The sequence below is a fragment of the Anser anser genome (genome assembly GCF_964211835.1).
Source record: "Anser anser genome assembly, chromosome: 4".
NCBI classification, from domain to species: Eukaryota; Metazoa; Chordata; class Aves; order Anseriformes; family Anatidae; genus Anser; species Anser anser.
Genome location: NC_139724.1, coordinates 24,102,387 through 24,163,334, shown reverse-complemented (window position 1 = coordinate 24,163,334; position 60,948 = coordinate 24,102,387). Strand labels below are relative to the sequence as shown.

Sequence of the window (60,948 nt, the reverse complement as noted above, 5' to 3'; positions counted from 1 at the left end):
ACATCAAGAATGTTCACGTTAAATTTCACTCTTTTCCTAAAGTACTGAAATATAAAAACCACTAAAATAATGACAACAGCAAAAAAAAACCACAACCCACTATATAAATCCCATTCCTCTATAATTACTACAATATGAATGCCAATACTGAGATACATTTAGGGTAAAACAGGTATTAAGATTTACAAGTGCTTCTTTACTTCACTTCCATTCATTCCCTAAGGCTTCTAGATTATGTAGCTATGGCTTTGCAATAACATAAAATCAAATTTTTAGGTAAAAATACTGACAGAAAACCCTAGTAAACCACCCCCCAGGAAGTACAAATCTACCTATGCAACTACTCTGTTAGAAGCAAAACAACATCATCTTTTATACAGAAAAGTAACACTTTAACTTTAAATGGATATTATTCAACACTTACACATAATAAATAAATAATAATAATAAAAAACCCTACCTAAGCTTCTGTAGAAACAGTCGTTGCATATTTGATACATCAGCTGATGAATATGAAGGCCAACTGGAAAACTCAGCAAAATACTGTCTGCAGGAGCGTGCCGATTGTTCCACAGCTGGGCAGCAGTACTTCATCAGCACACAGGAATTAAAAGTAAGTGACAACACCTGAATCTTCCTCTCCCTGCTGCTCAGAATAAGCTTTGAAAGGAGATCAGATTAGGGATGGTTGGTTTGTGGAGTCCTAATGGGGTTGAATAAAGTTAATGACTGTTGAAACAGGAGGTTGGCTAATAGTGGTGGTTAAAGCTATCTTCTTCAAAAGAATAAAGATATTCTCATGAATTTAGAGCAGTATAAGTACTTTTTACATTGGTTGGTGAAACTAGGGAATTTTGTAATAGAAATATCTGTGTAAAAACAGCGAGGGAAAAGAGGGTAAAGGTATTACTCTTTTTGATTTGACTTGTTTTATATCTTCTACTTTTTTTTTTTTTTATCAAAGATGCTGAATAACTCATTTCAGTTATTTCAAGATGTTTCTGTGGTTTCTCTGTGTCTTTTTTTTTTTTTTCCCTCCACATTGCAGAAGTGCCTTTGTAAGGGAAAAAAAAAAAAAAAGCATTGTGTTATTTACAGCCTTCATCTCACCTGAAACTGAACAAAGCATGCTCTTTGCTCAGGTGAACTAATTCTTAATTGCCAATTTCATTTTTTGTATCAGTTTCAACATATTGCACTTAGCTACAAAAATAAGTACAAATCACAATTTTTGTAATGTGTGCTGCTCATGCTATATAATAGAACTTCTATTGAATGCTTTTAATTTCATAATGATGGCCAGTTTATCCTCCAGCAAGCCACACACTGTTACTGCACTGAGATTTGCTCCAAACACATTTCAACATATATATAAGTTTATTACTTTTCTAGTTTTATTTGCTTTACTAGGTATGTACTTCGGCTCAGAATTGCACTCATAGTTAGGAGCTTTGCTGGACTGGAGCCTGGCTGTTGCTGAGTATGGTTGTCCAACAATGGCACTTTAATGTTCCCAGTTGAAAGCTGTATATTTTCACATACTTGACTGTCATCTTTTCTAGGCTAAATAAAAGTAATGGACTTTGCAGTGCTTCCTTACCACATTATCCTTCCACTTGCAGTATATAGGTCACTGAGTAATAGTATGTGGTGAATCAAGGAACTGAACCTAATTTTAATAATTAGAAATATATTAGAGGCCGGGGGGAATTTTTAATTCTTCTTTCTGTGTTTCACTTCATTAGCTAAATCACTTAACTAGGAAGAGGGAAGCCACAGTGAAATTGATTTAGTTTGATTTTTTGTGTGTGCCATTTTGTGTTCTTTTCACATTAGAAATACCTTGAAAATGAAAAAATGAAACCCAACACGCAATGTAAAAGCAAACAAGGACAAAGAGAACTTTCTTGGAGGCAAGTAGACAAGGAGAAAAGAGATCCACTTGTGCATTGCCTGACTGCTAGTTTGAGGTCATATGTAGGAAGTAAATGATCAGCCATGGCTTCTTTCGTTTGGATTGTTATACATGTTCATATACTCTATCAGACTGATAGCCTGATAAGTAAAGACTGAAAGAAGTCTGGCAGACTGTAGTAATGTCAGTTTGTCAGACTGACATAACTAGAGACATTCAGGTAGACAAGGTATATCATGAGAAAAGTTTAAGACCGTGTGTTCAACCTGTAAACTTGTTTTGATCAAGTTCCATGCCCATTAGCTAGAATTAAACTATTTTACCTTTTTTTGGGGGGGTAGTGGTGGGGTGAAGGGGTGGGGGGAGGAGGAAAAGATCCCAAAGGGAGAGATTGTAATAATATTTCCTAATAACAGATATTTCTTTCTTCTAATCATATATAGTTACTGTGATTTCAATTTTTCTTCATCTTATACACCACAGGGTAGTTAGCAAGCATGGTCAGATATATTTATCTTATTAGAAAAATAATGCAAGCTTTCCTTGAGTGTACATTTTAAAGACAGAAGAAATAATTTGGTTATCAGTTAGATCACTTAAGAGAGGGTTACAGAACTGTATTTCATCAGTCTTGCAATAAGCCCTGTAGCTCTTATTTAAATGAAGCATATCTTTCAGAAGGCATTGAAATTTAATTTGAAAACATCAGAAGACAAAGAATGCATTTTCCCGTTATTCCAGTTATTAAACAGTTATTCTGATATTTTCAAAGCATGGATGTATCTGACTAACTTTCAGTCACTGTTTTTGTATCTTCCTCTATTAAAAAGCCTTTTCAACTCAAGTATTTTCTCTCCTTAAAAAGTTATAAATTGAAGTCTGTTTACTTTCTGATGTATTTGATAAGCCTTATCTTCCATATTTTTCCTTTTTCTTTTGATGGTAAAGAAGCTCAGAAAAGATGTTTACTGCTGGAAACAAAACCAAAACCACCACCACCACCAAAAAAATAATCCTCACAGTCATCTCTGGTTAAGTATTTGCAGAAAATAAATTATATGGGCAAAAAGCCCTCTTAAATTTATCCTGTAAGCCTGTAGCTCTTTCAGAAGGGATTGTTGAATTTAGTTTGAATGGTACGTTAGAGTTTTTGCTGAAAGAGAAAAAGAGAATGGAGAAAATTCAATTTGCCAGTGATCACTCACACATTACTTTTAATGAGCTTCCTTTAGAGGCACTTGTATCTGCAGGTATGCTGATGTGGTAAGTGTACAAGTGCACAAATAAAGAGGCTGTGAGTCTGTCCTTCACTCTTCACAGGCTTAAAGGAAGAGTAGATTTATGTATTTAAACATCCAATTACAGACATCAGCCAACCATCCAAAATAAATCAGAATGACACCTATAAATAAGGTCTGCTCTACCTTCACCTCTCATATACAAATCATGAATGGTAACATTTTTTATTACATAGACATATGTCCCAAAGTGTGGCTAAATAAAGAAAAGAGAGATGGATGCATCAAACATCCAAGCAACAGGAGCCATCTATTTACAAATTTGAGAAACCTGAGCAAGCCGATCAGGATTTATACCAAGAAACAATTCTAGGGGCCAAATACTTCTTCAGAAGTTTAATTATCATTACCTGCTTGGTGTTATGGGGATATGAGATTACATTTTCTGATGACCTTAAATGTGTTACTTTGGAAAGTAACAGTCAAATTTTCAGCTACACACACAACAATATGCTCTAGTGATAAAACTTTTTAAAACAACACAGGAGGTCTATCTGGGGACTACAAATCAGAATTAAAGTTTTGCAATAACTTCACTGTTATTGTGAAACAACAAAAAACAAGTTTGCAGCTTCCTATGAGAAATGCTCAAACTGGATGAAACCGCATGGTGCAACTTAGAAAGATCAGACTGAGTCCTGAAAGGAGCAGAGTCATTGTGCTTGCAGTATTTATATTCCCCAGTCACATCAGGAGATGGTAATGAAGACATGTTTAATCATATCTCTATGGGGATATATCCAAATGATATTTTAGTGAAAAGCACTCAAAATTTTGCTTGTTATATCATCCTGTATTCTCACATATTACCATGTTAAAAATGTTTCACCTGATATTCCTTCTAGTAAAGTTACACCAGGAAATTAAGACCAGTCTACAAAATGTATATAAACATATTTGTGTAGGCACCAATAAAAGTGCCTCACTGCAATTTAATTAACAATGTACTCTTTTACTTGATTGTATTTCTATGCTTAGCTTTCACAGCAAGCATCAGCGGTCTCTTCAATATCACTCTTCAATTTACTCTTAAGATCACTGTAAAATGGTCCGTACTTTTTCAGTCCCTTTTTGTACAGCTTTTAACATATATTTCAACATATTTTTGAGATACTTCACTAAATTGCTTTATACAAATTGCCCCTCCTTCATTTAAGAAAGCATGTCAGTGGCATCTCTTTTTTTTTTTTTTCTTAGAGTGAAGACTTTGCATTTCTATATACCTGTTAGCAAAGTCAAAATAATTTTAGGCTTCAAAAAGGAGAATATGCTGACAGTCACTTGTACCAATAGCCTTTCTTGCTTTCTCTGAGGCTTTGATTTTTGCAATAGAGCTGAAAATCATATTTGATTTGGAAAAGTATTGAAAAAGCAAATTGATATATGTCTAGGTTTGAATCACTGCATTTTCCTTAATTGAATGACAGTGACTAAATAATCACTATGTAATTCCTGACTATTCTGTTTGCAAATCATCCTGTTGCAGTCAAAAAACAAACAGAGACCAAGCAATCAGAAGAACCCTACTCTCAGGTAAGTATTAGCCAGTTCATTTTGGGAAACATGAGTTTTACCTAAATTCACGTAGATGAACAGTAAGTTCTCCTTTTTTATTTCATAATATGACTGTAAGTGTATCAATATTTTAAAGATCATTGGAAAAGATAGTCTCAAATATCTTGTTATAAAATCTCAGAACTGTAGCTACAAATTCATTGCGTTTTTACAGACTCCATGACTTTTTTTTTCAATTATGGTTTCAGGAGATCTTTGCATGGTGGTCCTCAGACTATTGCTTTGAGTACCCACAAAACCAATTTTTCTATGGAAGTTTACTGTTGAAATAATTTTTTCTCTATCTCTATTCCTTGTTTCATACAGCAGGCATATTAGCAATAGCATAGACCTTATAGTGATTTACCTTCTGTACTGGCACACCTAGGAAAAGAGATCTCTCAGTTGTACAGGATTGATATTCATCTCCTGTCCTTTTCTCAGCATTAGCCCATGTATCATAGCTCTTTCCAGTGTATCTCTGTTCAGAGTGTCCCATGTTAAACATTACTGTCTTCTGCAAAATCAGAACTGTGCAGTATGTTTATTCATGTGATAAGCAGGTGCTGAATGCAACCCAAATGGTAGTGTGAGGAAAGAATTGCTCCATGAAGTGGTGAGAAAGCATTTGACAACATAACTCTTCGGTAAGTCTCGCTTCTCAGTTCTTAAGTAGGGAAAAAAAATCTTTTTATCTTCATAAATGCTTCTGGGCCCATGCAAGAGTCTTATTTGCAACACTTTAGAGAGTATTCATACTTCTTTTTATATAATAAGGGTGTAAAACAAGGCCGGAGTTGAGATAGTGACTTTCTGGCATTCAAATCAAAAACAATAAAATCAAAAAACACATAACAAGCTACATTCCAGAAGAATGACTATGACCATGAAGAAACCTTTGTATTGGAAATGTCCAAAGTAGAAGGTGACTGATTGCAGAGAATATGATAGAAAGGGTCACAGTAATCATATGAATGACAGATATTTTCTTTCCTAGTCTCCCTATGAAATACAATTTTGATATGGTATGGGGCTGTAAAACAGTTAAATATTCATGTTAATAATAAGAGAGTAAAAGCCCTTATTTCTCAGTCATGTCTTAGAAAGAGAGAAATAATAAATAGAAATGTAATATAAAACATTGTGTGCAAGAGAAGTTAATCCCATTATTAAAAGAATTAATTTGTGACTGTAGGTTTTGATCAATGAAAAACACATTTGGTAATGCTGATGAGAAAGAATTTTTTATTACATATTAACACCATATTTTTATTAGGAGTACTTGCTCTTGTTAAAATAAAAGTGAAAAATGAGCTCAGAATCCCCTGTGCTTACTTTAGTGTGCCTTGGGCACTTTTTGAACTTTCCTAATGCATTGAAAAGTTTTATAATTCTATGCACACCATTAACTAAGCACATTCATGACAATATTATTAAGAATTATGGACTCAGGAGCTAAGTATATTTTTTAGTGTTGCCAAAAATGCAGGCAACATTAATCATCATTCCTTCTTTTAGTTTCCCTATGGAAGGCAACAAAAAAAACCTGCTGAGGACTCACAGGAGCCATCTGGGCAAGTTCCCATCTTTTTCTCTTCTCAGGAGGAAATCTTATCTTATTGTGAAAATGGATGTTGACTAGAAGCCCTCTAGAGCCTTATGTATCATAAAATCAATTTTAATCATATGATCATATATTGTAGAGGATACAAGAAATTTTTTATTAAAATGAGCCAGTCTTTGCCTAGAAGACTTAATTCAGGAGTTGAGGTGGATATTTTTCTTTGTTCTATTGCAAATAATTGTTCATTTGACTTCCAAATACAATTCTATTTATCCCAAACTACTTTTTGAATTTGTAATTGAAGCAGGTGAATAGCTTGGACATTAAAAAACATTTTTGCATGGAATGATGATCTTTGGGTTATTTTATAACTCAGGGTCAGGAGAATTCGATGACAGAAAAGCCTGCAGGGATCTTCTCATCCTAGACAATGCTTTACCTGTCAAAGGTAAAAGGCCAGAAAGTACTTTGGGATTTTTTCTGAATCCCTCCTATGGACATTCTTCCATTTTGAGGAAGAAACTAAGGAAGTTGTAATAATAAGTCCCACATTAATGTCTTTAGAGTAGGTTTTTAAACTGTAAATTAGTGATTTAGCTTAGGAAATTCCCATTCCCGTTTTGCCTCCAGCATTTCATTCTCTCTTGCTCTTTTCACCTCCTCCCTCGACTCAGGTTGATACACTTGTTTGGAGAGTCATAATGTAAACTGTATCACAGAAAAAAGTTCTTCTTAACAACAAAAAAGGAAGTTAACTAGAGAAATATTAATATACTCGATGTGTGTTTTAAGTGATTCTATACTCATTTTGAAAACAAAACAAAGCAACAACAAAACAAACAAACAAACAAACAAAAAAACACTGTAAGCATGCAAATTTCCTGTAATGAACAGAACTTTTTAAAAGGCAGCCTATAGAGCTTGAACTGTAATGGCACAACATTATTCTTCTCCAAGTTTCTTACAGGGCATATAAAAGGAACTATTCAGTATTTATGTCAGAAGTATTTAGAGTCATATACTACACAAGTATTCGTGTAAACCCTGGATTACATTTTTTCCACACGAACAGGTAGAAAACAGATAGAAGCATGATTCAACATCTGCTGTTGGATGACTTACAAAGCTAGAAAAGCAATGGCAGAGAAAACAATAGGAACCAAACATGCAGTTAAAGTCCTCCTCAGTCTTGTTCACTGGCTAGCTTTACAGGGCATGAAGATCCTCAGAAGAGAGTATTACAGTATATGAAGGAAAACACAGGTTTTTAATTTTTCTTATTCTATTGTCTCACAGTTCTCAATACTGTTGCAGATTTATTTTAGGTCTTCCATGGTATGGTGATGTTTATTCATAATTCCCTGACTAAATGCAGAGCTCAACCACTTTCTTTTGGGACTGCATGGCTCAGAAGGTCATGGGTGTTTTGTGCTTTGCTAAATCTTAAATTGCTAATGTCAGTGAGGATGAAGGGAATAACTGCAGCTGGTATGCCTTCCTTGTATATGTTTTCAGTCAGGATCCCTCTATACATTCCATAAATGCTTTCAAAATCGGTTCCCATTAAACAAACCAGCATGTGCTTAGGGATTTCAGTAGCCGGCAAAAAGTAATTTTCTTCCAATCAAGTCAGTTTTAAAAGGGTATGTGTTTCCTCTATTATAAACATGCTGTTATGCTTTGGAAGACAAAGCCCTAGTTCTCCTCTCCCCACTGCTCCCTCCCGAGTATACCCCCTGCTCTGGAATGCAAGACTTTTTATTCATGTCGTCTTTCATTCCAGAGTTTTCAAAGTCATGCCATATTGCTGGGAACAGTGAAATCAGGCAGCATATCATAACTTTCACTTAACAACCAGAACTCAAAGGAGATGAAGATGCAGACTGCAGAATTGTGTTTCTTGGGACGGGGGACTGCTACAAAACAAAGCCTTTCTCCCCTCTTGCTGCATTAAGCTCATATTGTAAAATAAAAGAGAATATATGAGATAATGAGTAGAATTATTAACAGAATAAAAGAAACTGTTACTTTATACTATCTAAACAGCTAAGTTTTATTTTTGTCTACATACAGTTACAGTAATGTAATAAGTTTAATTTATGTGGATATGCTGCAGAATTGCCATTCTCAAAAGTAAAGTACCTAAGTTTAAAAAAAAAAAAAAAAAAGAAGAAGAGAGAAGAAAAGAAAATAAAAGACTGATTGTATTTCCTTTCCATACCTATTGAGGTTGTGTTTTATTATTCTTTGACCTAATACAAAATATTTATGCAAAGTATTTATGTATTGTGACTATCAATTCTCTTTGAAGAGATGAAAAAGCACCATCATGAAACCTACACTTCAGATTGTATCCTGAAGAATATTCTTCCACATTCTGCTTGTCTCCTGAAACTTGCTACAGGTTACTTATGTCTAACAATTTACATTGCACTTGACAGCATGTGTCTCAGTTTTTCAGCAATTTTTGGTTTTATGCTCTCTAATATTTAATGCTTTGTAAATATATATCTAGAAAAAGTTGCAGGCTTTATTATATACTTAAAATGAGAAATTTTATGTAGTGTTTGTCAAGTTTATTGGTGTTTGGTGGGAAAACAAGCAAAGGACTATAAATTAGAAACCTCCTAAGAGCAGCAAAGTTTACCATATTATATTCTATATTCTGTTTCAACCTTTGCTTTCTTTTGTATTGAAGTAGGATATGACTTGCTATTGCTCATGGAATACAATCTAGAGATGAAGGTACCTAAGAAATTTCTTACCCTTTGCCTCTTCTTTCATAGGAGGAAGCAAAGAGGAAGATGGACTTAAGCAAAGTGACTTCAGCAGTTGCATTGTGACGTTAGTTGCAAGTACAATTTTTAAATTATTACAGCCACAGCGTTTGAAGGAAGATTTTTTTTTTCTCTCGTGACCTGTTTTTTATTCTTCACAGACTTGTGATTTGGATGAGAGCCATGATGCTCCCTGAACACATATCTAATTTGGACTGTAGTGTATGCCATAGTATGTCCCAGCAGGAAGATATAAACGCCGCCATAAAGACTAAGAGAAAGAGTGTTGAATAGAGGATATGAAGTAGCAGTGTTTATTTATGTTCCAGATCACAGTAGCTTCAATACTCTTCCTTTCACACTTAGTAGCTTTAATGATACATCTTACTAATATTAGCATGGTGTACTCCTAGCAGCTGGTGCCAATGCATTATTTCAGAATTTGAGGACAAACTACAGAGTATAATGCATTTAGGAATTAGGCTTTATTGCCCATTAAATGACTATTAAGCAGCATTAGAAAAGTGAAGATTTTTCATTTATGCGTGCTTTACTTGAGGTTAAATTTCATTTTAAAAATGATTTTTTTGTTTGTTTGTTTCAGGTAGAATGTACATGTTATAAACCTATACTTCATTCTGATTAGACATGGTGTCAGAAAGATTTTCATACCTATTCTATTTTCATCATAATATAGTACAATTTTTGCTGGATAATTTTTAAAATTATATTTATTTATATATTTGAAGCTGATAATTTTGATTTATCAGGTAATTTTTATTTTGCTTAGAACAAAAAGCTAAGCATTATTCAGTGACAAAACCTCAGGAAAAGACATGTATTGACACCTATGACTAAAATTCACATATGTATAAGCTTATTTTAGTAAAAAGGTTTCCTTTTCTGTTCCACATATTCCCTACAGAATTCCTCACAGAATCGTTGGAATTGCTGTAGTTATGAAATAATACCACTTAGCTGCTCTTTCCACCACAGAGTTTCAGTCAGGAAGGATTCTTTACATCCTGTTCTAAACCACTTTGCTGCAATTAAGTTTAAGTGCCACTGGAGCCCTCTGGGGATAAAAGTAGCTATTCAAGTGCAAGGTCATTAGGAAAACTTGGGATTTCCAAGTTAGTTGTTATGCCTCTGGTTGTGAAAGGTATCTTTAAAATTCTGTTTCAAGAGCCATGACATCTGACGTGCAGCAGGCAACAAAAAAATTGGCCATGTTACCATTGAGTTAACAATACAACATGATCTTGATTCCAGACATAAAAGCAATATAATAAGAGTACAAGATATCTTGATTTTTTTTTCTTAATTTACATTCATAAATTTATAACTTAATTCATTTGGGAATTCTGAAAAGTCATGATTCCCTTTTTACCAAATTTGGTTTGGTACATAACTAGCAGTTATCTCCATTCTTAATGACAGAAAATGTATGATTTCATTGGCCTAGTAGTTGGTACCAGACAATAACACCTCATGTATTTCTGAAAAGAAAATAGAGAAATCTATTTCTTAAAAGAGACTAGAAGAATAATATTCATGAACCCTCCTTAATTATCAGACCGTCCTAACCCAGCCAATTACTGGTTCAAGGGCTACTCTTATCTGTTGGTGACTAACCATCTTCCTTTTCCCAAAACCTGTAAGTGAATACTTAAAAGAGTTTTTTGTTTGTTTGTTTGTTTGTTTATTTTTTCCCCCTGTAAACTAGACAAAGACCATTATGTAAAACTTCTCTAAACAATACAGCCATACAAGTGGTTGATACAACCTCCTTGCTAATAGATACAAAACAGAAATAGAAAAAAATTACTATAGAAAATGATTCTAAAATACTTGTAGCTTTTTGTAGATCTTATGCTGTGAATAAACTGAATATTCCTTGACTCTTGAAATTCAGTCAGATCTTACTTTTGCATGCGCTGGTTCCTTTCTTAATCAATGGGACTCTGCCAGAATAAGTGCTTCTTCTACTGCTGCTGCTTCTGAGTAAGGTTTTTTTACCAAGTAATTCAGCAGCTGAATGAAAATACAGACTTCAATGCCTCTAAAACCCAAAGTATTTTATATCAAGATCTGAACTGTGCACAAAGTGCTTATTAGCCTGTGCTGGTTAATATACATTATTAGTAGCTACATAAACATCTCATGACTGATCAGTCGAAAACTCTATTATATTGCTAACATTAAAAAAAAAAAGAATAAAAGTCTTATCTATTATTTTATAAAAAGATATGTGTGTATGATTTTTCTTAGAAATAGACAAACACGTTAAAAAATATTGCTTAAGCTCAGTGGTTCTCTTTATGTAACATACCAGTTTGACCTTTGATTCAAACTGAACTGACCCTTTTGGGTTGTATCATTCAGACATGTCTCCTTCACTGGTAGGGAATGAGGGGAATCATGATGGACAGGGAATATTTGTTTTGGTTTTCATTCTGATAACCAAAATTGGATCCAACTGGCAGAATGTTGTTGCTGATATTTTACATGCAATCTGGTCTATCCTTTGCATGGCTGTGAGATGGAGGTTATAATGACTTGCTTGACAAAACGAAAAGCAGACATAGTCTTTGTCTTGCAGATCTTGCAATAGATAGCTCAAAAATACAGATCCTTTACCAAAAAAAAAAAAAAAAGTTTCTACTGAAGGCGACCACTTTAAAAAAAAAAAAAAAAAGGCAACAGAAAAACAGCCTAACAAATGAACAAACAAAAAACCTGCAACAGTCTAGCACAGTAAAATATTAACAGTAAACTTATATGAAGGGTAACCCTGTTATTCCTAAAGACTAAATCTATATGGAGGATGCCCCTATTACTCTTAAGTGTTTGTATTTGTAGGACTCAGAGGGGAAAAGGAAAATTTGAAAATTAATATGAAAAATAAGGATGGGGAGGCCATTCCAAATATAGTTATAACCTTCTGTAGGGCCCTAAGCAAAAAGTGAACTGTGAAGAAAATGATGGAAGAAGGAAAATTGGTTGATGGAATGAGGGTAAAGAAGCACTACAGTGAACAAGAACAAACTTACATATGGTTGAAACTTGAACAGACCTTTAAAGATAAGGACTAAGTACTCGAAGAGAACAAGTCAATGCTGAAAGTTAATGAAGATGTGAGTACTAAATCTGGATATTAATTCAAGCTGTTGCTGCCTTAGTAAATGGAGGCAAAGAAGGTAGAAATGGAACAGGTTAGATGACTAGTGATTACCAGTCACATTATTTGTATGAAATACAACTTGGATTTAACACCTATTATTATTTTAGAATGCTTCTGATGTGTCATTGAAGTGTCTACAGCTAACTTGCTCTTTGAAAATCTGTGTTACTGGTCCCTCTTTACGACCAGATCATTCATGTTTTTTCTACATGAAACTCTGGCTTAGCATACCTCAAGGATGTTGGCTATACAGTACTACTAGCAGTCACACTATTGACTTTTATCCACCATGTTGATATTTGACCCCAGCATTGTCCTGTTTCAGAGGTCTTGCCTGGCTTGGCTTGACACAGGTTGCACTGATACTGTACTGAAAGATGTACCAATCAGCTATTACTAACACCCAAAACTAGACACTGATGAAGAACACATGGTTAATTTGGCTTAAGGTTAAAATTTTTGATTTTCCTGAAAGACACAATCATTTTTTTGTGGTGTAATACTATCAGTCTTATGGACTGGACTATGAAGTTATACTAATTTGCCTTCTTCATTAAGATGGCTTTATCTCATAATAGCATGATGTACAGTTCATGTTCAGAATCTAAAAATGCCACAAATCATGTGGAAAAAAATGAACAAATACAATTATGACATAGCTAAGTTCCCTGTGACTTCCTCTTGGTTATTGTGAATACAATTGTATCTTGTAGAGTCCAGTCAGCTGTGTCCAGCTGTTTTGTCAGGACACACCATTAGCAAATTCATTACACCAACATAAAAATGTCTGTCTGCTTTCCTTCATTTTTTAAATCATTTTGTATATGAAAATAATTACAAAATTAATATACTGTTAAATAATCTTTTTTTTTTTTCAACGTGGAAAAAAAATGTAGTCACAAGAGAGTGTTATGATACTTAAATATAAAACCATTAAAAAAAAACACACATTTGTTGTGTTCTTAGACTTCTGCAGAAAAAAAGAGTTTCCTTTTTCTCATTTCTCCTCTGCATTCACACAGCCTTAACAGGCATCTCCCTGCAAGTATTTTTGGCTAGATAAAAGAGTTTTACAACTCTGGGGAAAATAACCTTACTATTGCTCTTAACTATCCCCTTGATACTTTCATAAAAATGTTAGACCAAACAGAATCTCTCCAGGAAATTCCTAAACTCTAACCTTTCAGGGTCAGAGAATGCAGCAGACAGTTTGTTGTCTTGAACAGTGACCTCAGTGCAGTCCTACTCCAAACAAACGTTTAGATGCTATCTGTGTATTATCTCAGGGGAATTCAGTGCTAGCCCTTAGAGATCAACAGTAGCACTTTTCGTACCACTTTCTTCACTTTCTACAAAGAATGAGGAAATGACTCTCAAATCCAATGTTTTATATATGTTGTAATTTTTCTCTTAGAATAGACTAATAGAATAATTATGCAAGATTTCTGTATTGCAAAAGATTTTTAAGAAGATAAAAACCTGCAGCATTTCAGCTTTTGTGATGTGAATGATTATTCTGAAGCCAGAGCAGCCTTTGTGCTTATTTAGGATATTATAGGACTGAAAGGGATCTTCTGGGTTACCAAGAACATTATATGTTGTAATAAAGAACATGTTGTATAATTTATTCCATAAATTTGGGAAATTCCTTCTTAAAAATAGTTTAAAAAGATTCCCTTCCTGACATGGTGCAAGACATTATAAGCTAGAATTTACCTCAGTATTCTTACATGAAAAGAAAGTCAAAAAGACTTTGCAAAAACCACTGTTTCTGTTCTTTTGTGGAAATAATCTCTGAAAAAACACCTAGTTTGACATTTATGGAGATTTCAAATTCTGCCCGCCAAAACATAAATATTGCTTGTTACTTCATTAACATACAAATTATGCAAAATAAAGTTTTGCTCCATATATTTATTGTTCAGAAAATAATATTGAAAAAAACATCTGTAGAGAGGAAATTATTTAGTGAGTTTGTCTAATACACTAAAGCTGTTGAAACGCTAGCAATTGTTTGGCTGAAATTATATACTATAATCTTCATAAAGTTCTGCGATAATAATGTATTCCTTTTGGCATAATTGAGTTTTCAGCCAATAAATAAGGTTGTTTTGGAGAGACTCCTATGAATTCCTAGGGTTTCTCAGGACCAGACACATTCCAAACTTTGATCAATCTCTTCTAGAAAAATTGCTCAATGACATTTTTTGCTATTTTATCCACTAGTTTCTCCCAGAAGGTCAAAACTTAAAGATCTCTGTACTGCTCCAGCTGTAAAAGCACATCTGTCAGTTTAAATTAGATCGACAGCTTCCTATAGTCAAGGGGCAGACTAATGCCATTAACCTTCAAGCTTTACAAGAACTTTTTGGTGTTCAGTTTTCAAATGTAATATACAGCAACTGTACGTGAAGATGATAAATGCCATGAAGAATCACCAAAGTACATAGTAAAGTCCCTGCCACGGACTTTAGCCGAAGGTATATATTTTTGTAATTTATAAAGTATGCATTTACTAAGTAGTAGATTTTTAAGAAGAAATATGATCTTTGACAATTAACTGTAATCTTATAAACCATGGACTAGTTGGGAACAGCATTCACCTGGATAAGGGAAGTATCTCTTGAATTTCTAAGCCTAGCAGTGTTAACTTGTAGAAAACATATCTATGTCTTTGTGGCTGTCTTACCTTCATAGCCAGATAGAAGGAAATAGGGAATAAAAATGACCTTTTCCACCCTCTCCATAATGAGCTTTATGCCTGAAACATCCTGAACAGGGTACGAACAGATCTGAATTATCTGTGTAGCAAGGCAACTGGTAACGCGATAACCACTAATTCACAGCAATAGATTGGATTATTGTGCCTTCAATAATTTAATGAAGTTTCAGTTTGACACTTTAGTCCATCCTTCATATCTGTCATTTATGGACCTGCATATCCTCATTAACAGGTAGTGCCTTAAACAACAACCACATCACACAAGATGTTTATCACTGTCACATATAATACAGCTATAATGACAAAGATACATGGGCAAGCTGCTAATGCAACGCTTGCTAGAGAGCTACTTAAACCACCTTTTTTTTTTTTTTTGTCTTTTTAAATCAGGCATCTGAAGGAAGACTTTCTATAAACAGTTGCCAATTTGTTTCAGTGCATGTGTTTGACTGTTCCTATGCTGCTAATGACATATTATTGATCTCACTGTTTACCTGTCAGATCAGTCTGCCGTCCCCAACAGTAAAGCTACTGGAGATTATTAGCTATCAGCACAAAGTAAGTGGGCATTTGTTGAACAATATTAGTAGTTAAAGGAGAGGAAAACCACAGCAATGTAAATACTGTTTAATTCTAAAGACAGCATGAAACAAAATACTATGATAAAATCTTTTTCAAGCCTTTAAAGAAACATATAATAAAAATGCCTAATATTTCAAAAATAAAAAGTTTTCCATTAAGTTCTTAGCTTTTTATCCTTAAGACTGCTATCTGCAGAATTTTCTTTCTCTCCATCCTTAAGCTTCTCACCGATGAACACGCCATACTTTTTGTAGCATGAACATAAGAGATCCTAAATAATATGATAAAGCATTGTCACTAAAACCTAAAAAGACAGTTTGGTTCCAGCAAGAATTGTGGATTTTCATTTCTTTTCTATTATAAATCTAGTTTCTATCTGTGGTTTGTACCATATTCTATATGGGTACGTGTGACTGAAAAACTTAAATCCATAATAAACCATTGTTGTTTTGTATTGTGTACTGCTGTAGCCTCTACGCTCACATCAGCCATAACAGAAATTCTAGCCAAAAATGGTTAGCTTAGTGGAAATGTGGAAAGAAAACTCTTCCAAAAACTACAGAACTAAGGATCAAGTTTTACCAGAATAACTATTATCTTGTCACCTTTGGCTGAAGATCTTTACAATTAGGCTACAGTGCCTGCTTACTTTTGTGACACTCTCTCTGATTTAATAACTTCACTGTTTTTCCCTAACAGAAGTTTAAATAGGAGGGATGGAAATGGTACTATCTTTTCATGACCTATAGGTTGGTCATTTGGACAGGAATTTAAAGGCCGAAAGAATGTAGTTTCAGTTTTCTCAGTGAAAATAATGTGTTGAATCTGGATTTGTCTTAGGAGTGTGCTTTAACCTGTAAGGTACTGTATAAAAGCAAAAGTGAGAGGGCATCACTATCACCTCTTTTAGACAGGTTTTGAAAGAAAGAACACAGGCATTTATCTGAAGAGTAGGATTTGGGCTGTGAAACTTGAATGGGAGGAGACACTTCTCTGCAAGACTGAGAAAAATACCTAAATACAGGATAAGGGTTTGATTTAAACCACATTCCTGTTTTCAGGTTTATGTTGGGCCAGCAGAAAGTGGCTCTCTGCTCCAAGTGTTGTTGATCATTTCCTCTGCGTGGTATAGGAATTGTGGAGGGGATGAAGTGAGAGTTAGGCACAGAGCTGCTCAGCACTGTATCACCAAGCTTGTTTGTTATTTTTAATCCGGCCTGAAGTTCCTTTCTAAATATTGCACAGGAAAACTAGTAGAACCAGAGGCTGAAAGGGTATCTGCCAAGTCACAGTTCCCTGCCATAACCACAAGGCCAACATTCCTAACGAGGAGCTACAACAGACATGAGTCACTGTGGTTGTGGTTCTGCAAAGTAACGTTTTACCTTCTAATCTAACAGTTGTCACATTACACTTATGTTAATTTGTACTTGTGAATAAAGGTTTTTATTTGGCTTATGATTTTGCTCTCATACTATTTGGTTCAGAGGATCTGCTGGAAAAGTTCTATTTCAAAAGAATAATATTTCCTATAAATTGCATATAGTACATCTGGAAATAAACAAAGCAATTCCTCACATTTTTTATGTTAACATTTAAACTTCATCATTATGCTATCTCAAAAATATTACCAATATTACATAAAGCACATACAGGTAAGTAGCTTTTCGCTAAAACAATTTTTAAAAAATCTTTATAATACAGATGTTGAATGCATAAATTTTGCCTAGATGTAGTGACTTCTAAAGGCTGCATTTCACTATTTAGTCATGGAGTTGTCTGTGACCAGACATTGATAAATGTTATGTTGCTTTTTTACCAATGTGTACAGCCATGTTCTATAGTTTGACATTTTTCTTGCCAGTTCAAAGATGGCAGATTTTCCAAATATAAAACACTTAGAGAATTTTCCTAGGTGCTCATATATTAGTACCACATAAATACCACTAAAAGACCCCATTAAAATAAGAAAACAGCTGAGGTTTAATCGGTTAAATATTTGGACAGCTCAGCTGAACACTAAAAGTCTACGTTTACCAAGTCAGTACACAGTGGTATCTGAAATACTAAAAGGGTAAGAGGCATTATCTTAAAACCCACTGTGTGGTAACTGCTGGGAAATGGGCTGTCTTTTTAAGTAAAGACAGCTGACCACTAGGCACTTTTAACACAACAGAAACATAGCTGTTTTTAATCCATACTGAAAATATATTCTGAGTTAATTGAGATCTCCAGTAAGCAAACATCTCTAATTCTCTTGCTAGCCAAAGCAGGAATTTTTATGTGTCTCTTCCATATTATCAGTAATCTTTAATGGAATGTCTTTACAGCTACGTAATCTACAAGAAGTGCCAGAGAAGCCTGTCCTTTTGCCCTCTTCTTTATACCTGATTGCTTTAGAATCATTACCAACTAATGATACTAAAACTGTGGGAGGTCAAACAGCTACAGGGATATTTTGTTACCTTTTTAAAAATAATTTACAGATTACCCTCAAATCCCTCATGATTTCTACTAGTAAGGGGCACACTGTTTCACAAAAAATGAAAGCTGGCAATTGTGTTCAGTGGAATTCTAGAAATCCATCCAAGCATTTGCTATTCAAATGATGTTTCAGGCTACAAGTTGATTTTTCAAGGAGGAAATCCTAAAGACTACTTAAACAGAAATACTTTCTATATAGTCAGAACCCACTCCCTGCAAAAAACAAAAACAAAAACAACCTACTATTATTTTCATTTCAGAAATACTTTGTAGTCCCAATCTGCACAGGACTCTGATACACAGATGATGCAATCTGTAAAAAAAAAAAAGTACTTTGAATACTTAGAATAATTTTACTGTTCTGAATAAAAGAATAGAGATTTCAGTTGTGTTTCTGAAGCACAAGATAGAAAACTATTCTGACTTGATACACAGAGTAGGAGCCAAAACACTCCCATAATATACAAACAGGTTTCTTGAAGTTGTTCTCTCCATTCAGTATCCTTTCCTTTTGCTTACTCTTTCTCAATGTTCATATAATTTGACTGTGAAAGAGCTTATTTTCATACTAAACTATAACTTTATTTAGATAGTGTATGCTTCTGTATTATACTAAAAATGAAAAATAAGCAGACTCCTGTTAATTCAGTCCTAAAATGTCCCAGAATTTCAAAGTGCTCTCAAATACTTTTCTTTTCTAGCAGGGATAAAAACAAGCAATAGAGTTTACAGCTTGTTACGTTATCTGTTATATTCAATATATTCTGTAGTTATGCTGAACTGTGGTAATAGAAAATTGAGTAACCAGTAGTGTGATCCAAGTTGAATTCAAGCTCCGCCAAAAATAATGTAAATATTTCAGCATATTTTTGGCTGTACACCAAACATGAAAAAATTTGTATTGGCCTATTATTTGTTGAATTAATTGTCTTATCCAGATACAGATTTATTTCCTTTAAATGTAAGTTTGCATATCTTCTTTTAGTGTAATAAGATGATATGTCATATCATATAAAAATATCAGATTATGAGATAGTATCAGGCAGTATTATGTAATGTTCTAAACCTAACAGTTTTTTTCTGGATGCATTTCATAAAGTGTAGGAAATCATTTGCTGTAGGAGTCTAGCTCTGAAAAGCTACTGTAGAGATCATAGCACTCATTGAAAAACTTTTGTATTCAAGCAAATTTGCATGCATTTCTTTATTAGAAATATAGAAAATCTGTTTCATTAAGACATGCTATGTAAATCATTGACACTACATATATATAATGAATCATAAATTGTATATGCTATATGATGTGATATATATGGTATATAGTATATGCAAGATTATATATAGTATTTGGTACCCAGGACATATAAAATATAGTATGTATAGACATTATAGGGGTTGATCCAACCCTACTGAAGTGAGTAGTTCCTAAATGAAGCTTCCTTGAATGAGCTTTATTCAAGGTTTTAGTTAAATAAACAAAGCATGAATGGTGCTTTGGATCCCCTGGGGTCAATAGATGAAAGCAAAAGAGGATTTCTTCATCAGTATACTTTGATGTTGGTATGGTCTTCAACCAGTTAATATCAGAATAAATCCCAACCATAGGTGACATTTGCTGATCTCCATATATCTTATGTTAATCAAAATCCAAGGAGCGGTAGTTAGCACAGGCTTTAGCTCTCCTATGATGACCAAGCATAGAGAGCAAAAACTGTATGAATTAGTAGCTAATAGGGAAGGTATGAAACCAAAGGTAAGTATCTTTAAACTCAAATAAACATTAAAAAAAAAAAAGTTTTCAAAAATAGGAGAAGAAAAGTAGTTTTTTTTTCCTTTCCTGGATACAGTAAGAGTTCTAACAAATGCAGTGAGAAACCGCATCCAAAATATCTTCATCTTGCCTTGCGTATTGCTGAGTGACTAGGCTGCTCTGCTTGTGTGCGAATCTTGCAGTCATGGGTCAGCCTGGTGAACTAAGTTAGACACAATAAAGCTTACTGTTGCATATGTTCAAATTAACTTTGTGAGTCTTCAGAGATGACACAGCACCTAATATAAGTAGTGAGATTTAGATGTGATTGGACAAACATGTACAGTATCTTCAAATTAAATCTTAAATAGAAGGCATTCCTGCTCCTGTACTTCAGCTTTTATTTGATTCTTACTGTTACTGTCTAAAAAATGACTAGGTGATTCTCCTCTGTTTACCAGTCAGGACTGGTAACAGATGCTTTTTTTTTTCCTTTCCATGTATCAGCTCACATTCTCATTTTTATCTTCTCTCAGGGAGCTCCTACTAGCTGCCTTCCTGAATTAATGATCTAGCAGGCATTTTTGCCTTGGTCCCAGCTCCTGAGAGCTGCTCTTGAGCAGTGAATAGAAACTTGCAATAACACCACCCATGCCTTTGCTTGACTGTCAAGCATCTTGGAAACATTTCAGTTTTGGTACTGCTCCATGCAGTCACCATTAATCCATCCCTCTCCCTGTTGCATTCTCTGCTATTGCTGTGAAAGGAGAAAAAAATTACCAATGCCTATGCAGTCTCAGATTTGTTCTTTCAGCTGGTTCTTGAAGGAAACCAGCCAGGCTGTGCAATCTGATGAAAAGTTGCACAGCCTAGTGATTTGCATGATCATTTATGATTTAGGAGGCAAATTTCTAGTCGTACTTGTGTCTCTTGCTGCCCTGGGGAATACAGCCCTGGGAAAGTCATTATTGCCATGGTCTTCTGTTCTGTGACCTACAAAATGGGGCTAATAGCATTTACATCCTCCACAAGGTAGTTTGTGTGTTATGGGCGGACAGCTTTAGAGAACAGCTTCAAATTAAAAAGGTAGTAAAGAAATGCTTAATAAACAGCTTTTCCATAATAATGAAATACTACTGGCAAGGTGCCTACTAATGACTGGCAACCTGCAGACTAGGGAATAAAATGCTCAGTTCATGTTAAGAATATTATCACAACTGTGGGATATTTTTGTTGGAAGAATTATTTTGTATTTTAATTGAAGCTTTACCTGAAGAAATCATCAGAAAAGTGAGAGTATGAAATCCCACTGACTCAGTATGACCTCTGCTGGCCAGAATCCTATGTCAGCAAAAAACAAATAAGCAACTCACATGTAACCTTCCAAAAGCCTGTTAAACTGGTTGTCTATTAGCTTTGAATAAAGGTTGATTAATAACCCATATATTTGTAATAAATTTCAGAATGCGGCTGCAAATGTCTGGCACTGGATTCTGAGAAAATTTTAGTAAAATAGAAAGAAAAAAATCAAAAAAGTCTTTATATTTAATATAGAATATGTTCAAAAAGTAAATGTAGCTGTGTATTTTTACACTACACTAACAATCAGCTATTCCGTACATCACTGTAAGGATTGGAACAACTTACGATCACTCAATAAATTCTCAAATAGATCTACTACATTTTTAATCATCAGTAAATAAAAATATCTATTTTACCTATATAATTCACCTTTTCTGCTATACTGAAGTATAGCATGCTTTTGGTGTAAGTATGTTGTGGACAATAAAAATTGTCCATTCCCTTACTTCTTCAAATCTGTGTTGTTTTAAGATTATCTTAATTTTTTTGGTCCTGTGATAACTATCAGTCAAGTAACTTCATAGGTAAATGAAATGCATTGTTAATATTTTATTGTTAGCAAAGTTCTAGGCAAAAGAATGGTAAATGTACCTCCTTCATTTGTCCCTCAGTATGTAATATATCAGTTGGTAAATATTAATCAGGTTCTGGCAAAAGCTAGAGGGTTCCTTCAAGTACATATAACAAAGAAAACTGCTTCAACATCTACAATTGCTAATCCAACAGCACACATGCATGAAAGCTTACGGATTTTCAATCCTCAGACTCTTTTCTGAATTTAAGACTAACTGGTGAAAGAAGAATAAGCAAAACAATGAAAGTAACGACTGGGGTGAGGTCAGTAGCTTCTGTCTAATTATAAAGAATTTTATTTATTACTGAAGGATAAAATGTTGTTTATGTGCTAGATTCATAAAAAAGTTAGAGAAAGATCACAAATGAGATAGCTGTCTATTTAAACTTTTACTGGTTGAATTTACTCTAAAATTTCAGTCTCAGGGTCTCATCCTGAAGGTACCTGAAATCATTGAACATGTAAAGCCTCTGTGAGTGAAGATAACTACACATTAAAAAAAAAAAAAAAAAGAAAAAAAAAAGTGGTGTTGTGGGTTTTTTTTGGAAAACCTAGGAATGTCCAAGAAATGTTTACATATTTGAGCACGCACTTGCTTAAGAGGTACGAAAGGAGCTCAATAAACTTGCAGCTGTATTTAGTCAACAGGTAAAATCTGACTTGGCTAAAATGGTACTGAAAAGGCAGTTTGTGAGCATGTTTTGACTGCACTGCTAGGTCTATGATATATAATCCAGCAACAGAGTTTTTGAGAATCAGGCACAACTGGCATTTTTAAGGAGAAAAGCTCCAGCATACCTATGTGCAGGGTCCTGAATTCTCATCTAAACAGGCATCTAAATCATTAACAGGATAGGAGGGAACTGTCTTCTAAGCTTGGTGTGTAAAATGTGCAGTGTGCAGTACCATGTAGAGTTATTAACTTACACACAAAAAGCAATAGTGTCATGCTGGGAGTAGCTCGACACCTGACTTAATTAGCCTTTTTTTTCAGATGAAGTACGGCACTGAGACAGATACCCTCCCTCTGGCTTTGATGCTAGTTTGTGGCATGGTGTGCCCATGTCCTTGGGGATATTACTCCAACAGTGGGTTTCAGGCTTGCATTGAATATTGCAAGCTACATGTAATTCGAAATAATTGCTGTTTAGTAGAAAGATGCATTTCAGCAATTTCAAGACAAAAACCAATCACTCATTACTGGTAAGCATCACAGCCACCTATTTTAAATATTTTTTGGTTACACTTCATTCCGTTTTGTTCACTTGACAAAAATAAATCAATAAATACAAATACTGGGATTTTTTTTTTTTTTGACAAGTTGCAAACAATGTATTTTATCAGTAAAATAATTCAACAATTATTATACAGAAAGGAAAACATGAGCCTACCTCTGACCAGTGCTTGTGCAGCAGCTAATAGGGTTAAATTTTTGAGGTGGAATTTTGAAGAATGCAAGGGATAATCTTTCCCTGTACAGTAATCTTGGAACATAGTGACATTAATCTCATGCTTATGGTATCCAACAGCTTGGACCTTTGTAGTAATTAATAAGACTTTTTCTAGTTGCTGCTAAAATTAGCTTAGTCATGGTTTCCAACTAATACATCTCAGCGAAATGCCTGCAGAAGATTGTTGATATAACAAACATAAATTATATACATATATACATATATATAAAAGCAGTCCAACCATTTTTCCCAAGCATTTCCCCAAAATGCTGAGTATCTGCATTTTTCCTATGCTGATACTCAGAAAACTGACAACGCAATGTATCACTGCATTCCACATCCACAGGAGAGCAGTCTGTGCTGTGTTATGATGTCGTAGCATTAGGTGAGCAAACAACAGTTGGTTGGCTTTGCTGCTTATTTATTATTTGAGAATTTGATCAACTTATTTGTAATTCAAGCCTTGCACTGATATTACATACTGTCATTCCTAGGATTCCTTGAGACAGAATTTTGTCTGTAATACTTGAGTGTATTTCCTTAAGATTAAGTGCCCATCCTGTACTGTAGAACCCCACCATTAAAAGTAAATACACCTCCATTAGCAACACTGTTATTCATAGTTCCTTAAAAACAGGCCAAAATGAACAGAATTGACAACAAAATCCAGGAACAGTACATTTTCCACGTACTTTTTAATACATGTTGTGATAAGGCTGTTCTATAAATCACTGCCTTGTTGTCTCTGCTATGAGGCCACCACACTCTTATGAATAACAAAACTGAGCATTGAGAAAGGTGCTTTAAAAATATATTGTCAGTATTCCTTCAGTTTCATTTTTTTGGGGGACTGCCTGTAATATAGATTCTATCTGAACTGCTGACCTTATCCCATAACAATGAGTGCAATGTTTCATGTCAGTGTTTCGAGAAGTTTGAATTCCTTCTAATAACAACAGCTCTGACTTTTCTTTTCAAATATATTTCAGAATCTGAACTTCATATTCCCACTTAAAAACAGAAGTAATGTGAACAAATATCTTCCTATTCTGTGGGGACAGGGATTTATGATAAAAGAAAAACAGGCACTAAGAGCAATGTGTGCTCCACACATAAAAAGGGAAGGGTCAGCTAAACCAGTGTTGTGATGGAAAACAGAGTGGCCTTTGATAGATATGTAAGTATATATTTCTTCATCATGAGGAAAGGAAACATTCTGAAGTTGTGGAAAGATCTGTAAGCTCTAGCAATAAAATTCGTTTCAGCTCAATACACACCAGGAATGCAGTGTACTAATAAACTGTGAAAAGAGATGGAGGAACGAAGGGAAAAAACAAGGTCTAGGTATACTTCCAAAGGATATGGACTAATTTTATTTAAACCCTGCCATACTTCTCGGCTTGTTAGTGCCCAAAATGTCATAATATTTTACCAAGGCCCTCAAAGCAGTAATATAGATCCATTTATGGCATGAAACACATAAAATGGCATGGAATTTTAATCTTCTAATTTAAAAATTTTCTATAATTTCAGCTTAATGATTTATTTCCACAGAAGAATATCCAAATCCTCAGAATTACTTAGGTACCTAAGTCCTACCAAGGCACATAATTCCCTCTTTGACAATGTGCCTAAATGTATCTTAGTACCTTATTGACGAGTTAGGCTTTAAAATTTTTCTGTATGTCATTTTTCCATTGTTGAGGAGTAATTTCTATGTGAAGTATTCTTATGATATGAAAACTTAAAGGAAGGTTCCACTTCTTTAGTACTTAACAACTACCTTTTTGCCTAAGAGTATTCAGAAAATATTTCATAATGACTGTTTCAGATAGATAATCACTTATAATCACTTGAAGAAAAAAAAAAAGAAAGAGAGAAAGCTAACCACTATTCGTCCTTTCCAAATATAAATACTTTAAAGAACTTAAACCCTTATAATAGCAAAATTAGTTTATGGATGTAAGATCAAAGCATGTTCAAACTTGATGATGCTGAATTCAGTTTAATCTTCAAAATAATTAGTTTTCTTTTCTGGCATCTTGAACATGGACATCACAAATGCTTAGTTGCCTATTAATATTTTTGTTGTTTTGGGGGGGGATCATGGAAAGATATCCACCTTGACGATAGTTTTCTTGGCAGCAAGTAAAAATTATAAGGACTGTAAATTGTGATAGGGACATTTTCTCTTAGATCATAATTCAAAAGAATGTATTCAGTCAGTCTTATTATAATGTAGTTGATAATTGATTGTATGTCTAAATAAAGCTGATTTAAAGAATGTCCTGAGATATCTAATGTGAATTTGCATCAGCTGCACAACTGTTTTACAGTTTGAAGGACCATGTATTTTCTCCTCTAAATATTGCTATGAAGTAAGGACATTCTACTGAATCTGACCTGTTTCTGTTTTGTGTTGAGAGACTGCTTTTTGATAAATGTTGCATAACTAACACAGATGTTTGATATCTTCACCAATTTGATAACATACAATTTCTTGGACTTCTAGATCTCATTACAGTCTGTGCTTTTTTAGATAACGATTGCATGTTATGCTTACCATAATTTTTAAATTTAACTTGGTAGGAAGAGAACAATTTATCTGAGTGAGAAAGGATAGCTGGACTACCAAAATTTAAAATACCTACTGAAGTTTGGTGATTTATGAAACTTTCAGTGTTCTGTCTACATGAATACTCCCTAGATTTTTCTTGTTCATGAGAGAGTGGCCAAAATTTCATCAACTTAGAAATAAATAAATAAATAAATAAAACAGCTGTATGGGTCAAACTCTACACTCAACTATACCAAAGCCATCCAAATTTCACTATGTGAAGTCAGAGATAAAAAAGGGAAAGCAGAATCTAAATTATTACGTCCAGATAAGGAAGTTCCTGAATTAATATTCCCTTAAATTCCCTTAAATATTCACTTAATATTCCCTTAATTTTTCAGAGTTAGAAGTACAACCTTTTCTTATTCTAAGAAAGAATTATTATTTCTTAGGAACGTTAACTGTCTTGGTTAGCCAGTTAACATCTGCCATGTCATTCATGTCATTTCAGCTAAAACACCTCTGCAGTGGGGGAAGTCCAAATGTGTTTCTGCCTCGAACCAAATGTCATGTTAAAGGACTAAGAATTTACAGTATTTCATGGATTCCTTTCCAATATATTTGTCTTTTTGTACTCTCCAGAATTTTCTTGAAGGAAGTCAAACGTCTCCTTTTATTTTAGGGCATGTACATGGTGATGAACAAATCAAATAGAATGTTTCACAGGGTAAAGCTACATTTCAGGCTTGATTTTTAATCCTGTAATGTATGCTTTAACTTAGCAACCTGATATACAGCCTCATACATGTCAATTTTTGTTAATATTGATGGACTTGTTATCAGACTCTGGATCTGGACAAAATTCATCAAAATGACTAATTTCCTGAAAGTGAAATGGATGTTTTTGGGACTGGGACTATTTGTGTGCCAAATCCATGAGCTCTACTTTAGTTGTATGATGAATATCCCACATAATAAGCCACAGGTCTGTTTGGAAAATTCAGTCTGTTTAAGAAATTGATTTAATATATCTTCTATGGCATTTACAAATGGTTATTCGCTTCATACTTGACATGACATGCATATACATATAAAACATGTCTGAAAGTCAGGCTTCCTAAACAAATTTGTGAAATAGTTTTCATACACAGAAAAGTGCCTTGATCAAATGCTATTATTATTGAAGACTAACAATTTTTTAATAACTCATTCTTGAAAACATCAGCCTCAAAAGGCAGGATATTTTCTGCAGATATTGAAAATTATCAGATACTTTAATTACTTCCCATATCTCCTCCTATTTTTTTTCTCTCAAAACATTTTAATGATTGAGTGCATTGCCATTTGGCTTTTATTCAGCAACTACAAGTTATCCAGCAGTTTATTTATAAAATTTGACAGCTTGTCTCCTTATGACCTATGAAAAAAATGGATATGGCAAAATGATCTGAAGAATCAGCTTTGCCTAGATAAGCAACAAGATGCCTGCCACCTAAGAAAATCCCCCTGGGAAGAGGGATTTTCTTTATGCAAAAAATTAGAATAATTCTGTTATGACTAGCATAATGTAATGACCCATCTCAAGGTATCTGTTAAAACAGGAGTAAGTACACACTCCTGTTTAGCAGTATGTGGTCTGGTGTTTAAACAGAACTTTAAAAACTTGAATAAAACCTTAATTTACATGCCTGGATTAATCACATGCAAGATTTTTCATGTACAACGGGGACTATACTCATATTTTTTGACAAAGTATTTCCTTACAGGACAAAATTCTGAAAACATATTCTTTAAGAAGAAAAACAGATCTTTTCTAATGGTGAATGCTTAAAATGGTTGCTTCAATTTAACAATTGATAAATTGTACTGATAAATCTTGAACATTCTGACAGTGCTACTTTGTTATTTATGTAAATACTGCATGTCAGTAAAATATGTTAAGACCATGAGAAAAATCTAAGTACTACTACAGTAGATTTTATACTGCTCATAACTGTCTCATGTCGCTGAGTCAAAGTTGAGATGTTAAGAAAAAATCCCAATTTCCCTACATTTTGAATCTACTGTGGCAAGTCTATCAGGAAATTTAGATACAAGGAATAATTTCCCATATGTTAGACATTCCAGGATGACAGTGGTGCATTGAGTCAGACAGACTAGTATTCTTTAACATGATGAAAAGTATATAAACTTATTGCTATACTGAATTCACCAGAAAATAAACAAAAAAATAATACTTCAAGTACAACATATTTTTTAGACTAAAAAAGATGTCTAAAAATCTGGGTTAAATTTTATGTCTTATGAGAATTTTAGCATACTGCAGTTAATTTTTAATGGTGTCAGTACCATCATTGTATCTAAAATAACTTATTTTATTTTAATGAAACACCAGTAATACTTATCACTTCTTGAAATGAAAGACACAATTGCTTTAATCCATATATTAGAAATTTCCAAATTCAATATTATTTCTACAAAATAAAGTTGACAATGGACTTTTTTTTTTTTTTTTTAAGAGTGGTCCAAAGAATCTTGAAAGTCTTTAATATGTCTTATTCTGACCTATGAAAATACTGTATTTGGCAAGATGATCTGAAGAATCAGCTTCGTCTAGAAACAAAATGTCTAGCACCTGAGAAAATCCTCCTAGGAAAAGGAATTTTGTTTAAGCAAAAGGTAGAGTAATCCTGTTATGACTGGCATAATATAATGAGCCAGTTGAAAGTATGTACTAAAATAGGAACAAGTACACAGTTCTAGTCTTTTTCGGTTTTTGCTATAATATGAAATCATGGATGTATGTAAATATATACCTCTCTAAATTGAAGCCAAAATGTTTCTTCATCCAACAGCCCAACTCAAGTCATATTTTAACTTCTGTTGCTACAAGATGAAGAGTAAGGGTCTAATTCTAGGTTTATAATCCATCACTGAGATTTCTTAAGGTTAGAATGTATTGGGGATTTTTCTGAGATGTTTTGACAGCTGATTTTGAAACCCCTAGTGACGTTGCTACTGGCAGTTCATGCCAAGCATTCAGTGGGAAGTTGGCATTTGCCTTTTTTCACAAGGCTGTATAAATGTCTGGTTGTTTACATTGCTGTTATCTCAGGAAATAGGCTAGAGTGTCTTTCTGCACTATAGTTCATCTGCTCTAATTTGTATTAGTAGAAACTACAATAACAAGGCATTACAAGATAGTTTTTGCTAATTTTAGTTGTAATACCTTTTATTTTTCTCCTTATCAGCTTTCATATTCCTGCATTTTGCTGTTCTGCAAAAAATATTTGATAAATTTGGGCTTAATACTGCTGGACATGATATGATGAGCGTCTATTCTGTATGATTATATGTAAACTCTGATATATACGTCTATTAATTAGGGATATTCAACTATATACATTACTATAGTAATCTATGCTTAAAACGTATAGCACATGTGTGCACATAATAGAATTTAATGGCAGATATACTATTACTATTCACCTAATTAAAACATCTTTGTGTTGTACTTACAGAAAACTGGTAAACTTAGGGAAAATGAAAGCTTAATCTTCAGAAATAATATTCTTTAACTTGCCTATCTATCTATCTACTTATATAGATATACATATATACATTATTTTTTCTTTTGTTTTGTTTTTGACTACCTGCTCACTGTGACTAGCAACGCAACTAAGGCACGTTCTCTAAGTATGGAGGTGTCCTTGGGTGCACAGTACCACAAGATCTCCAGTTTTGGGAGGAGTGTATGAAAGTAGAGCTTTTGGATATTGGGCTTCTAAAGTAAAGTGAAGCCATTCTATAGCAAAAGAATATACTTAGACATGATTTTTGGACACTTGATTAAAAGATCCAATGCAGAGGGACTATCTCTATGTGAACTGTTAGACACTGTTAGACTGACTGAATTTTGAAATGAGGCAAAGGTAATCCATCTAACTACACACACACACAAAAAAAAAACCAACTAAACGAAGTATGAACTACAGTATTAATAGACTATATATTTCCTAACAGCATCTCATTTACAAAACTGGATAGCTCACTTTTCTTAGAGATGGAAAAAAATCTCACTTCTGGGGCAGGATGCCCCAAAATTTATAGACAGAAAAAAATAGTTAGGACTTCTAGTATGAGTGTCCTTATGCTTCTGTATCTGATGTAACTTGACCATCTTAAGGATGGAACTTCTGTCACTTTCCACAAAGTCCACTTTATCATGAAGTCATGATTTAGTAATGAAACAAAGCCCATGCAATTAAATGAACAGATTTGGTTTCAAGATTACATAAATTATTACTTCAGAGATTTTATTTAAACACTGCGGAATTTCTTTTGACACAAAATGATATTTTTTGTACTTCATGTGTTTCACTTTGTTGTAGAGAAGTTGGATTAGAAAAAAATACCACCACTTCAGAACAGATTTTTCTTCTACATTATATCAGATTTAATATCAGGTTTAAATGATTATTTTTTTCTTTGTTTTCTAACAAGACATTTGTTACTTTGTTTAATGGCAACAACAACAACAAAAACAAAACCAAGAAAAATCTAAATGAAGCACTCTTGGAATGAAGCATTTACTTTTGGGACATTTCTCATAGAACAATTGATGCTATTTCTAGTGGAGAAAATGGAAAAATCATGGTTACATTTGGAATTTATATCTTTTAATTCAAGTTTCTTTTTTTTTTTTTCTTTTTTCCATTATCTTCACTTTAAAAGTCCTCCATTAGGCTTTGCAGTCTAAGTTTCACAAATAAAACTTGTGTTAGTACTTGGCATGTTTTGAAGTTTTTTTATCTCATTTCCTGCTTTTAATTTCAAACAAACTTCTGCAAATTGCCTTGGCAGCATTTTGCAGTAGCCAGTTTGCTTCTGCAAATACTAATTGAGAGATTTTGTGGATAAAAAGCACATTAAATAGTCATTAATCTCAACTAATGTAAAGTATTTGCTCTAAAATTCTTTGCACAGAGATTTTGATGTCTACCTATTTCTTTTGGGGTATTTTGTTTCACTTAAAATACTCTTTTTCTCTTATTCAAAAAGCAACCCTAAAACACAGAGAACATCAGACAATAGCAGTGTCTGGGTGTGTTTGCAGTTATTGTGATAATCAATTAGTACTGTCTATGGAAAATAATCAGTTTAGAGAAAATACAGCTAAACTAAAAATGAAAAATGATTCCTTTTCCAAGGATACCTGAATCTGAAACACAGCTTGTCAGATTAGCCAAAGTATCTATTCATTATTTGTGTATTAGCAATAAGAATTGAATATGATATCAATTATTCCTAGCAAGTATCACTGAATCAAAGTAGTATATGGCCAACAATGTCTTTCTTAAAAAAAAAAAAAAAAAGAAAAAAAGTTCACAATTTAGCCATTTCTTTAAATTGTAAATGTAGCAACATGTGGGACTTTACATGCCCTATTTGGTATTCACACTTTTTCAGACAACATAAATGGATGTTGTTGTATTTCTCCTTTAAAGGATGACATTTCCTTATTTCCTTTCTGCTTTGGGAAACACTTGTAGGAGCTGAGCATCAGAATTCAGCAAATGATTTTAAACGAGATAGTGCTGCCTTAAACACAGCTCTCCTTAGCATGTCTAAGTTTCTAACTATTTAGTGATTTCAAATAAGACAATTCCTTTCCTATAGTCTAGGCTGTTTCCATGCTCTTTCCAAAGCATCAATTGTTTCTAAAATAAGATCTTTTCAAGGACAACTAAATAATTTCCTGTCACATCCATATCTGACTCTTACCAGTACACCAGTATGGAATTCAGTTATCAGCTGGGAAATGCAGACATACTAAACCTCAGTCAGTGCTAGGAGGTATTCTGCATGTTGTTAGAATAGGACAATACCAGAAATGACATAACCGTCAATGCCAGAAATATGAAGCACTTAAATTACTTACTCAGAATTTTTTTTTTTTTTTTTTTTGTCTGGGTAGTAAATATAAAGCCAGACTTTTTCAGTACCTCAGCCAACGTTACAGGGATTTTCCCCTACAGACTCTTTGGGAGCCATTCTAGCTATCATTCTTTTCTGAACAGGGAAATCTGTCACACCACCGTTCCCACCAGATATTTTGTATCTCCAGTGATTACTGGTAAACTCCAAAAGAAGTAACTATAAACAGCAAACTCTGTGAACTACACCAAGAAGCTACTTTTAAGGTTTTTCTTTTCTTGTTTTGTTTTGCTTTTTCCTCCCTCCTCAAGGAAGGAGGGTGAATTAAACAGGAAAGTAATTAGATAGAAAAAAACTCATACTAGGAATGAACCACATTGCTGGAATTTCAGCATAGGCTCTGCTATGTATCAGGCAAGTGCTGATATTAGGTGCTGCCCACTTGTATGAGTATTTTTTCTTTTCAGTTCATGACAACACCTGGAATCCTTGTTTAGAACAACTCCAGAATGTGCTTAATGAAAGTAGACCTCAGCATTCAAGACAAACTTTATTATTCTGGAGACTAAGCCTGACAGTACTATAGGTAGATAGCATATTATTTATTACTATTCTAAGACCAAAATATTTATTTATGAATGAAAGTTCCACTATGGAAGACACTGAACAAAGAAGTAACAAAAAGCCAAAAAAAAAAAAAAAAAAGAAAAAAAGAAAAAAAATAGTACCTACTGAAAACCAAAGAGGGAAATTGAAATGTAGAATGTGTGGATGTGTGGAGGAAGGAAATAAATAAATTAACAAAATTTAGAATTTTTTGAAAGCAATGTTTCAGCTTTCCTAGTTGCTATTAAGCAGTTATCACAGCAGAGAGAGAATCAAGGTGTAATATTTTCACATAGAGGGAATAACATATAAATTGAGATGGAAAAAGCACTGAGATGATTGAAGGAAAAATGGGCAGGTAATTAATTAAACTTGAAATTATTCACTTTGGAAAACTGGAGCCTATAAAATATGAGTTATTTTGACACTGAGACTCTGGCTAATTAGTGACTGCCCTTATAGACAAAGGCAAGAATGGTAAGGACTCAAATCACTCCCATGCTATTTTAACCAATATTATTTAAAAACAAGTCATTGTTTTCGAAAACAGTCATTATCTTCTCAATATCCATCAGGCCAAACATCCATCAAAACACATGGTAGTTAATTATAATTCCACTTGCTTGCTTGGTCTGCACATTCACTAATAATTCCCCATGCCTATCCCGTTTTGATGTAAGATATCTTCTATTCAAAACAACCAAATATGAATCAACTTTTTCATGTAAAGTTTTTAAGAAATGATTGTACAGTTTTCCACTGATTTTCATGCCAATATTGTCAACTAGTGAAATCAATAGCTGCTGCATTTCACAGAATTAGATGCATTAAGAAGGATCATCAAAACGATCTGAATGGGTAATCTATTAAACTGGCCTAGAAGTAGGATGCAATCCTAAACCTGTATCCTAAACCTCCTTTCTAGGAGCAAGATGATAAATTTCAGTTTTCCTTATTTGTGTTTGCATGGGCATAGTGGGAACCAAGACAGAGGGAATAAGCAGAAACATACAGTTCTTATGTAACAAATGGCCCAGTGGCTTAAAGGTTAGTTTAAAATACTCGGGATAGATTTAAATCAATATTTTACCTATCTTGACACAGGAATATCAACTGGGTCATTTATTCTACAGAAATCTTTATTTTTACTGTAAGACTTCCTAGTGCACTCGGCTTACAATATGACTAAAAATATAAATAGTTGTCCAATACCTGGAGCAATTTTATCGTATTCTATTTTCCTATTTGTGGTTCAAACATGCCTAGGAAATTGAGTCAACTGAGGAAGAAGGTGCTTAGACTGGGACTCTTCCTTTGTGACTGAGCTTCAACTAAGACTTAAGATAACAGTGGTCTGGAATCAAAACTTATGCCATGAACACAAACTCATGGGCAGAGACTGAAATGTAGAGAGAATGTACCTGCCTCTGGAGAGAGGTGGCAGTTAGTGATATCAGTGTTGCCTAAATGGGTAGCTAAGTGCCTAAAGTGGTGTACATTATCACTAAAGTACTTTTGAGGAACCCGGCTGAGTGAAAATCCAGCTATACATCTGTCTTTTAGGTATCTTTTAACTGAAACATTGTTTCGTGGCAGTTTTATTTTGGTCATATTTTGGCTTTATCTCTTCTCTTCTCAGGCACAGTATTTGTTCTAGTAAACTCTGATAAAAAGAGGTCAGCTGTGTTGTTTATGTAACTTCTATTTCTGTCTTATTCATGTTCCAACACTACCATTACACTTTGCAATACTTGAGCAGAGGATTATGAATTCTTGGTTTCTGGCATATTTCTTGAGCTTTTTGACAATAAGAAAAAATCAAGTAGAGAGTCTGGAGGAGGTCAACAGTTTACAACTCTTAATTATTTTAACAATAATAGCACTGCAGTTTTGCCAAGATTGAAATATCACTAGCATTGTCGGTCTAAAATGCAATCATCCCCTTGCATCACTCACCAAGTAAATCAGGAAATACAAAAAGATATATATTTGTACGTAGATATATGTATTTCAGTAATCTTTAGCAAATTAACTGAAAGACAACGGGATGGACTTGTGCTACATGCTGCAGCTACCAAGCTGCTTATCCTAAACTGTACTTCATTGCACTCACTCTTTTATAGAATATGTTTGGCACTGATCTGACTACAGCAAGTATTTTAAAACAACCTGTAAACCTGTATACATAGGTTTACATACAACCTGTAAACCTGTATACATATAAACATACATATAACATATAACACACATATATATATACATATAACATATAAACCTGCACGCATATAAAAAAACAAACATAACCTATATGCATGAATACCAAGATGTGTGGAAATGTCTGGCCATTTCTTCATCTTTGGTATATTCACTTTTAAAACATACTTTTGAATTAGGTATCATTATTAACCCTTTTTTATAAAACATAGAAACTACAGATTATATATATGAAGATGTTAAACTTTGAAGCTGTAGGCATTGCAGTATTTGGCTTTTAAAATCTACAGCAAACACAACAGCTATTAATTAGGCAAGTTAAATTTATATACTTAAATATGAACTGGGAAGAATTAGCATGGAGTTCAGCACAGTTAGGATGTTGGGCAGAGGTCACTTGAGCTATAGATAAGTAAGCTGTACTGTTTGAATAGCCCCTGTTTGAATAGCCTCATTTCCACTGAAAGTTGTATTTTTTCACCAGAACAAAATCTTCAGCTGCAGACTAGCATGACAGTGAATACTTCAGTCACACTATTTTCTGCCTCTGCTGTGGGACAAATGTTCTTCTATTCATTGCAGAAAAGTTTCTCTACATAAATCTTACCTCTTCAGGCCATAAAATGTTCAATTTCACTGTGAACTGAAATTTACATACACCTAATTTGAATGATTCTAGAAAATGAAAAGCCAAATTTTAATAAACAATTTATACTGTGATCTGCTGTACTGTACATTGCAAATAATGCCACCATCTGCATTTCATCTGCATTTGATTTTTTTCTGTGTGAAGGTTTATCTGATGCTCTTAAATATTTGAGGCACTGATGATAAAGGAGGTTCTAATTTTCCACAAAGTAATGCATATTCTTTTTGAACCATAAATAAACATTATGAAAGGCCTTGGTTACATCTGGTAGTTTTATTGAGAAAGATTTTGCCTAGCAACTCGCTTGACTATCTCATGTTAGCTATGGTAAATATCCAATTAGTTCAAGTCAAGTATTGTTATCTGATTATCTGAATAATACTTTCCATACTAGTGTGGGCTCTGAACACCTAGACTTAGTCTAATTGGCTCTGAAGCTAACTATAAAAACTGTATTTTCAAGGAAGGGATAGGAATATCTGAGGAAAAATACTGGTATTTACAACTATATAGAGAAAGGACTTGTTATTGCATTAATGAAAGAGCTAATCTAATCAGCAACATCTTTATACTGATTTTTGTACAGTCTTACATTCTGCATATTAACTGTACAAAGTATATTGAAAAGACGGCATTTCCTTAAAAAATACTGTGAGGAACATCAATTGAAATATTTTTTAAAAATACACACAAATATTAGCGACCTATTATTAGTGATCTGACTATACCTTAATTTCTTCCCAAAGTTTTAGTTTGAAACTGAAAATTATTTCAAAAACATTGTATTATTAGGATCAAATTGGGGGGAGTTTCTGTGGTGAGTGGGTTGGGGAATGTAAGATTTTGTAGGGCTTTTCTTGTGAAAGAAGAACAGCATTGAGATACAGCATGGTTAACAGACTATGCCTCCTTCCATAGCTGTCAGTTGCACTAGTGTCATAAAGAAGGACTGATTTCCTGAATGACTCCCCTGATGTACTGACTAAGCTCTGCATGCTTTCAACCTTCATCTGTTTCTCAAGCCAGTGATTGAATGCAAGAGATGGACTGCATGGGCAAGTCCTATGCAACTCTGCAGACTAAGGGAAGGGATCACCTTCAAAATCTACAGAATGAAGATCCTTAAGAAAATCTGGATCTAGTTTCGGATACATCAAAATTTCAGTGCCTACTGGACCCTCAATAACATAAGGATATTTTACTTAATCCTCCTCTTCATTTTACGAATGACCTTTCTTTACTTCCCAAAATGGCTGACGACAGTTAACGCTTCTCCACATCAGTAATCAGAATTGCAATTTCTAGAGATATAACCACACATACAAAGTAATATTACAAAAGTTGGCATTATATCCACCTGAAAAAAATGCTCTGCATACCTTGTCTTCAAAACAGTCAATAAGGAGAACTTAAAAAAAAAATGTCTGCTTGTTTGTTTTTTTTTAAAAAAAAACACATAAAACTTCATAAATTATTAATAGAAATGTGCATAAACATCATATTTATGTTATTAGTCTATGTTCCTATTTCTTTACTATCCTGTCTCAAGCCTTGCCAGAGAAGACAAAGTTCTATAAAATGATGAGTAGCATGACAGGATGAATAGTGACTGATGTTTACTTTCTTATTTATGAATTATGTTGCATGAACTAAAACCAATAAACAAAACAAACACAAAAGATGAAAAATCTGATGACTTGTGTAATTTAACTGTTATGTTTAATTACAGGCTGTGTGCCAGCTGACCAAGCTCTTAGAGCAAATCCACAGTAGACACATTTAATCCCAGTCCAGTGCTTCAACAATGGGTTTAACACCTTCATTCACTGTATTTCTGATATTTCACTGTATGTATTTAGGTACAGATGAAAGCCTTTAAAATGCTTATAAAGCCAACTTTTCTTCCCACAAAATACACTTATTAAATATCCTCTGCTCCAAAAATGGTAAAACGTGTTCTCATTTTGAAAAAGGAGGGCAACAAAGATGGTGGAGAGTCTGGTTTTGGTTTGCTCAGCCTAGAGAAGAGGACACTGAGGGAAGTCTAAAGCTTCCTCACAAGGGGAGTGGAGAGGCAGGTGCTGATCTCTTCTCTCTGGTGACCAGTGACAGGACCTGAGGGAACAATATAGAGCTGTGACAGGGAAGAATCAGGCTGGATGTTAGGAAACGCTTCTTTCATGTCCAAAGAAGGGCAATGAAGCTGGTGAAGGGTCTAGAAAACAAGTCTTACGAGGAGCGTAAGAATGTGAGGGAACTGGGGTTGTTTAGTCTAGAGAAAAGAAGTCTCAGGGGAGATTTTACTGTGCTGTACAATTACCTTAAAGGAGACTATAGCACGGTGGGAATTGGGCTCTTCTACAAAGCATCAAGCAATAAGATGAGGGAAAATGGCCTCAAGTTACACCAGGAGAGGTTTAGATTGGATGTTTGGAGAAATTTCTTTACTGAAAGAGTTGTGTGGCATTGGAACAGGCTGCCCAGGGAAGTAGCTGAGTCAACATCCCTAGAGGTCTTTAAGAAACATGTAGATGTAGAACTTAGTAGCATTGTTTAGTGGTGGACTTTAGCACTTGGTTAAAGGTTGGACTAGGTGATCTTAGTGATCTTTTCCAGTCTGAATGATTCTATGATTCTACCATTCCATGAAAAGGTTCTTCACTGAGAGGGTGGTCAGGCACAGGAACAGGCTCACCAGTGAAGTGGTCATGGCACCAAGACTGCTAGAGTTTAAGGCGCATTTGGATAATGCCCTCAGATATATGGTCTGATTTTTGGGTGATCCTGTGTGGAGCCAGGAGTTGAACTCAGTGATCCTTGTAGGTCCCTTCCAACTCAGGATATTCTATGATTCTGTGATTCCAAAACAAAGCTTTTTGATTTTAAACATACTGTAAATGACCATAAATTTGCACAATTTACTAGTTCTAGTAGTATAAATTGTGAAAATGTGTGGTCTTATTTACTAGCAAGTGCATTGTAATGCCATAATTGATTTTAACTTCTGGGGTTTGTGTGAAACTTAATTGAAATGAAATTCAGTGAAACTGGCAAGGCATAAAAACATGTATTTCATAAATTTTCTACACACAAATACCATCAGGAACTCTATGGTGAAGAGAGGAAAGAATTTAGAAATGTGCCAGTGTTAGAATGATGCCTCACTTCTGCAACAGATGCTTGGTAACAGTATTAATTAGTATGAACAGAAAATAAAAACACAAAATGTTGCTTTTCTTTACAGACAAGATAAAAGTCATACAGCAAGACTGAAGAGAAAAGGTTGGCAAGATGGATGTTGGCTGGAGTTTCTGAAATGGAACCTTCCTTCACTTGTACTTCATGTCTAAAGCTTTGTATTCAGCCTTGGCTTTGTTTCAAGCTGGATGGGAAACAGTTTTACAAAACTATTTTCTCTCAAAAACAAATGAGACCTCAGTAAGGGACAAAGAGGGAAAGAAAGATTAATCTGGCAATTTGCTTGATTATCCGAGTGGAATACACTGGTTGTGTTATTCTTACATTTCTCTTGTGCCTACTTTAAGTCATGTGTCTTTCACTGCGTATGTTTCTCATCCTCAACTTTCCTCTCTGTCACAATGGAAAAAGATTGCCATGACAACAAGTTTATTTTCTTGATATATTTTATATGTAATTGTTCACATATTCATATGTCACTTTTTCTACTTCCCTTTGGAAAATATCTGTGATCCATTCTTTCACAGTGCCAAATGTTATCTATAATTATTTCTACATTATCATTTGGTAGTTGGAACTAGAGATACTCCAAGGAAGAAATTCAACAGCGACCTTGATGAGAATGCCAGAAGAAGCAATATTCACACAGAAAAGATTATTATTTGTAGTGATATTGTGCTTGGAATTCTTTGAACTCACAGACTGAATAATGCTTACAAAATAAGGCCCAACTGCCTAGTCACTACAAGGCCTATCAGTGGCCTGATTGATTTTTGTCCCACTTTACCCATACTGAAACCAGTGGAGATTTCATAGTTCAGTTTATTACTGATCCTTTGTACTGTTATTACTTGGAGTCTACTTCACGGAAAAGCTTTTTAGCGTAAGCAGCAAAAATAAATAGAAACACTGAAATTAATATTCTGACTAACAGAGATCTATAGGAGTTATATGAAAATAATTTTCCTGACTACAGCAGCCATGAGTCTGTTTCAACACACCTGTAAGATTACTTCCTTTAAATGTTACTTTCATCTCAAGTCATAACTATTTTTTGCAGTCTAGTTATATTTTTTAATGGATGATTTAACATTATCTTGAATTACCAATGCCACTAATTCTAGAGGCAATAATAAGGCAAAAATAATCAAGCTATACTGCTTGTGGAGGCAACGAGGTATAAAATACCCATAGCATCGTGGAAATACCACCTTTAAAATTCTTATCATGGTACTTTGCCATGATAATGACTCTATATTTACTTAAGTTAAAATGCACGTAAACCAGAAAAACTTATTAGCAATCTAGTCCAACTGAGGTACACAACTTCATGTCACAAAAAAATAAATTCCAATATCTTATGATACACTTAACAAAAGGATGGACAATTTTGGCTTACAGTTCTATCTCTGCTCCATCTTCTGTTTTTAAATATTGCCTGGAGTCTAAAGATTATAGTATTAAAAAACTGTTCTAGAAACAATTTTTGGAGTATTGCACATCACTAGCTAAACTAGAGCCTCTTTAAAATCAGGATTAAAATAAGTGCTCTGCAGAAACAGACTAATTGGAATAGATTATGTTTTTAGAATGGGACCTGGATCTAGACTGCATCTTTAGAATGGCTATCCATTTCATGCTTTGCAAATGCAGTTTTCATAGACAAGGGATTGCGATAACATTTGAAAAAAACATCAGTCTATTCTAGTATTATTTTTAGAAACAGGCTAATGAATATTTTTATCAAAATTGTGTTTTGATGGAAAACACATTTTGACAATACCAAAACTATTAACTAAAGTATCATTTCTCCATGGAAACACAGAGTTGATGAAAAACAAAATCCTTATTTTGTTAAAAATGAATATGTACTGGGCAAATTACAAAGTATTTTAACATACAATAAGCTATTGTACTGACTGATAAAAGATGTAATTTAATTTTCTCTTTTCCCAATCTCCATAATGTACCAAGACAATTCCTCTTAGAGAAAAATTACTTTACAAGAGGAAGCCACAGTGAATCAAAATATAAATAAACTTGCTATATTATAGCATTTAGAGAAAAAAGGGCAACTACATTTTCCATCAAATACTGAAATGTGATTACATGAGAAATATTTAATGAGTTAGATACTGCCTACCGAAGGCTGAAACTTTGTTCTCATTAATGAAAATAACAGAGAAAACTTATTTTCCAACAAGCAGTAGTTAACTCAATAATTCTATGATTTTGTTGATGTATAGCTGCTTACAGAAAAGTGATGCTTTTATATTTATACAATCAAGACCATATATTACTTGCAGTGTTGTTAATATTTCTTGGAGATCTACATGGTGCTGTCACAGCTTACTGGGAACGTAGCTGACACTGGTACTTGGGTGAGCATTACACAGAAAAGTTCTAACAGAATAAAAACAACTTTCTTCAGCTGGGGCAAATACCTGAACACTGGAGTCCAAAATTTTCTGTTGACATTTGGTAGCTTTTTGCTGTCTGTGTAGTAACAATAGCCAAACATATTTTTCTTGATATATAGTTGGTTAAGAAAGCACAGCTTTCTTTTTGGAGATGCAATTGGAAGAATAACATAAACAATCTTCATTCATACATTTATGAATAAAAAGTAGAGAGATCATTCTGCAGATATTTTACCATCTTCCTAAATACTCGGATAAATACTGGTAAATATTTTTGCTGTGCCTGACATGCTCAAATGTTCATGGAGTAGAATGAAAGCACAATGAGAACTGAGTGAAATGTACAGATGATATTTTTTTCTGCTTGAAGAGCATTTGTCACTAAGTCAAAAAGCTGAAAAAACACCTCAAGATTCAGGTGATCAGTTACATCTACTAATAGGTGTACTTCAAAGTTTATTTCTAATTTGCTGTTAGTAGGAATATTCTGCTATGCTAAAAAGTTTTTGGAAATTTTCTAAATCATTTAACTACATGAATAATATATTTAATTTTGTTTATAAATGTCTCTAAGAATCAACCTTGGTTTATTCCAGAAACAGGGCGATATATGAAAAGGGCAAGAGGTGATCTGAAACTAAATTTTGTATAAATTATCTGAACAATGAACCTCTTAGCCATATATTACTGCACTACTTTGGGGCAATTAATAAGTAATTATTTATAGCAAAGGATGACAACAGAGAGAAGACACTCCCCAACAGCAGCAAGTCCCGCATTTGTGGCATTTACTATAATGCAAGAACCCAGTGTTTTTACTGCCTTATTTGAGTCTTATAAAGAAGTGTAAACTGTCTCTATTTATCTACAGATTTGGCTAGAAATTGTAGTCTGGATCTAAGAAACACTTTTCCAATGAAAATGTTCTTCCAAAAAGGTTTTATTTTTGCCAAAATGATTTTTTCTTAGGGGAAAAATATGAACATGTTCCCAAACAGTTTTAGAGATGATTCATGGCAATAAGCTGCACTTACACTGCAAGACAAAGCTGAGCTCTTTAGTTAACTTGTACTGCTTAAGCAGCTGAAGTAATAGACTGAAGGTTGAAGACTATTATTTCAGAAATATTTTTAGACTGGCACAATATTTCTTACCACCATGAATCTATTTTTATTGAAAGTCACTAACTAGATCCAGGACTACCTTCCTTGTGGTTTGTTCTACCATATTCAGCTTCTGACAGTGAACTGCTGAGGTTCTGACAGTGTATAAAAATTAAAATAAAAAACAACAACAGAACAAACAAACAAATGAAAAACAGGACTATCCATACAACTTACTTAACAACTGAAAAGTAGTATGAGATAAAGAGTTGAAAAAACTTTAACTTCGCCTCTAAGTTTGCCAAGAACTCATTAGCTGGAATAAATTGTTCATCAACCTTCTTACTGAGTGAAACAGAGCTTTTATAGTACTGCAATAATACATCTAATCTCAACTTAGCTGTTTGCTACTGTGTTTTGTTGCTCATTTAGATCAAAATATTCAAGCATTAGGGGTGTCAGAGAAGCATTTGATTTCCTTCTGTCCTAAGTGTCCATTTCAATATGGTGGAGAAGAAGGATATAAGGTAACTGCTCTAAAGAACTAGTGATTGGTCTTCATGGAGTCCAGCAGACTCCATGACATTTCAGTTCTTGCAGCAGTCTAACTACTCCAGCAAAACGCCTCACCAGAGAACTGGAACCTAGTATGTCAGATTTCCTCTTCAGTTAATATGTGGTCTTTTATTTTTTTATCTTTTATTAATGTGTTTCTTTGGTTTTTGAACATCCACAATCTTTTGGCATTCCAAATGTATTGATGTGTGACAAAGTGCCCTGCTGCCTGATAATTCATTAATATCCCTAGATATTAATTGGAATATGTAGTAAATTTTAATTTATTTTCTACCTTTTGATTCTGTTTTTGTGTTTGCTGCTGAGCACCGACTTGATGTTTCCATATCTTTCTTTCCTGTAGCTTCAAGATCTTTTTTCCTAAATAATAAGTATCAACTGACTAATAAGTATTTATTTAATGCATACTGACTTACATTTAACTATACTGAATTCCATCTGTCTTTTTATTCCTCTTCACTCAAAAACTTCAAAGTTTACCAGAGTTCTCTGCAGAGGACTTATATTTTTATTTTCCTTTTATTTCAGCAAATTAATTAATTTATACCAGCAAACTTTTCATTTATTTGCTAGTCTCCGTTCTAGATCAATTATATAAGACCATGAGCAGATGTTTGATGCCTTTTTTTTCATTTCCTTCATTTATTCAACTTTCAAAATTTTGTTCCATCCAAAATGTTTAGATTACTCCAATTTCTTATTTAAAATTTCTCCATAAACTAGGTGTTTTCAAGTTCTGTAAAAATCTTTGCATTGATCTAATTATATACTGCCACCTGAGCACTTTCTCCTGTCCTTCTTCCTCTTCTGTACCTTCTTTTCTTTTGCTCACTTTTTTTCCCCTCTTCTACTCTGTCACTCTGTACTAAGTACACCAGTTCAACTGATTGTGATTTTTTTTTTTAAATCAATACCTAATAGTAGAAACTGAACAGAGATACTCTGTAAGAGAGGAGAATAAGAGGGCAATTTAAAAGATACTACCCAACATCTAGACCATGACAAAAAAAGTTGCTTAATAATGTTGTGGTGCTGACATCACAGTTTTAGACAGTGGGAGTAAAAAAAGGTAGCAACATGATAAGAAACTAAACTGTGTATTAAGGGGAAGGTTAATGAAGTATAATTTGGCTTGGGAACTGATATTTTAGAGCTACTGAACAACGTTCAAACAGATGCCAATGACCCTCAAATCCCTTTACACTGTCTAAGTAATTGCTGTGTGTATTCTCAGCTTGAATTCCATTAGCCCGAGGGTATGAACGAGAACAAGATTACCTCGTCATACATAAATAAATAGTATTTATTTAGCATAGGCACTTAATCATTCTTGAACAAACTCCATAAATCTTTTAAACACATGAAAATCCCCCAAGGCATTTTATTCTGGCACAGGGATATATTTTTAGGCATTCTGATAAGTCTTTGATACTGGGGTGAAATTTTGGCATCACTAAGGTTAATAGGAGACCTCCCACTGGCTTCTAAATATCCAATTAAAAATATATAATGAATATATATATATACACACAGGATTCTGAGACTGATTTATATATATATATAAATTTGATTAAAAATATTAATTTTAATTCTGTGATACTGTAATTGATTTTTTTTTTTAATCTCCTATAGCCACTGGGACATTACAGTGTTAGTGTTGGGGAGAATCGAATGGATGTTCTATTAATGTTTCTCAGGTGATGGATCATACGGTATAATTAAATATTATTAAATGTACTTACATTATCAAGTAATCTATGTATACTGGAAACCTAGGGAGTACATTGAACATTTAAAGGAATCGTTGAAGGGGAACCCTGGGAGGGAATAGGTACAACCTGACCTTGGATAAGGGCCTGGAGATGATGAAATGAGTTGAAGCAGAACCAAGGAGCGGAGGGAGCATGCGTCGAGTGAGAAAGGTGAAAGAGTTTAGCGGAGAGGAAGACTCCTTACTTCATCTGGACGACCACCTGGACGACCACCAGAGTGCGCCACGCATGTGCAAAGGGGAGGGGAGCTAATTAGAATGAAAAGCGAGGCTGATGTTGCAACCTGTAATGAATATGTATACCTGATGCAATATTGTATGTATAAATAACGGCTGGGAAGTAACGGGACTTGAAGCCAGATTTGGGCACCTGCCCCGGCTTCCAGCGCTGAATAAAGCACCTTCATATAATCACTTGGTGGTTATGTGGTTGCTACGCTAACATTTTGGCGACCCAGATGGGACAGCGTGGGCACTGCTGAGGCGGATCGTGTCTCGGTTTCGCTCCAGCCGGCACCGAGGGATTCTCGGGGAGCAGTCGACCACGACCGACCTCCGCTGCTCACGACGTACCACTGGAGTGGTAAGCAAAGGTGCTTTCAACTTTGGGTATTCGGTACCGATTTGGTTGGGAAAGCCTGCCGGTCAGACGCGGCGAAAGCCACGCTCGGTTGGGCAGGGAGCTCCCGGGGTAAGCCTAGGCGCCGTCCGTTAGACAGAGCGAAAGCTCTGCAGGTTCGGCATTGGTAACTGTATTGGTTTGTGCTGAAGGGTCAGCACCAGGTATTATTGGTATGTAGAAAGCGTGCTGCTGCTGCTCCGGCAGCTTTTTGCGAAAGCACGCTGCTGCTCCGGCAGCTTTTGGGAAAGCACACTGCTGCTCCGGCAGCTTCTGGAAAGTGTGCTGTTGCTGCTCCGGCAGCTTTCGGGAGAGTGTGTTGTTGCTGCAGCTTTCGGGAGAGTGTGTTGTTGCTCCAGCAGCTTTCGGGAGAGTGTGTTGCTGCAGCTTTCGGGAGAGTGTGTTGTTGCTCCAGCAGCTTTCGGAAGAGTGTGTTGCTGCTCCGGCAGCTTTCGGGAGAGTGTGTTGCTGCTCCGGCAGCTTTCGGGAGAGTGTGTTGCTGCTCCGGCAGCTTTCGAGAGAGTGTGTTGCTGCTCCGGCAGCTTTCGGGAGAGTGTGTTGCTGCTCCAGCAGCTTTCGGGAGAGTGTGTTGCTGCTCCGGCAGCTTTCGGGAGAGTGTGTTGCTGCTCCGGCAGCTTTTGGGTCCGTATCATAAGCTCAAAATGAAAAAGATTAAAGAAATTCTGGGAAAAGATGTACCTATCCCGCGGACATCCCCGCTGGGGTGTTTGCTAGCACACTGGAAAGAGGGAGGTTTTGGTCAAGAAATGCGGAAAGGAAAGCTGATTGATTATTGTAACATTTGGTGGCCACAGTATAAACTAGAGGACCAAGAAACTTGGCCTGAGAATGGGACATTGCAATATAATACAATTTTACAATTGATGCTATTTTGTAAGCGGGAAGGAAAATATGATGAACTGCCGTATGTGGAATTATTCTTTTATTTGCGCCGAAAGCCTGAATGGCAGCATGCTTGTGGAATAATGGTGCTTGAAGTTTAAACTGAGGAACGTTGTTGTGCATGTACTAAGGAGGGACGCTGTATACAGCATCAGGCAATAGAGAATAATAAGTATTATGGGAAATAATATAATATAATAATATAATAATGTATATAATAATATAATAATATAATATAATAATATAATAATGGAAATATTGATCTGGAAGTTGCGCCGTTGGCTCCGCCGGAAGAGCCAGGACAGGGAGGGAAAAGAGAAAAGGAAGATAGCAGTAGTGATGGAGAATCCCCGATTTTAGTCTCCCCGTGTCACATAGGACCCGGCAACAGCGAAGGGCAGGAGAAACTATAAATGAACAGGGAGGGAAAATAATCGCTCCCCTCAGGCAAGGAGTGGGGACAGAAGGACCGGTATATGTCAAGGTGCCTTTTTTTCAGCTGGGGATTTAATGATATGGAAGCAAGCAGCCGGCACCTACAGGGAAAACCCAGATAAAGTAGCTAGGATAATGAAAATGATAATTAAAACCCAAAATCCCGATTGGGATGATCTCCAGGTGATCCTGGATACTTTGATGGATTACATGGTATTGCGGACAGCCAGAGAGAGAGCCCGAGAAGATATATGAAATGGATTAGTGCTTGGAAATCTAGATCAAAACTTCCCCACTGAGGATCCCCAATGGGATTATAACACAGGGGATGGAATAAGGAGGCTGAAGAGATATCAAGATTGGGTACAAGTCGGGGTACAGAATGCCATGCCCCGGACCATAAATTGGTCAAAATTGTATAATGTCAGGCAAGAAAAAGCGGAATCACCTTCCGCCTTTTTAGAGAGATTGAAAGAAACTAAAGAGCCCTTGGTAAAAATTCAAATAGGAAATAAGGAAGTAAAATTTTTGATTGATACAGGGGCCACATATTCAGTACTCAATAGATTAAGTGGTAAGATAGGGGAAAGGAAAACTACTATTGTAGGTGCCACCTGGAAGGAGGAAATACGGCCGTTCTTACAACCCCTTGATTTACAGTTTGGAGGTAAAGAAATTACGCATGAATTTTTATATGTACCAGAATGCCCTATTCCTCTTTTGGGACGGGATTTGCTAACTAAACTATAATGTTTGAAGATGGAGAATTGATTATGAGAATCCCGGAATCAAAAGTGGGACAAATATTAATGATTAAAGAGAAGGCTGTTCCTCATATCCCAAAAGAGGTAGAAAATGCAGTAATGCCTGCAATTTGGGAAACGGACGTGCCTGGAAAATCAAAAGTAGCCCAGCCAGTAAAAATTGAACTTAAGGAAGGGGCCCGACCGGTACGGATTAAACAGTACCCATTGAAGCTAGAAGCTAGGCTAGGAATAGTAAAGATTATAGATAAATTTCTTAGCTACCACATTTTGGAGGAATGCAAATCTGAATATAATACCCCAATTTTCCCAGTAAAGAAACCTAATGGGGAATACAGGCTAGTGCAGGACCTTAGGGCAATAAACGAAATAACAAAAGATATTCACCCAGTGGTGGCTAATCCTTATACATTGTTAACATCTGTAAAAGAAAAAATATAAGTGGTTTACTGTAATTGATTTAAAAGATGCCTTCTTCTGCATACCCATTGACAAGGATAGTAGAAAACTTTTTGCTTTTGAATGGGAAAGTCCACGGAACGGACGAAAGATGCAACTGACCTGGACAAGATTGCCTCAAGGATTCAAGAATAGCCCGACCCTCTTCGGCAGTCAACTAGCTAAAGAAATAGAAGACTGGATTAACCAAGAACAGATTCAGGTACCAAAGGACCGACACTTGCTGCTACAATATGCGGACGATATATTAATAGCTACCGAAGGAGAGTCAGAATGTATTCAGGTAACTATTGATATTTTGAATCAATTGGAACTAAATGGGTACAAGGTTTCTAAACAAAAGGTACAAATCGCGTGCACAACAGTAATTTATTTGGGATGTGAAATTTCTCAAGGACAAAGAAAATTGGGAGTTAACCGAATACAAGCTATTTGTGAAATCCCCGAGCCGCGAAATCTGCACGAACTACGGGCTTTCCTAGGTATGGCCGGGTGGTGTAGACTGTGGGTCTACTGGGGACTATGGACTCATAGCAAAGCCCCTCTATGAAACCCAAAAGGCCTGTACATTTACCTGGGAAGCCACAACAAGAGGCCTTTAAGAAATTAAAAGAAGCCCTGATAAAGGCGCCTGCCTTGGGCTTGCCGGACTTATTAAAGGACTTTCAGCTGTTTGTGCATGAGAGACAACGATTGGCATTAGGAGTACTGACCCAGCGACTTGGGAGCTGGAAAAGACCTGTGGGGTATTTTTCTAAACAATTGGATGCGGTAAGCGCCGGATGGCCCTCGTGTTTAAGGGCCGTGGCAGCCACAGTCCTTTTAATACAGGCAAAAGGGGGGGCCATTGGCTATCGCCCAGCCGAATGAATCTTAAGAACTACTAACCTATTGAACCCAGCAGTGTTTCTAGGAACAACTGCGGAGGAAGGAGACCTCAGTCATGATTGCGTGGAGATCATCGAACATACCTATGCCAGCAGAACAGACTTAAAAGATCAGCCTCTGGAGAGACCGGATTGGGAACTTTTCACGGATGTAAGCAGCTTTGTGGAAAATGGGACTCGTTATGCAGGATACACGGTAACTACATCAAAGGTAGTGATTGAGGCAAATTCCCTACCTCCGGGGACTTCAGCCCAACGAGCAGAAATAGTCGCCCTGACACGAGCCCTGGAACTAAGCGAGGGTAAGAATGTGAATATTTGGACAGATTCAAAATATGCATTCGGGGTAGTCCACGTACATGGGGCATTATGGAAAGAAAGGGGAATGCTATCCTCACAAGGGACTAATATAAAATATCAGGAAGAAATATTGAAATTAATAACAGCTGTACAGAAACCCCAACAGGTGGCCATAATGCATTGTAAAGCCCATCAAGGAGGGATGTCAGAGATTGCAGAAGGTAACAGATTGGCAGATTTGACGGCCCGGAAGGTTGCGCGTGAAGTATGGAAAGCAATGGCTCTAATTCCATCGAAGGTAGGCCTCTCTTGTTTTAAATTACCTAAAGACCCAAAGTATTCAGCAGAAGACGAGAGACTTGCAAATTTGATGAAGGCCCAGAAGAATCCTGACGGATGGTATGTGACTGCGACAGGACAACTTATAGTGCCTCCTATAGTAATGCGAGAAATCTTACAAATAAAACATAATGAATGTCACTGGGGTGCAGGAGCAATGGTGACCTATTTGAAACGAGGTGTCATCTCGGTACACATGTTAACAATGGCAAAGTCAGTAATGTCAAAATGTGAGCTTTGCTTAAAGAATAACCCGGTAGCAAGGAAACATGCTGAGATGGGGAGAACTAGAGCTGGAATAGAGCCTGGAGATTACTGGCAAATAGATTTCGTGGAACTGCCTAAAGCAAGAGGTTATAAATACCTATTGGTAGGGGTTGATACTTTTTCAGGATGGCCAGAGGCCCTTCCCTGTCGAACCAACCAAGCTAAAGAAACGGTAAAATGGTTACTACGGGAAATAGTCCCTAGATTTGGTGTACCATTGGGTATTTCTTCAGACAGGGGACCACATTTCATTGCCAATGTGGTTAAAGAGGTTAGTAGGTTACTAGGAATTACCTGGAACTTACATACCCCATGGAGGCCTCAATCTAGTGGTCAAGTAGAGAGGATGAACCAAACTTTAAAAGGACAATTAAGCAAAATCTGTCAGGAGGCTAAGATACAGTGGCCACAGGCCTTACCGATAGCTTTGCTAAGAATTAGAATAAAGCCAAGAAGTGGGATGTCAGTAAGTCCCTATGAAATCATGTATGGAAAACCTTATGAGTCTCCTGAACCGAACCCGAATATGCATGTTACCGGTAAACAGGATGTATATAATTATGTTTTAATAGTAATGAAAATACTTGCTCTTGGTATGAGTGAAGTATTTTCAAAGGGGGGAAATGTTAGTGTTGGGGAGAATCGAATGGATGTTCTATTAATGTTTCTCAGGTGATGGATCATACGGTATAATTAAATATTATTAAATGTACTTACATTATCAAGTAATCTATGTATACTGGAAACCTAGGGAGTACATTGAACATTTAAAGGAATCGTTGAAGGGGAACCCTGGGAGGGAATAGGTACAACCTGACCTTGGATAAGGGCCTGGAGATGATGAAATGAGTTGAAGCAGAACCAAGGAGCGGAGGGAGCATGCGTCGAGTGAGAAAGGTGAAAGAGTTTAGCGGAGAGGAAGACTCCTTACTTCATCTGGACGACCACCTGGACGACCACCAGAGTGCGCCACGCATGTGCAAAGGGGAGGGGAGCTAATTAGAATGAAAAGCGAGGCTGATGTTGCAACCTGTAATGAATATGTATACCTGATGCAATATTGTATGTATAAATAACGGCTGGGAAGTAACGGGACTTGAAGCCAGATTTGGGCACCTGCCCCGGCTTCCAGCGCTGAATAAAGCACCTTCATATAATCACTTGGTGGTTATGTGGTTGCTACGCTAACAACAGAGTGTCATATATACATTCTAAATAACAAAAATTATTTGACCTCTAATTAGATTGTCCATATATGTCCTTTTGACACATTGTTGCTGAAATAATACGTCAGTTTTAGATGAATGCTAGTGACATATTATAAACTCTACTATGATTAAACAATTTTATTTTATTTATCATCAGGGTTTCCCTTGCCATGATGGATTTTGCACTTATTTGGTGTGACATTTAAATTGGAAATGGTAAAATTTGAGAAGACACCACAGAATTTCTTCATAGTGTAAACACAATAGAGCTAAAAATGAATGAATAAATAAAGAAAAATAAATGGTTTGCATAAGCCAGCTGTGATTTTTAAAACTCAGTTAGCAGGCCAGCACTTCAGCTGGTACAAATCAGTGAAAAACCAGTGAAATCATCTGAGCGAAGCTAATCTAGATGAGACAAACATTTTATCTCAACTTTCTTCTTCTCCATCTCATTCAGAATGAATTTCAAAGCATAATATTAAATATAATTTTATTGTTTATTTTATTTTCATTATGCTTCGGTAATGCACTGGACATAGCTACATCATAAATACTTGTAATGATCAGAAATGTGTGTATGATTTAACAAAATAAATTGGGGTTTGGAAAAACTAAAATTGATTGTGATTTGTAGTCATGTTATCTTTCCAAGATACAAAAATTTAAATTTAGCTTACAGTATAATTATTTTTATAAGGTTTTAAAATACATTTCCTGTTTCCCTAACATACTCTGAAACTGAGCATGAGAAAAGCAACCGACTATTAGCACTGTTCCCAACACAAACACTTCTTCCAGACCAACATCAAATCCACTGTAAAGCAACCAGAAATATCCAGTCTGATGAGAGGTTCAAACATCAATCATATCTAGACTAAAAGTTAGCTTATATTTTTAATAGAGTATGACAATTTAAATACATTTTGTCCCATTATTAATAAATTATTTATCTAAGCTTCAAAAAAGGTCTATTTTACTTTTCGCTGACCTAACTTATACAAACATTACTAACAATATTCCTTCATCCATTCTGAATTATTCTCAGTTATTTTGAAAAGTTGTTTGCGATCAGGAATTTTGCAGGGCAATTAAAATGCTATATAAGTAATAAAAATTAGATTACACAGCATATAAATGACAGCAGTGCTTATGAAACCTACATATGAAAACAAATTCTAGAGATGAACTATAAAATACCATAGGTCACAAAGCTGTTTCAAAGATTTTAATAAAATCTGGATCCATCAAATTATCATTAGTGCAAAGCACATTAATATACATTTTTCCATACAATTTTCCATACTATAACAGCATACCATATGAATAGATGACATACATAGACAGGATGGTAATTTCTCACACATGCTACACTTAAGTTTTGCTGTGTTAAGAAATTCATTTGTGAAAATTTGAAGAAGATGTATTCTAATGAAAGCGACACTGAGAAGCACTTTAGGAATAAAAAATTCTACTTCCATTACTACTTAGCTACTACAGTCTATTTCAAAACATCTGTCATGATTTAAACTCCAGTTGAATCCAAGTTGTGGATAAACCAAGGACAATAAAAAGTAAAGCTTACTCTTGCCATCATTGAAATAGATGCGAACTTTGCCTATTTGGCTTTAGTGAGTAAATTATCATAAATTGAATGTACTTATTTATACATGCACCTAGCTTTGTATTACAATGCTAAGATAAAAAGCAAGAGCCTCTCTTAAAAGCTTGAGGATTACAAATTATTAAGTGATTTAAAGTGTCTAAAAATGTAGACAGAGTTGGTGTTTCCAAAGTTCAAAATTAAGGAGCCAGGAATCTACCAGTTCCTTGAAAATCCCCCAAGAGAACTGTGTCTTCCAAAGTTGCAATTATCACATTATAGAGTAGGAAACTCCCCTTTTTGTGTGTGTTTCAACCATTGTTCCCCTAAAATGCCACATTCTCTGAAAAACAAAATAAAACAACAACCAAAAAAAACCACAAGTATTGGCCCCCAAAGTTAACAAATAAAGGTCTTTGAGGTCAAAAAGGAAGACACAATACAAACTGTGGTGATTTGATTTGATGAACAGACTGTCAGTAGTTATTCCTTCTGTAAGTAGGAAGTAAGAAAAAGTAAGAAAAACTTGAAAAAAGTTTTTCGAGTAAGAAAAAGTGGAAAAATTTGTCCAATTATGCATCTACTTAAGGAACCACTGTTTCATACCGTGTAAGCATTTAAGCTTAAGATTGCCAAATAGACAGAAAAGGTTCCTAGAAAGTCTTAAACTACCAAAAAGATCAGGTAAATAGGACTTATTATTTACAGAAAATAAGTTCAAACAGTATTTATTTTGACTACTAGAGTATGTTCAATATTACAACAATATTACCTAAGAACAGATAAAGATCGAATTTACACCACAATGTAAGGATAGTGTTTCGTTAGGACAACTAGGAAGTATTTTTCTAAATATCAGGTCAGAACACTTTTTTTTTTTTTCCATAAATTACAGCACCTAATTCACCTTTGAGATGGTAAAAAAAAAAAAAATCAGAAAATATCTCAAAAAAATAAAGCTCTTCCTGCTTTACAGTGTTAAAAGTAGTGGGTTTTTTTTTTAGTTAATTTTCTAGTTTTTTTTTTAACAAGTTTAATAATAAGTTTAAGCTACTGTTGACAATTTATATCAAAATTATTATTTTGGCAGGAACATTTTCAATTTATGATGCCATATACCCAAATTGCAAAAAAACCATACTAAGTATTATAAAAATAAAACTAATTCTTAGCTAAATTTCCATACCTTTTTTTTTTTTTTTTTTAAATCAAGCTATCTTAGTGGATTTATTTTGAGAATATTTAGAATATTAATATTTATTAAAAGAGAGAAACTACATACAAATGACAAATAAATATTGCATAAAGGTTAGGCTGAAATTAAATGTTTTTCATTATAGGCTACCTTTCATAGCTTCACTGTGTTATTTGTTTGCTTCGTAGTGACATCACTGAAACATATACACTCTTTTACTCATTTATGAGATTGTGTTATAGTCTTCCAAAACCAAAAAGGAAAGTTTCAAACTCCTCACACAGTTGAGGAGCTACCTTACCTTCAGTTGCAGAGTATGCATGCAAGTAATGAGAAGTAAAATTTGAATTTCTTCATCCTACTAATTATTTAAAATTGTAACTGTATGTACAACCTATTATTTTACTGGTTTATGTATCCAGTTAGATTTATGGCTATGATCCTTGTGGCCTTTATATACAAATACATAAAAACTCTCAGTGGAATCCATATAATTATCAACATGGTTGAAGTTTGTCACAGCACAAATACTTTGCTAGGTCAGTGCTTATATTACACTTGTGTTATGAGCCAGTCCTTTGTCTCACAAAGAGATACTAATTTCTCTTATCCAGGATTACAACTTCAATTCAACAAATGATAAATAAGATATACAACCTGGCCACTGTAGAAAATTTATTTCCTTTACTCGGCCTAGTGAGAGGTTACAATTCAGGGTGGTTGTAAATTAAATAGTTATATCTGGTTTTGACAAGTCAAATAGAATGGCCAAAAAAGAAAATAACACAGCTTGTGTTAATGAGAAAATTAAATAGTGCTGCTTCAGATAACTCATGATGCTGATTTAAAATCTTTATGATTTCTCAATTGCCAAGAAACTATAATGCTACCTTAAATTTAAGTTTATCATCTGTACATAAAAATAAAAACATATATCCTAGGCACAGACTTAAATCTCAGTATTTTCATAAAGTATCTTCCAGAAAAAATAAACCGTCCATAATTTATCCTTGTAAAAGTTTCCAAGATTTCTAAGGAAATAAATGTTTATTAATAACGAATTATGTTCTTTTGACAAACTAATCTACTGATTAAACAACAACAAAAGGATGTTTTATAGCTTATATCACTTTTCAGAAGATTTGGCTGGTCATTAAAGATATGGTTAAAAGATTTATGATTGCAGCTGATTCTGCTGCAGAAAGAATCTGCTCTTTCACCATTAGTATAGCACTTATTGTTTCATAAATGATTTCTAATAACACAAATAAATCTACTTTTCAAACAAGCTAAAGTTTGATCTTTTGAAGCATCTACCTGATCCCTGTATCTTAAACTCATAAAACACATAAATTATTAAGGTAAATAAATACAACTGTTTATCTGTCTTTCCTATCTTGACTCCCTTTGGCACTACTAGCTGTCTATTATATAGACATTACATAGTTTTATCAACTGTATACTCTGTTTTAGGGAGGGGGTTTATTTAAGAGGAATTCAGTTGCTGTCATTAGAATGAGTCCTGCATCAGAAATGAAAAATTCTCACTGATAACGGAGTTAAAAAAAATATATCTATAACTTTATATACACATATATATTTTAAAGGAAAGGTGCATGTCAAATTCAAGATTAATACTATTCTTGTGGTTGTTTATGTGTGTTTATGTTTACATTCATACCAGATTCTATTCCCACCAGGTTCTATTCACACCCGTCCTGTTTTCCACACTTATAAATTAGTCTCAAAGCCTAAAGAAGGGAGAAAATCATTGGTTTACTAGTTCTAAAAGAGCAGAACTATTAAGTGGCTGAGATGCCAATCAAAATGTTAATTCTTAAACTCTATACCAGTGTATCCTTACTACATTGTTACATAATTACATTATTAGTATGATGCTTCCTTGTGACTTACATATTCATAGGCAAATTGTACAATTCTCATGGCATATCACAGACTTAGATATGCATTAATATTAATTTCTAAAACTAAAAAATCAGAGTATGTGCAGTCAAAAAAAAAATCCTGCATAAAGGAATTGTAACAATTATAAAAATTTATATGAAAATCTGTTTTTCCTCTGGATATCTTATTCTTTGAAACTTATGAATTATTTTACCCTTTTAATTTAATTAATCTGTTTAATACATTTTTAATATTTCTCAAAATGCCAGTTACAATATATGTTATAGAATATTTTGAAGGACAGAACATACAGTGACAATTTGGAAAGCTCTCATTATTGCTGTAATCTCTTTTGCAGCATAGTATGACTGGACCAAAATTTAGAATTATGGAATATTTTTTTCTTCCAATTTTATGTCTTTTTGTTCCTGGCTGCTGCTAAGACTCTCTTTCTGTTTCTGCAATCTAACGTTGTAGCAAGAATTGTACTGCATATTTTTTTTTCATCTGGACTGACCTTTGGCAGGTTTCCTCTAGCACTGATACATATGTATACGGGCTATCTTGGACTGGAGGAAATAATTTCCTAAAGGAGAGTTATAGAATTGAGATGTTATCTTCCAGAAACATTTGAAAATATACATATTTTGGCCTGTATTTGGTTTCTCTCACTCCTATGAGCCTGTCCAATACTGCACTATATTTTACAAATTCTGATTTAAATTCTTTCCATTCAACAGGAAGCCATAGCTTTCTGTTTCATCCAGCTGTTGCTTCACTTGGTTACACGTTATCCCAAGAATGTTATTGCGGTCTCATTTTCCAACACAGAAGAAAACTTTTTCTATTTGTTTTGGTATACATGATAACATTAAAAATGAAAAACTTTTCTAAATATTTATAGGAGAGATGTGGAACAAGATGTGATTACTTTAGTAGTAATGTATCTGAAGAGAAGAAGTACTGAGGAAAGGTTTCCAGTTCATGAAGGACACTCAGCAGGGAATACATAGCACTGGGAATGTGCCGTCTTTTCATGATATGAAACTAAAGGAGTCTGTGAAATTTTGGAACATTTTTTCTCAAAAACAGTGGATACCAGAGTTGTTTCTGATAAAACTTTTACTGCATTAGAGTTTTCTAGTTGATATTTGTCAGGTTTCCTAAATTTTACTTGTGTTCCTGTATTTTATGTCTGTATCACTGGCTTGCCAGCCCCCAAGGTGTCATCAGTCCATGAGGTACATTTACAGCAGCCAAAGAGACAAGTGGAGTCAGAGATTTCAAGACTTCCTCATATGTTAGCTCAGCAGCAAATCTGGCTCAAAGGTTTCTAAGGGAACACAGTTTGAATGGAAAATGACAGTTCATCAAACCTGAATACTGTTTAGAAAAAATAATGTGATTCAGTGAACCACAGACAGCTGACCTTACAGTCTACTGGAAATGCCATACTTCTGGGTTGGTGACTCACAGAATGGTCTGGAGATCATCTGGTCCAAACCCCCTGCTCAAGCAGGACTGTCAGTTGCCCAGAACCATGTTAAGACAGCCTTTGAATAACTCCAAGGAGAGAAACACCACAACCTCTCCGGGCAATCTGTTCCAGTGCTCAGTCCCCCTCATGGTAGAGAAGTTCTTCCTGCGACTCAGTCAGTGCACACTGTTTCTTGTCCTGTCACTAGACACCACTGAAAAGAGCCTGGCTCCATCTTCCTTATACCCTCCCTTTGGGTATTTATATAAGATCGCCCCTAGAGCATTGTCTTTGCTAGGCTAAATAGTCCCAGCTCTCTCAGCCTTTCCTCATTGGAGAGATGCTCTGGTCCCTTACTCATCTTAGTGACCCTTTGCTGGACTCTCCAGCATGTCCATGTCTCTCTTCTACTGGGGAGTGCAGCAATCAACGCATTACTCCAGATGCTGTGTAGAGGGGAAGTATCACCTTCCTTGACCTCATTTTTCCTCCTTCTAATACAGCCAGATGGTCAGTCCCCAAAGAGTACTGGTGTGTGTTTTAGTCTCTCCCCAGGTGCAGGGAGAATCTTTGCACTTCTCTTTGTTGAAATACAAGAGGTTCTTGCAAGCCCATCTCACCATCCTGTTATGGTCCCTCTTGATGGCAGCACATCCCTCCTGTGTATCAGCTACTCCTTCCTTTTTTCTTTTTTTTTTCCTTCCCCCACTGCACTATCATCCTGGTGTTTGATTACCCTCCTTGCTGGTGCTTGACTAAGTCTGGGTATCAATTACATGTACTAGACTCATATATGTTCTTGTATAATGTACAGTTTGTCCTTGACATTTTTATTGCATAAAGAAACTGCCGAGTCTTCTTGCAAACAGTTGCAAACTGCAACCTGTGTCTTCCTCACAGTAGGAATTGTTAAAAGGACAACTGAGAGGCCTACATGAGTAAGAAATTAGTCCACATATCAAGGCACCATCTGTAGAAGCTTGACTGAGGCAAGAGATAATTCCAGAGGAAAAGATTGTCTGTATCAGGATGTTAACCTTTGGTTCACAGAAATTTGAGATGAAGAAGCAGAGCAGGTTTAATCTGAATGGAGTCTCTCTAAGAAGAGACTTGTGAATAAATTTATTATTTGTCCAAATCTTTATCTTCTTTCATGAGGGCAAGTTTAAATTGTCCAAAAGGTTAGAAAGTATTGCTCCACTAAATCTAGTGAGACAGTTTGAAAGGTGGTTAATGTCAGGTGTCTGTATGGAAGAGATCCTTCTGGTAATAAGGAGAGGCTTTCTTGTATGTAACAAGACAGTGGCAGCAACACATGAGGTCTAATGGTCTTCAGGGAGGTTTGCAACAGCTAGTGAGAACCAGCCAGCTCTAAGTACCGGATGCGTATGCAGAGGTGAAATTTCTAACAAAAGGAATCAATTAGTATAGATAAGGAATTTTGTAAAACAAAAACCAAACCAAACCAATAACAACAAAAACAAACAAAAACAAACCACCAAGCTTCTATGTCAGTCTATAACATGTGGATAACACAACTAATAGCTCCAAAGATATAATTAGATAACAGAATACTTCTGTACAATGTAAGCCACTGGATGATACTTGTAAATGTATCTTTGTGCCTACCTTTGCAAATCAGAACTGTTGAGGATAATGCTATCATAATGTCACTAAGACAGCAAACATATAAGAACTTATACAATAAAGTATAACAGGTTTTCATGGTTGTAACCATGAAGTTACCACAAAAGACAACATGCATTCTTGATTTGAATTTGGCATACTAAGGAATTATATAAAAAAAAGAATAATAATAATAATAAAAAAATCCTGAGGAACAGTCCTTTGGTGGTTTATAAATAGCAGAATATTTTTAATAAAGTTACTGAAACTGTATGTTATATGTCTGGAAATAAGATATATTTTTAGATGCATCAGCAGACCCAAATCATGCATCCAAATATATAGACCCTCTAAAGAGAATTCTGACTTCTTCTACTTAAGACATTTCGGAGGGTATAGTAAAACTAAGAGATGAAAGCTTGAGCTGATGTCATCACAATTCTGGTAGATAAGCGTATATTTTCTCTTTAGTACTGGGCTAGGCTGGGAAGTCCTAAAGATAGTAGACAATCTGTTCAGAGTTCTTCAGGAATCAGATGCTTGAACAACAAAGTGAGAATATTTGATGAAAAATGACACCAAATTAGATCTAGTCCATCTGAGTAGACAACTAGAATTTACGATGGGAAGAAATTCAGAAGAAAAGCTTAAAGCCAGCCTCAGTCAAAGTGCTTTTGCTACCAGAAAAAGGGAGTCATGTCCCTCTCCTCCCTGCCCTGGGTCATATTACCTACATTCAGCACAGGAATGTTAAGCACATTGCTCTGGAGTAACCGATTGCACAATATTTGTATTTCACCAAAAGCTGAATAGAAAGCAGAATTATTCTGAATTCTTTTACAACTCTGAAAATGGAAACTTTGTTTTATATTTACAATGGTTATTACTTTAAAAACACAAGCCAAGTCATTTCACAGAGGTTGTTTGCATACTGACTTCTATATGAGGTACCTGTGCTATCTTTTAGATGACCACCTGGAGTTTGGTTAGCAGCATCCCTATTGTAGCACAGAGCTCAACATAAAGTTGTGCTCAAGCTAGCTTACTTTTGACCACATTTTGAAGACCTCATGGGATTCAAACTATCACACATTGACTAATTCATCCTGACATTGGTGGAAACTTAGAGAAAAACTAGCAAGGATCTACTGTAAGGCTAAAGTTTATTTTGAAAAGCACTGTAGGTCATCGTTGTTGGTGTCCATCCAGCTCTATAAAACTTGGTGCCAGAGTCAATGATTCTGAACTGTTTTTGCAACAAATGTTACTGTGATCTTATGGAGATTAGCTCAAATAGTTTAAATTGAAATATGAAATACAATTTAATATAATCTATACCTCTTTTTGTTGCCACCTGTAGTAGAGTAACTATATCAACTCTTTTAATATACCCACAAACTTCAAGAAATCAGAAAGAATCTAAGCTTTGCTAGCAACATTTTGGAGTCTCTTAGGCAAAACTTCTTGCATAGTTAGCAAAGAAAGGAGATATGTGTATGAATAGCAATAATGTAGCAACTTTCAGTTTGTTAGGCATTGTAAGGACAATAAACTAAAAAAAACCACTTCCCTTATTAAGATCAAAGTATATTCACACTCTAAGACTCACTGCAAACCAGTTTGAATAAATTCTAGGAAGGAGTCCGTTAGTAAGAAACCCCAGTGTAATCAAGGAAAAAACATTTATAATACCCTTAAAAGAAATGGGAGTAATAAGTCCAGTTACAGTATGTTGGTGGCTACATCATAAAAGAACAGGAAACAGTGAAAAGATGAGGAGCTATGACGAAGTTTCAGAAAATGCCTTTCATTGTAGCCTAGGTGAGGGATTCTGAGCATTATCAGCTAATCTGGATGCATGTGACCACCCATCTCTTTCCCAACTTGTTGCCAGGGCCTGGAGGGCAGCACCAGGCCCTACTGTTCCTGCATGGCCCTGCTGGGACTGTGGGATGGGACGGGCTGCCAGGCTCTGCCCTGCCACCACATTGAGGGGTCCCCAGCTGATGCAGTGCCCTTGCACTAAGCAGGGAGTGCAGGCTCAGGGCTGACCTAAATGGGGCTCCTCTGCCATGGGTAGGGGTATGGGGTGAGGCAGGCCAGGGCCATTAAGGCTTATTAGGACATTAGGACCCTGATACCTTCCTGGATGAAACGCTCTTAAAGCAAATGAAAAAGCTACAAACAATTAAATCCCAGCTTGCCACTTTTAAGCTAGTTTAAGTACTTCTATACTATGCTGCAAAACACAAATTAGTCAGATAGAAAGATTCCTTAAGTTAGTTCAGAAATATCAGTTTAACCTGATGCACATTTTAACATCTTACGTTTTCTAAAAGGGATAAAAATAGTTTAAGAAATGTTGATGTTATTGGCAACTCTAGTGAATGTGAACATGTAGTTTAGGAGTAAAGCTTCATTTATTTTCACTTTCAGGATGTTATATGTAGAATGGATTATAACTGTGATTGTATATTTTGAAACTGAAAAAAAAAAGAAAAAGAAAAAGCAACAAAACTCCTGTCCTTGCTAGCTACAACTTCCAAAAGCCTAAGCAGAGACTCCTGTACCATTAGATATGTTTATTCTTTTAGAATACCACTGCTGCTGTTGCTTTTCTCTTAACCAGCTGTACCATACCTGGACATTCAAAAATCATTACTATTTCACCCTTTAAAATTATTATCATTAAGGTGTTATTTCCCACATTGGT

The 60,948-nt window shown here is 35.0% G+C and overlaps 1 long non-coding RNA gene across 1 annotated transcript; it reads left to right on the top strand.

The window, feature by feature from the left end:
• Nucleotides 1–461: 461 nt before the first annotated feature.
• Nucleotides 462–15,656, top strand: LOC310899205. Its single transcript, XR_014584068.1, has 4 exons — nucleotides 462–613; nucleotides 4,700–4,746; nucleotides 5,331–5,414; nucleotides 9,118–15,656. It is a non-coding gene; the product is annotated as an uncharacterized lncRNA (long non-coding RNA).
• The last annotated feature ends 45,292 nt before the right edge of the window (nucleotides 15,657–60,948 follow it).